General features: G+C 49.8%; 2 protein-coding genes, 3 non-coding genes and 1 pseudogene across 5 annotated transcripts; 1 reads left to right on the top strand and 5 right to left on the bottom strand.

The window, feature by feature from the left end:
* Window positions 1–2,572: 2,572 nt before the first annotated feature.
* On the bottom strand, window positions 2,573–2,762 carry LOC142589152 (U2 spliceosomal RNA). Its single transcript, XR_012829841.1, has one exon. It is a non-coding gene; the product is annotated as a U2 spliceosomal RNA (small nuclear RNA).
* An 8,724-nt stretch (window positions 2,763–11,486) lies between these two features.
* LOC142589154 (U2 spliceosomal RNA) lies at window positions 11,487–11,669 on the bottom strand. Its single transcript, XR_012829842.1, has one exon. It is a non-coding gene; the product is annotated as a U2 spliceosomal RNA (small nuclear RNA).
* Window positions 11,670–12,004: 335 nt separating this feature from the next.
* On the bottom strand, window positions 12,005–17,352 carry LOC142588757 (uncharacterized). The gene is made up of 4 exons (XM_075700576.1): window positions 17,290–17,352; window positions 13,462–13,756; window positions 12,997–13,393; window positions 12,005–12,569 (listed from the first exon to the last, which is right to left on the bottom strand). The coding sequence occupies exons 1-4, from the start codon at window positions 17,350–17,352 to the stop codon at window positions 12,005–12,007; spliced, it is 1,320 nt and encodes a 439-aa protein (XP_075556691.1).
* A 14,535-nt stretch (window positions 17,353–31,887) lies between these two features.
* LOC142589151 (U2 spliceosomal RNA) lies at window positions 31,888–32,052 on the bottom strand (annotated as a pseudogene).
* Window positions 32,053–46,142: 14,090 nt separating this feature from the next.
* LOC142589144 (U2 spliceosomal RNA) lies at window positions 46,143–46,334 on the bottom strand. The gene has a single exon (XR_012829838.1). It is a non-coding gene; the product is annotated as a U2 spliceosomal RNA (small nuclear RNA).
* A 17,933-nt stretch (window positions 46,335–64,267) lies between these two features.
* dod ((peptidyl-prolyl cis/trans isomerase) NIMA-interacting 1 dodo) lies at window positions 64,268–64,899 on the top strand. Its single transcript, XM_075698917.1, has one exon. The coding sequence runs from the start codon at window positions 64,325–64,327 to the stop codon at window positions 64,796–64,798; it is 474 nt and encodes a 157-aa protein (XP_075555032.1). The 5' UTR covers window positions 64,268–64,324; the 3' UTR covers window positions 64,799–64,899.
* Window positions 64,900–71,261: the final 6,362 nt, after the last annotated feature.

Below are 71,261 nucleotides of genomic sequence, written 5' to 3'. Positions count from 1 at the left end.
TATAGTTGAAGTGGATCTTAAGTGTAATGCTAATTAATTTTTAGCAAACCTCGGAGGCGGATATAGGGGTCGAAAACAGCCCTTGTCTCAAGGTTTCTGCTGCCACGAGCGCTGTGCTCGAAGGTCTTTTCATTATTGCTTCATTGCCGTGAAGAAAAAGAAACGGAGCAAGGCAAGGTGTAGCTTTGCTTATGAGTTAGCTTGTTGTGTATATGCAAATAAAGTAATAGTGACATTTTAAATAAATGTTTTGTGTCAGCTTCTCTTTTCACAGCTGCTACACAGGTGAGTTCCATAATGTGGGTGTTGTCGCTTCACACCTGCATAAATTTCGTTTTGATGCAGGTAGTGTTGCAAGCAGAAATGCGTAGTGATTCTGAAATGTGCCACCTTTCTTGATGTGCTTCGCACTTGTGCCGAGCATAGTTATTAGAAATCGCGCTTATAATGTGACGATGGCATCGTACCGTTTGCAGAAAGCTTTCTTTTAACATGGACCGCAGCAAAGAATTCTCTGGCGGGTCCAACATTTATACAGTGCATTCACCTCTACAAAAGCAACACACAGTGTACTTCACCAATTCTGTGTTTTGCACATTTATTCCTCAAATTACCAAGTATATGAGCTAGCCCATGTCAAAAGGTACAACTTTTATTATGCGTCGTGCCTTCTATACGAATTGCTGCAAGCTGCCTTGTGTAAATGACCTTCACTGAAAAAAAAAGCAAGGCGGCACAGGTGACATATACGCCGTCATCCGGACTGTCCTCGAATACTGAACATAGAGAATTTGAGTTGAAATGTTGATTTCTGCTGAACAAGTTTAGAGCAATCGCAACAGAATTTCCGCAGTAGTCGTTAGTGCGAACGTCACCAATACTTGACTGTTTATTGTGTAAATAACCATTTGCTGTTAACGACAGAGCTGTTCGATCAGCATTTCACCTCCGGTTGTTGCAAGCATTCTGCTGCAGAATAGTCTCAAAAGCACATACTGCAAACATGCCATGAAATGTATTGCTGTTCCATTTGAGATATTTATGTACAGAATACTGATGCAGGACGTGCAGAACCAATAACTGAAACAGCAACGCACTTCATAGCAAATGCTGACTTCCAATTTCTCGAAGCTCGTACCAGGCACAATTTATGGCAAATTGGTATGCTTTCAGCACCGGCTGCCTTGGATACGCTAAGACATGTCTCCTAAAGAAATGAAACAGAATAATTAGTAAAATTTCGTCCCTAAATAATTCGATTGTCTATCCCACAAATTCTGATCTCTGTCGCCGTTATGAAGCTTTCACAGCAGTAAAATGTCATTTTCTCTAAAGACCTGCATATTTCTTATTTTACCCGCCGTGCTTGCTCAGTGGCTATGGTGTTGGGCTGCTGAGCAAGAGGTCGCGGGATCGAATCCCGGCCACGGCGGCCGCATTTCGATGGAGGCGAAATGCGAAAACACCCGTGTACTTAGATTTAGGTGCGCGTTAATTAACCCCAGGTGGTCAAAACTTTCGGAGTCTTCCTCTATACGGCGTGCCTCATAATCAGAAAGTGGTTTTGACACGTAAGACCCCGTAATTCAATTTTTTTTATTTATTTTAGACCGAGTCATGTCCAAGAATTTTTGACACAGCCTCTCCGCCATTTTTATGAACATTTTTTGTGATCTGTCGTATAGGCGTATAGTGTTGCTCGTCTTTACCCGCGCGTCTTTCTGCGTATGCCCATGAATTTTGCACATGGTTCCTTTGGCCATCTACTGAACTTCACTGCAGTGCACTAACGTAATTCATTGAGCAACGCTTTAAAGAAGGGGTATATCAAACCGTCAGCCAAAGTTCAAGGTATTTCCTTTACCTATTTCGAAAGGATACTTTTTTTCCTGACAACATACACTTTTTCGGCACTTCGTCGTAGTTGCTGCGACTATATGTGCCTTAAATGACCATATTTTCAGGAGTATGCTCCTGACGTTGCCAACTGAAAGTTGTTGAAGTTCGGCCTATCTTCTGAAATATATTTTTTTATAAAGTGCTGCTCAGTGAGTTAGGCTAGTGCAGTGCGGTGAAGTTTGATGGATGGCCGAAAAGTCGTCCTATATTCATGGGCATGCGCAGAATGACACGCGGGTGAGGAGTTGCAAGATGGTATGCTTATACGAAAGGTTACACTACAAAAAGACAACGTGCGCCTATAATAAAAGTTACTATATACCTCTGAATTTATAGGTGCACGAAATTGTCAGAATATACCCCTGTATTAAACTTTACTTGAGTAAAGGTTACAATTTTATTTCTGCTTTTTTAGGTGCACCAATCTGTGAGAATATGCCCCTTTATTGAACGTTACCGTGCTAAGAATGTGTAACCAGCTCCTCCTGAAGCTCACGGTGGCTTTCCCGCATGGCTTCATCGTCCAGTGGCTGAGCTTTTTAAATGTCCCGGGGGGGGGGGGGGTCAACAATTTCGGAAGTCTCGTCTAAACCGGTGTGCCGATACCTTATGAGGTGTGTCATGCAAATTGAGTCCGATTTTAGATTGAATAAGGTTTTCTCACCTCCGTAGGGGTGAGTGGGCCGATCCCGGAGGCAGTGCAATACCGGGCCAACCCGTGGCGCAGGTGAAGCAAGCTTCAAGCACCCAGCCCCATTCGAAAAATAAGTTTAATATATTGGGTCCAAGTAGGACCCGCATCAGATATTAAACTGATAAGAACCGATACTCTTTAAAAAAGTTTACTTACACTATTTAGAAGAGAGTAAAAAAGAAATATGTACAAAACTATGTACACAGATATTAGATAACTACACACTGTGAAACAGGGCAAAGATGGGGAAGGCGGGCGATGGAAATTCAGGACGATGAGCAATACGAGAACAAGGTGAAAGTGGGAGCCAGCGTTTCGTCAAGTGGCCTTGAAGAAGAGAACTTCACTAGTCGGAACGGCGGCTCCCCCTTTCACCTTGTTCTCGTCTTTCTCATCACGCTGTGAAACAGACACTCCACACGTACGATTATCAGGAACATTGGGTATAACACAGGGAAATGAAATCGGAACTCGGAAACGGAAATTTCAATTGAAGTAGCATATTTATCGTCGATCCGGACGGAAGACTAGATGCACTCGGCCGTTCTGAACAAACGGACCCGACCAGTGGGGGAGAAACTCCGCTTTCACGAGGAAGAAGAGTTCATCCGAGAGGAAAGCAAACATCTCCCGCCTGAGTAGGCCGATTGTGGGCCACATTGCCCGATGGCAACAACTGGCTGCCACCGCTTCAAAGCGATTACGCCAAAGACTGGACAGAGCCGCCACGGGCACATGGCCCGCGAAACGCCCGCACGGAAACCCGTACACGATACAAATCGGCCCGATACAAATTCCCTGACGCCCTGACCTCGAAACTCCCCCCACCCCGCATGGACTGCGCCCCAAGATACACGTGCGACGACGCACTCCATTGTCACGTGTCTGTCTTCGCCGACGTGCAGTTGGGACGTGTGGAGACACGCACCACGCCCCCAGCGCTCTACCCTGTCCGGGGTTGGGAGCAGTACCCAGGCGAGTCTCCAAATAATATCGCGAAGGTGGCCAGGCAGTGTGGCCGTGGCAGTGCGCATCCATTGAAAACGATGCGCTATGGGACGCCGGTCAGGGGGCACCGAGGGAAGCAGGACAGCGCCAGTTATTTCTGCGACCTTATCAAACATGAGGTCGACGTCCGGACACGCGGCTGACAGATGTCTGCGGAAGGCTACGCTAGTCCTGCACACTGCAGGCGCATCCGCCGACTGCGGTCCACGATTCACGGGGCTCGTCGGAAGTAAATTCCATAATAAGTGCCAGGAAAGTACCTTGTAAGGTTCTGCGCGAGGGAACCATCATTGGCCAGGGTCCGCATTAAAGTTCGTAGTAACAATATCGAGGCTGTAACCGAAACATGCGGAAAGGAGAAATCGCCGCGGTCGCGGGGCTGGGCAAACGCCGGTCATGCCAATAGTTCAGTGCCACCCGCCCAGAAAAACGAGTTGGCACTGCTTTTCACACTCCTCAAGACACGAAGGAGTGGCTTTAGCAACATGACACGGGTACCAAAAACTTCCTAACAACGCAGACTGTATTAAATAACGCCGTTCGAAAAGAGGGAAGTCGAAATCACGAGCTACCCGAACGTTGCTTTTTAATGTATGTAATGCATGTAAATGCATTGGTGGCACGGAATACATTTTAGGTACACAACTTGAACCATAACATAACCCTTATACAATTCCTCTATACAATTCTTTATACAATCCTTTATACAAGACTTTACAAGCACATCCAGCAACTAGGCGTATATAACTGATAGTCTATAGCATTTAGGAATATCCGCCCCTAATAAGGGACAACCGGGTAGTGAAGCGTGCCATTGTTTAAATAAAAGAATCTAGTGTGCCATCTCCGGAGAAAGGCCTCCACTCCGTTGGCCTCCAGATCCTCTGTGTTTTCCAGACTAAAAACCTAATTCTTTGCATTGCAGGGTAAGCTGCTCTAACCGGGCGCCTGCGGACTTCCGCTAGACTTCGTCTCTTCCAGATTATAAACATTGTGCTAATAACTACTAGGTGCTCGAATGGTCCGTATCTTTTCTTTGGTGTTTTAAGACCATCTATTTTAAATCTTCTCTGGACCTAATAAAGTTATTTCACTCACTCACTCACTCTATTTTAAATGTGTGTTTCACCAGTTTCCAGATTGTTTTAGCAGGTGGACATTCGAATAAAGCATGCTGAGTTGTTTCTTTCCCGCTACAATTGGGGCAAGTTGCATTTGGAACAATACCCATTTTATGAAGCCGCTCACGTGTCGGCAAAACTTGCCATCTGCGTTTCCAATCAAACTCTAGAATTTCGTGAGGCAACCAAGAACGAGGCCAGTCCTGCCATATTTTATCTGAGGTCTTCTGAATTTCTTCCGGGCTTGACTGTCTATATGTGATGTTTTGAATAATGTTTGTAACCTTATCCTGGGCAATGTTTGTATTGAGGCATTCTGCTAGGATCATCTTTTGGGTGTTGTGAGCGGCTCGATAATAGGGTGACGGATTTTCGGCGAGCGGTCCAGTGTCTCGTTTGCCTGTAAATGCTATATGACATGTGCTAGCCAGATACGCCATTAGATATTTGCCCATGTATTCGGGGATCGTGCATAGGGAAAGGACTGTTTTTAATGCTAGGATCTTGCCAGTATTGAATTTATGTGGTAATCCGAGGCCTCCTGATTTTAGCGGGAGTTGCAGCAGATCTCTTTTCAATGACGGAGGTTTGCTATTCCAGAGAAAGGCTAATGTTAACTTGTTGAGTTGGGTACAATTTTCCTGGACATAACGCCAATTCTAGCTACATTGTTAGCATAAGCACACACAGTAGTTTTGATTGCAAGTTATTTTTGTCGAAGCGACAGGCATCTATGGTGGAGGGAGCTAATTTCGGCATTTGATCTTTGGACTGCTGGTTGCCATGAGGCGTCTGCTACCCCATTGCTGGTAAAGATAATTCCTAGTACTTTGACTGAGTTAACTATAGGAATGTTAGGTATGGAACTGGGAGGAAAAGAACCGAATAGCAACGCTTTACGTTTCTGTTCATTGATGCGGGCACCAGATAATGCAGAGTACTCAATAAAGATGTCTTTGAATGCCTGAAGGCTCCGATCATCTCTAAGAAACAAAGAAATGTCGTCAGCATATGCGCTGACTCGAATTTCCTCCTGCCCAGTCATAGGAAAGCCTCGTATTTGTTTGTTTTTAATTATGTTTCTGAGTGGAGGATCTAGCGAAAGAATAAAAAGGGAAGGGCTTAGTGGGCAACCTTGCCGGACACCTCTATGGACGGGAAAACTAGGTGAAATGGTTCCATTCACTAAAATTTCACTTGTGATATTTTCGTACAGGAGCCCAATGCTGCGTATGAAGTTAGGGGGAAGTTTTAGTAATTCTAGGATTAAAAATAGGTACTTATGTCTGACTCTGTCGAATGCTTTTTCCTGGTCTACTGATATGAACGCTCCACGCACTTCCTTAGTCTGGGCATATTCAAATACGTGACGGGTTATCATTAGGTTCGTATAAATGGATCTTCCAGGGACTGCACAGGATCGATAGGGAGAGATTATCCAAGGCAATAGTTTTGCAAGTCGTGTTTGAAGTAAGGTAGCAACTAATTTATAATCGGTGTTTAGCAAAGTTATCGGACGCCAGGATTTAAGGTCACTCGGAGGAGCTTCTTCCTTTAGAATGAGAGTAATGCGTCCTCTGCTGAAAGAGGCGGGCTTCTTCCCCTCCTCGATCACCATTTTAACCATATTGAGTAAAGCATCGCCAATTGCTCCAAAGAAAGTCGTATAAAAGTTTGTTGTTAACCTATCACAGCCGGGCGCTGTTCCTGCACTCATGGTGTTCAGGGAATGTTTGACAGAGTCTAGGGTTATGTCTTCTGTAAGACACGCGAGGTCTTCTTCTTCGAGGGGTGATATGTCGCGACACAGTTCTCGGACTCTTGTTCTGACATCTGGAGGTTCACCAAAATCGTCGGTTCCAAAGAGATGTATGAAATGTTCACGAATGCCTGACTCGATTTTTGAGGGGTCAGTCGTGAGGGATCCATCTGGCAGTCTAATTTCTGAGATGCGCACTCTGGCATTACCTATAAAGGAGATGCCAGTGTCCTTGGCGCTCACATGTTGCTGCTCTTCACCCTCGTTAATGAATTTTTTTCGTACGAGTCGGTCATGTTTTGTTTCCAATACCTCTAGGTATTCCTTGGTACGGCTCGTTAACGTATCCGCCCATTTAATTATTTGCATGCGGCGAACTAGTTCGTTACGTTGCTTAGAAATTCTTCCATGTCTCGCCTTCCCCTCGTCCTGTAAAATCTGTTTCCAAACTTCTTTCAAGGAGTCCCAACTTGATGGGGACATCGTTGTGAGGTTTTGAACGGTTGCTGTAACAGCGGCGTTGATGTTTTCAATACATTCATCATCTTGGAGGACTGCGGGCGCTCTAAACGCCATCTATCATATGACTGGTTGCGGCCGGCACGTCCCCTTAACGTTACTACTACAGGGCAATGACCTGTTTTGCGCCTGAGAGTGTCAGGGAGAGATATAACCTCGCATCCAAGTAGCGTGGGTAGCAACAAATCGGGTAAATACACCCGGTCGATTCTACTATTCGTGCGGTAACCGCATCTAGTGGCTTCGAAGCGGTCTGGGTGGAGAGAAATCCATGCATCTGATAGTAGGAGATGGCGAAGTATATTAATGAGCTCCCTGGCGTGGTAGGTGGAACCTCCCTGTCCTGGGCCTCTGATGTCTCTATCTGAATCTACGACACAGTTGAAGTCACCAAGTAAGACGTGTGGGATTGGTTCTAGAAGCGATGGATGTAGGTTTTTGTAGAATTGGTTGGTTAGAGATCTAGTGACTGGTGCGTATATGTTAACAAATCTAATTTTCCTTCCGTCTATGTAAATATCAGTAATCAGTGTGCGTCCACTCGCTCCAAATGTACAATGGGCTTTTTCCCGGAATTTTCCGGTGAGAAAGATGGCGCCCACTCCACATGATTTCGCGTTTGTTAGTGAAAAGTAAGCAGAGACGTTATGCTCCCGTTGAAATGTGGCAACCTCAAGCGGGGTTCGAAAGTTTTTCTCTCGTATGAAGAGAACATCGACACCAAGGTGTCTTCCCAAGTTGAGGACATAACTTTGTTTCTGCTTGTCCCTGAACCCTCTAACGTTAAAAGAGGCAAATCTGAAGGCACTCATGAGAGCCTGGTCCTGATAATGTAAGTACAACTGGTGCGAGAGGGGACACACTCGGTGCAAGTCGTGCAAGGTGCAACGAAAAACATGACAATCAGTTATTATATATATGAGCACACTGGGAGGGGCGGGGAGTTCCTTAGTAGTATTTATTCCTGCATGTCGCCATCACTGAGTAATGACCGCTCATGCAGTTTAGGCGAGTGTTTGCGGGCCTTCTTAGACTTAAAGCGGCGAACGGCGTCGCTATTGCTGCTATTCTCATCTTTACGCCGTCGTGATTGGTTTGAGGTGTCATGGTCGTTAGGCGTTGGGCTATTCCTGTCCGGGCTACGCTTTCCCTCTTTATTTCTTTTGTGTGACCGAGATCGGTGCCTCGACTTATTGATTTTACTGCGATCGTCGGGGGCCGTGACAGTCACAACCGAGCCGCTCACCATCAAGCCAGGGAATCTAGAGATAATTTAATAACATACAATGACGTTACCAAACATTACTATTTAGGACGCAGACAATTCCCATTGCGACATTCAAAACTGAACAGGGCTCAGGCAGTCTCACTGCGCTTATTGCAAACGGGTACATATCCCACACCGTACACCATTAATAAAATATATCCAGAGAGGGGAGATTAAGGTGGACTGCAACGATTGTAATGGCATCATTGGAATCAGACATGTGCTGGCGGCGTGTCCCGCGACTCTCCCCAACCTCGTTGAAGAATGCACACAGTGGGAGAAAAGGATTCAAAGCCCATTGTTTCAGGACCAACTAAGGGCAGTCCAGAGGGCCGATGATGTCGCCGAAAGGCTTGGCCTGACAGTGCCAACGTGGGAGCGGCCCGCCTTGGCTTAAGAAGTCGAGCCTCCGGACCTCATCACAATAAACGTTTTCACACACACACACAATTCAAGTCGTCCGAAAGAATTACCGGACGTGAATCTAGGAAATATGCATCCAATGATTTGAAAAAGGTGTAAGAATTTGCAGATTGAGCCGGATCATGGATACACAGTAACCGAATGCGTGCAGAGCGAAATGTGCAGTCGAACGCCAGCACGCGTCCGAGCGCGTCGAAGGTTACGTGGTGGTCGCGCAACAGATTACGGTTAAGAACAGGCACTCCAACACCGCTCGAACGCGTGGTGGCGTACGAGAAAAAGCAGTCAATCATGAAAGCGCGCTTGAACATCAAGACATCGATTAGCTTAAAGAAATTTGTTTCTTGCAAGAGGAGGTCGCAAGCCGACGAACGGCCAAAGGCGACCACCTCTTCCTGCTTTTGAACGCTACGGAAACCGTGCACATTATATGTGATCACTCTGAGGTGAAGATCCATATTGCTAGATAACGGATAGCGTACCTTTAACTGTCGGGGGCGAGTTCAATTGCGCCGAAATCGGCGCAGAAAGTCTCACTTTTTCCGCGATGGCGACCCGGCAGAAGCCCGAGGCTTCCGTGGTCGAGAGGAAGCCCTCCATGGTGGTGGTGAAAACTTTTAATTGCTGCAAGAGAGTTTGGGAGCCACAGAGTGGCCCCACTACATGGTCGGCGTCCCTAGTCCGGGACATCGCATGACAATGCCCCGTCTCTCGCCCGTTTCACCAGAGCCCTTTGGGACTCAAGCGAGGAGCAGTTGAGGAGGGCGGTCTCCCATGCCTCTCTGGAAGGGGTAGGGGAAGGGGGGAGGTGGGGATTTTGAGTACATGCCCACACCATGTGGAAGATATCACAGGTCTCCCCACAGTGCGGGCATCGCCCCTCCGTGTTAGGATCGTAATGCTTTAAGATTGCAGGACAGAGCAGAGTACCTGTCTGCAGGCGCCTTAAAGTTCGCTCCTCCGTCTTACTCAGCCCCTTGGCAGGGGCTGGGAAAAGGCGGTGGTTGTCGCTATAATGCGTTATTATTTCCCTGAATCGCAGCAGCGGCTGATTAGTCTCCGAGCCAGAAGAGCTGGGATGAGGAGCCCGGTAAATAAGCGCTCGGGCAGCCGCGTCAGCGGCCTCATTACCTCGTACGCCCTGATGGCCAGGAGACCAAATTATTCTTTTCGGTGTTGGATCAGTGGCAGTCCGTCTTAGAATGCAAGCCGCTAAGGGGGAGATCTCCCCAGCCAAGTAATGACCACATGCTTTTCGGGAGTCCGTAATGATGATTCTCGAATTGGCGTGGGCGGCAGCAAGCGCTATCGCTACTTCCTCGGCTCGCATTGAATTCGGGGCTCGAAAAGAGAGTCCATCGACGTGCATTTCCTGGTGAACAACAGCGGCCGTGTAAAATCCCGTGGGCGACGGCCCTGCTACGTCTACATAATATACACCGGGTCGGGAGCCGTGTTGTCTCTCAAGAGCCCGAGCCCGCGCTTGTCTGTTTTCGTGCATGTCGGTGTCCATGTTACGGGGGAGTGGGGAGACACAGAGCATATGGCGCCACAGTACTGGGATACGCTCCGTCTCCTCTGGAGTGCAGTCGTGTTGGATGTGTAAGCGGTTTAGCAGGCGGCGCCCAGGGGCCGTCTGCATGAGCCGCGTGTATTGGTTCACGAGGTGGGCCTCCCGCAGCTCCTGGTAGGAGTTTAGCACCCCCAATGCCTTCAGTTTGGCATTAGAGGTAGCCACCGGGAGATCCAGGGCTCGCTTAGTTGCCTTGCTGGTCTCTTGTCACGGGACAGAATGTCCGAGTCGCTGGTCGAGCCGTAGGGCCTTTTAGTGCCAGCGGTGGTGAGGGAGGGTGTTACAAAAATGTCCGGGCTGCTGCCTCTCAAGTCACTAGGAGTACTGTCCTCCTCAATTCTTGCAGACGACGCGCACAAAGAGCTGGTGAATGCGACGCACGGGGACACCGCGTCGTCATCCTGGCCTGGCGTCTCATCAATCACAAGATTGCACGCCACAGAGTGTGCGGACAAACAAGGCGACAACACGGCCTCCGGAGCGTTGTCCTCTGTGGGCGCTCGCGATGCTAGGGGCTTGACGCGGTGTTCACCGGCTGTTCTCTGGGTACACGGATTTTGGCCGCTTCCAGAACACTTTCGCCGTTCTCGTGTTCGGGGCTCGCCGGGGACGCTGCCCGCGTTTCAGACTGCGCCGGACCATGAATACACTGTAATCAGATGCGTATAGAATGGAATCCATAGTCGAACGCCAGCACGCGTCCGAGGGCGTCAAAGGTTACGTAAGGGTCGCGCAACATATTTCGGTTAAAAACAAGCACTCCAACACTGCTCGAACGAGTGGTGGCGTACGGAAAGAAGCAATCAATATTAAAAGCGGGCTTAAACTTCAAGTCATCGCTTAATTTAAAGAAAAAGTTCGTCTCTTGCGAGATGACGACGTCGCAAGCCGACGAATGCCTGCTTTTGGACGTTACGAAAGGCATGCACATTAATGGTGATCTCTCTAAGGTTTAAGATCCATAGTGCTATAATATCAGAGAAAGCACCTTTATATACTGAACGTTTTTCTGTAACGTATACTAAGAAAGTATAGCCTTCCCCTTCTGTAATTGAAGCTAGCTTTTCCGCTAAACTTGATTGTCTAGTGGCTGAGCTTTTCAAAAATTACCGGGGGCACATGAAACCTCGATTTACAGCGTGTCACTAATGATATACCGTATGAGGTGCATAATGTTCTTAATTCTGATGTTAGATTGAATAAGGTTATCCCACCCCCGTAGGGGTGAGTGGGCCGATCCCGGAGGCAGTGCAATACCGGGCCAACTTGTGGCGGAGATGAAGCAAGCTTCAAGCACTCCGCCCCATTCCAAAAATAAGTTTAATGTCTTACGTCCAAATACGACCTGTATCAGATATTACGCTGATAAGAACACATTGTTTTTATTCACATGTTCAAAAAAACATAAGGGGTAAGGAACAAAAAAAGTTGACATTAAGGAAACAGTAAGGGGGAAAAGAAAAGGCTAAGGCTAATAGTCAGTCTATAGTCAGTCAATGTAAGCATGATTTACCACGGGTGGATAGAACCTGCCCAGCGCTGGGAGGGGGGGTCACAGCCGAGACAACCCTTATCGGGGAGCGACGTGTTTATTCTACATCGTCCTGGACGCGGAGATCACGTCGCTCATTACCAGTTTTATTAAACAGCCGAAGGTAGGAGGGTGAAAAGAGGCGTCGCATGATTGTATCATTGTTAGTGTCCCATAAACCCACAGCACCAACGACGACGGCGTCGACGGTCACGCGCTGGTACCGTTGTGCGAAATGGAGACGTACGGGTTCATATTTGGTGATTTCAGCGGAGCGGGCTGCAGAGAAGGCGTCTGGTCTGTTGTCGAAGGGGCAACAACATCGAGGACGATCGCCTCCTCGCCGCGTGCCATGACGAGGTCCGGACGTAGGTTGGTGTTGCCGACCGGGCGATTTTCATAGATGATGGTAAACCGGTTCCGGCTGGCAGTGCGTAGTAGTGCCGCTATGCTGTTATGACGGGCCGTGTACATAGTGGGGGTCATGCAGTGGCAGAGCACGTGGGGCAGAGCCTCCTTCTCGTACCCACAGGCTCTGCACCGCTGGTCACGGCCGGTCATCCACGGGCAGGCTCCGTTCAAGGGCCGAAGGTTAAGCCGGGCCTTGTGGATGAAGCGCCAGTCCGCAAACCGGGGGAAGGAACCGGAGTGCATGAAGTGGGAGCTGGTGGGGTCGGCGGCCATGCACTGCGGCACCTCGCCCTGGTTGGGTTTGCTGCGGAGAACTGCGTCCCTGGCAGCCGATTGAAGGGCGCGCAGCGTGCGGATAACCGTCCTGCGGTGGAAAGAGGTGAGGGTTTTATCACCGCAGGTTATCCAGACGCCCTCAGAGTCTAGTTGCCACAGCACACCCAGGCGGCGGGAAGCCTTGCGTGCCTCCCTCCAGGCAAACCGAAGCTGGCGCCCGGAAGTCGCCCTCCGTGGAACCGCTGATGTAGTTATCGACGCCTCTCTGCTCCGCCGGCCGGCGAAGACGCTAGGAGACCACCTCAAACAGGCCCTCCTACGCCATATCGCGAACCTCTAAGGCGGATGACGTGAGCAGTTTAAAGGCGCTGTCAACCCGGCAGACGTCGCTGAGCTCGGCAGCGAGTGGTATGGCCGCAGCTCCCGACTGTGGGATCTCTACATACTCGTTAAACGCACTTGGCGGAAGATAGAGCGTCCTCTTTAGTAGGGCACGTAACGCATCAAGACGTTGCCAGTGGTCTTTCCCCAGGGTGCCGCATCGCATCATGAAATTCAGACCCGGGAAGACGAATGTCCGAACCGCGTCCAACCGCTGCCAGGGGGCCAGCAAAGATGTTAGTAGTGCTGTACCCCGTTGAATGGTCTGGTCGATGATGTTGACGACGTCGTCGTTAAGTACGCGGAAGCCCACCCTACCACCCAGAAACTTCTGGGCGTCGAAATCTGCCATGGTAGGGATGGCAGCACCCGCAACCGTGAATCTCGATGGTCTCGTCCCCACCGGATGGGCCGCGCACAGGTGGAGTGAGCGGCATTTGGCGGGGTTAAGAGCGACATCGAGCTCCGAAGCGAGGGCTTCGATATGGTCGATGCGGGCCTGCAGCATCCCAGGACTGGTGTCCTGGGATGCTGCAGCCTCGTCGCCAAGGGAATTAAATCGTCGGCGTATGCCAAGATGTTGTGTTGACGATCAACACCCTGTATGATCCGGATGATGGGTTCGACGACCAGGTTGAACAAGAGCCCGCTCAGAGGCCAGCCCTGACAGATCCCAACCAGCATGGAGATAGGCGCGGTGATGCCGTCAACAGCGACGCTCCTCGTACGGTTGTTGGCGTACAGTTCGGCTATCAGGTCGACGAAAAGACTACCCGCGCCGGCTCCCCGAAGTGCATCCAGCAACGACTGATGAGGAATGGACCCATAGGCGTTGATGTCAAGTAACGCGACGCAGATGTCCTCATGGCCGCTGCGGGCTTTGTCGAGGCGTTCCTGGACGACAACGTTGTGCTAAAACACTCCATCATGCAGAAGACACCCCTTCTGGCAAGGGGATAGGATGTGGTGCTCCCCCAGCCAGTCTTGCATACGCCCACACTGGCACTTGGCATACAGCTTGGCGGCTGTGTTGCACGCAGTAATAGGGCGCCAGTTGCGGGGGTCGGACTTGTCGCCTTTCTTGTGAAGAAGGATTGTTCGGGATGGTTTCCAGCTTTCGGGTGTGCGATGCTGGTGTAGACATACGTTGTAAAACGCCGAGAAGAGCTTCCTTTTCGGGGTCCTCCGCCTTCCAATGGTGGTACGTGAAGCGGTCCTCCCCAGGCGCGGTGTTCTCGGACCGCTTGAGCCTGCAAGCCACTTCGGCCGTGAAAGGGTCGAAATTAATCTCATCCGCGGCAGGAGTTCGCGCAAGAAGGATGGAAGTGTTGGCAGACCTTTGGACCCAGGTGGTCTCAAAGTGGTCATCCAGGGCCTTACCAATTGGGACAATTTTCGAGAGGCCCGCCAGATATCAGCTCCCACAAACATTCAAGACATTTCAGAATGGGTTCAGCAACTACACGCAGACGCCCAGACGCACACTACCACTCTGCCCCCCGAAACCGCTCTCACTACGGTTGATTCCAAGCTTCTACACATGTGGGAAGCCAAACAGTCTCTTCTCAAACGGTGGAAGAGGCAACGGTTCAACCGAAAACTAAAACTCAGAATTGCCAAATTAGACCTCCAGATCCAGGAGTACGCCACACAACTGGCCTGCCAGCAGTGGGGCCAGGTATGTGAAAGCATGCATGACAACCTCGATAACAAGCGCACATGGCAACTCTTGCGACACTTCTTAGACCCTACCACATCGCGCACACACCACAACCATAGCATAAAGAAACTGCTACATGCACACAAAACAATCTCAACGGATTCTTCGACGACCTCCGCCATAAACATCTGCCTCCCGCTCAGAAGTATGACATGCCAAAATATACTGGCGAACCCAACGACCTACTTAGCGCCGCTATCACGGAAGCAGAGGTTCGCCATGCCCTCGCCACCCTGCGCACAATGTCAGCACCAGGCCCCGACCTTATTAACAATAAAATACTCCGCAATCTAGACGAGAACTCTGTCACAGCCATCACGGCATACTTCAATCACTGCTTTGACACTGGCACCCTAGTTCGTGGAAAGATGCCAGGGTAATTTTTATCCCAAAGCCAAACAAACCCCTCAACACTTCTAATCTCAGGCCTATATCACTAACCTCTTGTCTAGGTAAAACACTCGAACACGTCATCCTCAACCGACTCAGTAAATACATGGAGGACAACAATCTTTATCCATCAGAAATGGTAGGTTTTCGAAAATCTCTCTCATGCCAAGATATCATGCTTCGAATGAAACATGACATCATTACACCCAATAGCAGTCTAGATACGCAAGCAATTCTCAGTCTGGACCTCCACGGCGCCTTCAATAACGTTTCACATTCCGCCATCCTCCGAGAGCTTAATCTCATTGGGGTTGGCGGAAAGACATATGACTACATATGTACCTTCTTATCCAACCGTACCGCAACGATACACATAGGCACAGAGCAATCCCTGTCATACGCTTTAGGTAGCTACGGCACGCCCCAAGGCTCAGTGCTGTCCCCTTTTCTTTTTAATCTTTCTATGATGCCGATGGCGCAAGCATTGCGGTCTATTCCCGATCTCAAGTTTTCACTCTACGCCGATGACATCACTCTTTGGACGACTGGCGGCTCCGACGGAAAGATTCAAGACACTCTACAGGCCGCAGCAGACGCCGTCGTGGCTCATGCCGGGGCTATGAATCTCACATGCTCCCCTCAAAAATCCGAGCTGCTACTTCTGCCATCCCACCGGGGGACCGGAAAACACATGTCTAGCATAGAGGTAATCCTAAACCACATCCCCGTTACTAGAGTGGACAGGCTCCGGGTGCTCGGTTTACACATTCAAAGCAACCGGCTCAACACATATACTCTACATACACTCCAGACCACAGTCGATCACACCCTGCGTCTTCTAGGGCGAGTCTCCAATAAACATGGCGGACTAAAGGAGGCCGAACTTCTCCGCTTGATTCAGGCCTTCGTTATCAGTAAGATTACATTCGCAGCACCATATCTACATTTCCTTAAATCAGAATCAGATAAAATCGACACTCTTTTACGCAAAATATATAAATTCGCTCTCGGAGTCCCCATACGTACCTCCACTGAAAGGCTAATGCTTACTGGAACTTTCAACACACTTTCTGAACTCACAGAAGCCCACCTCACATCCCAATATAGCAGACTTTCTAACACCGCAACAGGTCGACACATTTTACAAACTCTTTCTATCACTCCGGCATCCATCATCAAGACTAAATACACCATTCCACATCACATACACGAGAACCTCTGCATCCCCCCACTTCCTAAAAACATGCACCCTGTGCATCACAAACAGCGCAGGAGGCAGCGAGCAAAGGCTCTCCAAAAACAATTCTCCACCTCTAAAGACGTGCTCTATGTTGATGCAGCCGAATATGGGAACAGAAATCATTATGCAATATCAGTCATTAACTCTCACGGGCAGGTCGCTGCGGCCGCCTCCATTCCTGGCTCTTCCTCGGAGGAGGCGGAGGAAGCGGCCATAGCCCTGGCCCTCACAATTCCAAATTCATCAGTTATCGTTAGCGACTTCAAAGCAGCCATACATAACTTCGGAGCGGGTAGGGTCTCTAAGCCAGCTTTTTCTCTCCTCTTGGCTCATCCTTTCAATCAAACTGTGGCATTAATCTGGACTCCCGCGCATGCGGGCCTTGCCGGAAACGAGGCGGCTCATGCCAGTGCCCGAGGATTTACAGTCCGGGCTCAGGCATCAGATGCGTCGGACCTCGCCACGGAGGAGGCGCCGTTCACAGCGCGGGATCGACTTATTACTTACCACGAAATCTGCACACACTACCGATTAGGCCGCTTAACCTTTCCGCCACTCATGGGCAAATCCCCGCGTAGGTGTGAAGTTCTGTGGCGACAGCTGCAGACTCGCACCTTTCCGTCCCCTTACCTCCTCCACCGCATTCATCCCGCCATTTACCTTTCTCCCTCTTGTAAATTCTGTGTATCTCCCAGAGCAGACTTAAACCATATCATGTGGGGGTGCCCTAAGCACCCCCTTCCCCCTTTCCTCAAGCAATTAATATCTAGTGAGGAGCAGTGGGAGGCTGCCTTGCGCAGCTCCAGGCCCGATCTTCAGGAGGCCATCCTGGAGTGGGCTGAGAGGATAAAGGAGGCCTACTTCAAGTAGTTCCTCCCCCCACCCTCTATTCCATTGCCCCCTTCCCTTTAAAGAGGGATAAATAAAGTTTTTCATCATCCAGGGCGGAAAGTGGGATTGGACAAAGTTGGGAGGGGCCGTCAAAGATGAGTCGGACGGCCCGCCTGCGGTTGCACCTGCACAGCCTCTGGATGTCTCTTGCGTTATGAGGGTTGAAGGGACGCGGGGGACGGTCACCAGAGCATGGGGCAGCTTGACCGAGGTGGCCACGAGGTTCAAGGCCTCATCCCAGACCTCCATAGCCCTCTCCCAACCCTCAGGGTTAGGCGGCTCCCCTACCAAGGCTCGTAAGGAGGTGTCGTGGTCCCGAAGCAGTCAGGTGGTATCAGGCGGGCTGTCGTCGACGGCGACAAGTACCGGCTGTTCCGGAGCTGTCGCCACACTGTCAGGTGGACCTGGTACACCGGCCGGGGAGAGCCCCGGGTGCCAGGTAGTGGGGACAGTGGTGTAGCTGCAGACGCCGATCAAGAGTGTTCGCTAGACGGTCAGCCGTACTGGGCGTTTAGGTCCGGGGTGGTGTTGTGGTTGCGCGGCAGGAATGGAGGCCTGGGGGTTATCGATAGGCGCTGAAGGAGGGGCAGGCGCACGTGGGCCTCGCCGAGAAGCCGCGCGGGCCAGGGAATCCTGCTTCGTGTGCCACAGGGTGTGGTTCGCGAGACCTCGGGTGGATGGAAACGACGCCTCACAGTGAGGACACTGGTGGCGGGCCCGGGTGGTAGGGGCCTCCAAGCTGCGTTCAGTGAAGCAGGCGTGGCCGGAAGGCCTCTGCGCGAGCTCGGCCGCACAGAGAGGGTACCGGTTGTGCTTGGTGTTGATGCGGACCCCGTCTTCCTGCTCCAAGTGGCGCCAACGAAAAGTCCACGATGCGCCTCCGTAGGAGGCCCGGCAATCTGCTTCGCAGCAGCTGACGACGCTCGGGAACGGGAGGTACAAGTAGAGTACCTGCCCTTCCCTAGACAGTTGTCGAGTAGGACTGGATGTACTGGAGGTGGCCGGGGATGCCTCCGAGCTCGCCAGGGATGACCGGGCCTAGGCTCCTAATGTCAGGCACCTGTTCGCAGACCTGAAACATCGTGGGAACCGCCGCGGGCGCGAAGGGGTTGTCATGCGGCCAGAGGGGGACACCAACGCGCCAGAAGGCCGGAGATGGAGGGGTCTGGCCAGCGAAGGTTGCCGGTGAACTGCAGGCGGGGCCCAGGACTGGATCAAGACGGCACCAGGGCAACGACCGGGAGGATTTTGTGACCCGCAAGTCAGGAGAGTCCACGCGAAGGCAGGCGCCGCCATGTTATGGGTCCGCCGGGGGAGCTGGCGGAGAGGGTTGAATAAACCGCCGGCTCACCAAGCACCAGGCAGGGCCCAGAACAGGGCCAAGACACGGCCACGGCACCAGGGCATTGGGAGGCTCCTTGATCCTTAGTTCAGGCCAGTCTAGGCGAAGGCAGGGGCCACCGGATGGTGGGCCCGCCGGGTGAACAGGCAGAGACGGTGCAAAACCGCTGGCACACCAAACACCAGGAAGAACCGGGCCGTGGGCTGGTTGCAGGCCCAGAAGCGCCAGGAGGGTAGGCCGGGCAGCAGAATGGCACTAACTCCGAAGGCTCATACCCTCGCAGGGATCAGCACACACCCCCGAACGATGGTCTTCGGAGTTTGCGACCTGTAAATATGCGCCGTACAAGCTTCCTGCAGCACGTGGGACCCGTGGAGCTCCCAGGTGCAAGGGTAAGAACGATCTGCTTCTTAACCAAAAGGCCGAGAAGGTACAACGCTTTGATCTTGGCCAAAAGACCGACAAGCTACTGCACTTTCATCTTAGTCAAAAAGCCAAAAAGCTACTATACTTTGATCTTAGCCAAAAGGCCAAAGGTCAAGATCAAAGTGTTATAAAAAAGGCGACGAGTCCGACCCCCGCAACTGGCGCCCTATCACTCTGGGGAACACAGCTGCTAAGCTGTATGCCAAGTGCCTAGCTGGGCGTATACAAGACTGGCTGAGGGAGCACCGCGTCCTCTCCCCATGACGGTGTGTTGGAACATAATTTTGTCATCAAGGAACGCCTTGACAAAGCCCGCAGCGTTTCTTGACTTCACCAACGCCTACGGGTCCATTCCCCATCAGGCGTTGTTACACGCACTTCGAGGAGCGAGCGCGGGTGAACCATCATCGACCAGGCCATTCAACGGGGTACGGCACTACTAACATCTTTGCTGGCCCCCTGGCAGCGGTTGGACGCTGTTCGGACCTTCGTCTTCCCGGCTCTGAATTTCATGATGAGATGCGGCACCCTGGGGAAAGGCGATTGGCAACGTCTTGATGATGCGCTACGGCCCCTACTAGAGAGGACGCTTTATCTTCCATCCAACGCGTCGAATGAGTATCTTTATAGAAGCCCACAGTCGGGAGCTGCGGCCATACCACTCGCTGCCGAGCTTAGCGACCACTGCCGGGTTGGCAACGCCTTTAAACTGCTCATGTCCTCTGACTTAGAGGTTTGCGAAATGGTGCTGCAGGGCCTGTTTGAGGTGGTCTCTAAGCGTCTTCGCCTGCCGGCGTAACAGAGGGACGTCGAGAACTACCTCAGCGGGTCCACGGAAGGCGATTTCCGCGCGCCAGCTACGCAGCTTCGTTCTGCCTGAACGGAGGCACGTAAGGCGTCTCACCGCCTGGATGTGCTCTAGCAACTAGACCCTGAGGGCGTCCGAATAACCTGCGGTGAAAAAACCCTCACCCCTCCCCACCGCAGGAAGGTTATCTGCACGCTGCGCCCCCTTCAATGGGCTGTCAGGGACGAAGTTCACGGCAAACCTAACCAGGGCAAGGTGCTGCAGTGCGTCGCCGCTGACCCCGCCAGCTCACTTATGCACTCCGGGTCCTTCACCCGGTTTGCAGACTGGCGCTTTATCCACAAGGCTCGGCTTAACCTTCTTCCCTTGAACGGAGCCTGCCCATGGATGACTGGACGGGACCAGCGTTGCACAGTCTGTGGGTATGACAAGGAGACTACCCCACGTGATCCGCCACTGCATGACGAACAGCACTTTGTACAGGGCCCGTCATAACAGCATAGTGGCGCGACTACGTACTGCCAGCCGAAACCGGTTCACCATCCCCTATGAAAATTGCCCGGTCGGCAACACCAACCTGCGTCCGGACCTCGTCATGGTGCGCGGAGAGGAAGCGATAGTCCTCGATGTTTGGTTCCCCCTTCGACAATAGACCCGAGGCCTTCTCCGTAGACCGTGCCGCCAAAATAGCAAAATGTGAACCCGTGCGTCCAATCTCGCACAACAGTACCAACGCGTGATTGTTGACGCCGTCGTCGTCGGTGCTGTGGGTTCATGGGACTCTCACAATGGTACAATCATGCGACGTCTCTGTTCACGCTCCTACCTTCGCCTCTTCAAAAAATTGCAAGTGAGCGAAGCGATCACCGCGTCAAGGACGATCTATAATAAACACGTTGCTACCCGATAAGGAGCGCCTCGGCTGCGAACTCGCCTCCCAGTACTGGGCAGGTCCTATATACCCATGTTAAAATCGTGCCTACATTGACTGACTGTAGACTTAGACCTCGAGTCCTGGCCTTTTTTCCTCTCTTACTGTTGTTTTAAGATATGAATTTTTGGTTCCTTACCGGTTATCAACCTTATCAACGGTTCCTTATCAACCTTCTAGCAGGTTGATCTTAGCCAAAGGCCGAGGAGATTTTTTTATTATGCTAGTTACACATCACATCATAAATATGTGTTACAAAACCAAGGAAAAACGGATAAAAGGTGTATAATCTAAAACAGGCAAACAAATGACTAAAAAAACTAGTTAGTGGTGTTAGTAATAAAAGGCTAAAACTGTAAAGGTGTAAAACAGCAAAAATCGCTTCTCTAAAAACATAAGATCATCTAAGAGGTGCCGACATGGGCTCTAAAAATCTTTGTAGAGGAGCTGATGGTGTCGCTGATGCACAGGCGTTTGAATGTCCGCAGGTATGACCTACTGCATAGCCTGCGCATCACGCGATCATTCCCCTGATCCCAGGTGCCAAGGCAGCCGACGACCACCGCGTCCACCGTCACGCGTTGGAACCGCCGGAGGAGATGACGCTGTACAGGGGCGTACTTCTCCTCCTTAGCCTTCCGGGCGTCCTGGAACGCCTGCAGCCTGTTCTCGAAAGGGCAGCAGACGTCCAGGATAAGTGCCTCCTCTCCACGGGCCAGTACCAGGTCGGGGTTGAGTGATGTAGTGCCCACGACCTGGTTCTCTGCGATGACTGTGAACCTCCCCAAGGCAGCCTTTTTTATTCTGGCGACGATGGTGTTGTGACGCTCCGTCATGGCCCGACTCTGCCGCATGCAATGGCAGAGTACATGCGGCAGTGTCTCCTCCCCGTACCCGCAGCGCCTGCATCTTTTGTCGGCTGCGGGTGCCCAGAGTCTTGTGGCATTGAGGGGGAGGAGATTTAGTCGGGCTCGATGCACGAAGCGCCAGTCGATGAAGCGGGTGTAGCGGCCGGACCTCATGAAGTGTGAATTTGCCGGGTCGGCCGCCACACACACCATCGCCTTGCCCTGGTTTGGTTTGTCATGCAGAGCTCTGTCCCTTTCGGTGGAGAGGAGCGCCCGGATGGTCTTGACCAGCTTGTGGCGGTTCCTCGCTGACACGGAGGCCTCTCCGCAGTTGATGCGGGCTCCATGTTCCAACAGCTCCCAGGTGACGGAGAGGCGACGGGAGGCTTTCCGGGCCTCCGTCCACACAGACTGGACCTGTGTGGACGTTTGTCGGAAGTCGCCCTCCGTCTCGCCTGAGATGTAGGCCTCCATGTCCTCGGTGTTCGCGGGTCGTCTTAGCCGCCTTGACACGACGCCCTCTAGGTCCCCTGCTGCACGCTCCCGGACCTCCACGTCGGTCGACGTCAGTAGCTTGAAGGCTCCGTCCACCCGGCAGATGTCGCTGAGCGACGCCACAAGTGGGATCCCTGCACTGCCAGCCTGAGAGCTTCCGTACAAGTATTCATTGGAAGCTCTGGCTGGCACGTACAGGGTCTTCTTGATGAGCGGGCGGAGCTCCTCGTCCAGGCGTTGCCACTCTCCTTTGCTGGCAAGGCCCACCCGCATGGCAAAGTTCAAGGCTGGATACAAGAATGTCTTTATGGCATCCAGCCTTTGCCATGGGGCGAGCATGGAGGAGAGCAGCTTCCTGCCTAGGTGGATGGCCTCGTCGACCGTCGTCTCGTCCGGTAGCACCCTGAACCCCACTGGACGGCCCAGGAACTTGTGCCCCTCGAAGTCGCCACGCGCCGGAATCGGGTCGCCACCCACGGTGAAAGAGGTGGGCCGTGTACCCACGGGGTGGCGACCAGACAGGTGTAGAGACCGGCACTACACTTTGATCTTGGCCAAAAGGCCTAAAAGCCACTGCACTTTCATCTTAGCCAAAAAGGCGAAAAGCTACTACAGGTTGATCTTAGCCAACAGGCCGAGAAGCCACTACACTTTGATCTGAGCCAAAAGGCCGAGAAGCCACTACACTTTGATCTTAGCCAGAAGATCGAGAAGCCACTACACTTTGATCTTAGCCAAAAGGCCGAGAAGCCACAACACTTTGATCTTATCCAAAAGGCCGAGAAGCCACTACACTTTGATCTTAGCCAAAAGGCCGAGAAGCCACTACACATTGATCTTAGCCAAAAGGCCGAGAAGGCACTACACTTTGATCTTAGCCAAAAGGCCGAGAAGCCACTACACTTTGATCTTAGCCAGAAGATCGAGAAGCCACTACACTTTGATCTTAGCCAAAAGGCCGAGAAGCCACTACACTTAGATCTTAGCCAAAAGGCCGAGAAGCCACAACACTTTGATCTTAGCCAAAAGGCCGAGAAGCCACAACACCTTGATCTTAGCCAATAGGCCGAGAAGTCACTACACTTTCATCTTAGCCAAAAGGCCGAGAAGCCACTACACTTTGATCTTAGCCAAAAGGCCGAGAAGCCACAACACTTTGATCTTAGCCAAAAGGCCGAGAAGCCACTACACCTTGATCTTAGCCAAAAGGCCGAGAAGCCACTACACATTGATCTTAGCCAAAAGGCCGAGAAGCCACAACACTTTGATCTTAGCCAAAAGGCCGAGAAGCCACTACACTTTGATCTTAGCCAAAAGGCCGAGAAGCCACTACACATTGATCTTAGCCAAGAGGCCGAGAAGCCACTACACTTTGATCTTAGCCAAAAGGCCGAGAAGCCACAACATTTTGATCTTAGCCAAAAGGCCGAGAAGCCACTACACTTTGATCTTAGCCAAAAGGCCGAGAAGCCACAACACTTTGATCTTAGCCAAAAGGCCGAGAAGCCACTACACTTTGATCTTAGCCAAAAGGCCGAGAAGCCACAACACTTTGATCTTAGCCAAAAGGCCGAGAAGCCACTACACATTGATCTTAGCCAAGAGGCCGAGAAGCCACTACACTTTGATCTTAGCCAAAAGGCCGAGAAGCCACAACACTTTGATCTTAGCCAAAAGGCTGAGAAGCCGCTACACTTTGATCTTAGCCAAAAGGCCGAGAAGCCACAACACTTTGATCTTAGCCAAAAGGCCGAGAAGCCACTACACTTTGATCTTAGCCAAAAGGCCGAGAAGCCACTACACATTGATCTTAGCCAAAAGGCCGAGAAATTCTCGTAGCGCAGCAGCCGCCGAACCGGTTCGAGACCAAAAGGCGAAAATCAAATTGTAGTGAAGTATATAACAGTCGCATAAACTTTCATTTCGAGCAAATTCGATTTAGACCAGATACGGTGTAGCATAACGGAAGCGACGGTGTGCAGTTATTCCCCGGGTCCGCCGTTTCCGGTCGCCGTGGCGGCTGCTAGCGGCTGCCACTAGGTGCGCCACGACCACTCGCAGCGCCTGTCGCGAGAGCGGCGAAAAGGATGGAATGATGGCGGCGTGGGCTTGTCGAGGCCGCCGTAAATTGCGCATGCCGTCGGGATTTCTGCGCGAGATGGCGAGACCGTTGCACCCAAGAAAAACTGTTCCACGGAGTACTCGATGTTCGTGTTCGCTTCTGCAACATTAAGGGAGGAGCCGACGGGTTGCCGATGAAACCTGTGACACACTTTATCTTAACTTTTTCACAAAAGGGAGTGGCCACGGAACATCCTGTTTAAATCCTTCGTCCTTTGGTTTAACGCTCACGATATACTCCCTTTCGCTGTTCACAAACGTAAACCCTCGACGGCTCCCGGTTTTGTTCGCTGACGTAGCCCGCTAAATTGAAGCGAGCAAGACGGGCGTTCGCGTCGAAATTTCGAGTTGCAGGAGCGCGTTAAAATGTGAGCCCGCATATTTGCAGCGCTGTTCCTCTGTACATCTTGAAACAATGTGCGTTCTATATTGGTGTACATTGCTCTGATCAGATGAATAGAACTTGGGGGAAAACCGAAAGTGTCTAATGTGCCAAATATATTGTCACAAGCTGTGATGAACCACGCCTGCCGCGCAGACAACCAGATGAAAGAAAGAAGAGAACGACGTTAGCCAAGCTGCCGCGAGACCGCTCTTGAACAACCGCGCCTACCAACCAGATTCATCTGGTTCTGCATTAAACACCTCTTGTGTAACATTTGGTGGAGCTGTGCGGGTTAACTCCCACGACCTACAACGGAGCCACCAGCACAAGTGCTACGCCGAAGTCGTCGCCTCGCCGGACTATCGCCGTCGCGTTCAATCATGGCCACAGAGCAAAATACCCTCACCAGCAGTGCCTCGGCGAGCCCAGTCCCTATCCAGCACTACCGAGAGCCGCGCACGTTCTCGGCGAAGGCAGAGGAAGAGGTGGATGAGTGGCTAACCCATTACGAAAGGGTAAGCCATTACAATAACTGGAACGCTGCCAGTCAGCTTAGGAACGTTGTTTTCTTCTTGGCCGGCACGGCATTGGTATGACAACCACGCGGACATGCTAACTACATGGACACGCTTCGTTGAGGAGATCAAAAAGTGTTTCGGTGACTCGGACGCAAAGAGGAAACGTGCGGAACTCACATTAGCCCAGAGAGCTCAGGTACCCGGCGAGACTTGCACTACCTATATCGAAGAAATTTTGAAGCTGTGACGAACCGTCAACCCTCAAATGACAGAGGAAGATAAAGTGGGGCACGTGGTAAAAGGAATAGCGGAAGACGCGTACAACTTCCTCATTGGTAAAGAGAACTTGAACACTGTATCAGAACTGATACGGCACTGCCGTACGTTCGAGGTGCTGAAGACTCGCCGAATTACACCAAAGTTTGGACGGCTGGCCAATGTAACGACTGTAGCAAGTGTTGACACGAGTCCTCCGCTCCCAGACCTTTCGTCCGCCATCCGCCAGATAGTCCGCGAGGAGCTCCAGCGACATGACGAACAGGCACGTTATGCGGCGCAACTTTGCAGCTCCTCCGTTTTCCGAGACACTCTTTGGGAACCCCCTTCGGCTACTTGGAACCACTCGGTGAACGTCGCGGATCTTAACGGCTCCAGAGACGAACCGCATTACATTACGACCGAACCACCACGCAATGATTCACCCACGCAACTTTCGTCCACGAAGACTCGCCGCTACCTACGACTTTCAAGGGGAAGAGCCTCGTTACCCTCAACCGATGTCTTCGGCAGAATACTTCAATCCGCATTCTGAAATTCACCTTTCGCCAGTGTGTTACTGCTGTGGCATGCCTGGCCGTATAGCTAGGTACTGTAGCCGACGCCGAGCATCAAACTACAGACCGTCAGCGCCGACTATGCGGTCTAGCGGTCGTACACTGCGCACTCAGTAGCCAGGAGACTCCACTTCAGGAAGCCACTTTCGACAGGACCGATGCACCGCCCAGGAGACCTACTATGGAGAAGAAAGAACCCGGAACCGCTACCGCTCCCCTGCCTCCTACCGTACTCTGACGCCACCACCAGCCTTCCGAGCCTCCCGATCACCATCCCCTCGGCCGCGATTCACGTCACCATCGCCTCGGCGCCGTTTCGTGTCACCCCCGCCGGGAAACTAGCCAGCGCGGCCGATGGAGGTGAGGTCGCTGGAAAATGTGTGCTGCCGACTGAACTGCCTCCAACTATTTTCATGCTAAAGAAGAAGGTTCATGCACTGATTGATGGGGTCTCTACAATGGCTTAAGTTGACACGGGAGCAACTGTCTCGGTCATGAGTGTGGGGTTTAAAGGCCTTCTGGGACGCAAGGTTATGTTTCGTTGGGACCAGTGCACAAGTTTCCGTGGAGTCAGTGGTGAATCATTATACCCGGTTGGTGTGTGTAACGTGGATGTGTCTTTGGGTGGGAAAGTTTTTAATGCAGCGTTTACTGTTCTTCCTCGCTCCTCGCATGACGCGATTCTGGGGATTGACTTTTTGCCATTGTGTGGTGCGAATGTTGACTGCCGGACGGGAGAACTCAGTGTTGACACCAGTGTTTCATCTGTGCTCTTTGAAGGTGAAGCTTGCCCGGAGAGTGTGCTGTGCGTGTCTGAGGATACAGTTGTGCCCGCCTTATCCGCGATGCGTGTTGCCGTCGCCTGTTCATCTCCGACTCCTATCTCGTTGGATGCTGCAGTGGAACCTGTACATCGGAACTGCCTCAAGAAAAACATGTTAGTTCCGCACTGCGTGGTCTCAGTGACCAATGGATGCGCGGCGCTGTGGGCGCTAAACTGTCCACTGAAGCGGCAGTGGGCCAAAGATTGCCACGTTTCAGGAAGACTCGCCCGTATCGGTGGCAGTACTTACAGAGCTCCCCGATGGAGGAGCAACCAGTGTCTCGAGCCCCGGGAGCTCGAAGATACTTTCCATGATTGATAAGTCACTCAGCGATCACGAGCGTCGAGTTTTGATGGCCCTGCTTACGAAACATACCTCGGTATTCGACTTTGCGCAGCACGATGGCCCGCCATCAATTCCTGCGTCCAGAACTCGTCACCGCATCAACACAGGAGCCGCCCAGCCAATCCGACAAAAACCCTATCGTGTATCCCCGTCAGAATGCAGCATAATCAGCGATCAGGTCCAAGAAATGCTATGCAAAGGCGTCATTCGAGAATCATCTAGTCCTTGGGCAGCCCCCGTGATATTGGTGAAGAAGAAAGACGGTACGTGGCGGTTCTGTGTTGATTACCGTCGCCTAAACACCGTTACTAAGAAAGATGTATATCCGCTCCCACGAATTGACGACGCCATCGACTGTCTTTTTGCGGCATCTCACTTTTCCTCAATCGATTTACGGTCAGGTTAGTGGCAAATTCCTATACACAAGGACGACAGAGAAAAGACAGCATTTGTAACACCCGACGGACTATTCGAGTTTAACGTGATGCCTTTCGGGTTGTGTAACGCGCCCGCAACGTTCGAAAGGTTCATGGACACGATATTACGCGGCTTAAAATGGGAAGTTTGCATGTGCTACTTAGGCGACGTTGTGATCTTCGGGCGAACGTTTAGTGAGCACAACAAACGTTGGGATTTGGTCTTGAACTGCTTGGAGAAAGCGGGTCTTGTGCTCAATTAAAGAAATGCCGTTTTGAGGAACGACAAACTCTTGTGCTAGGCCATCTGGTCGCTAAAGAAGGCATCCGACCAGATCCACAAAAGACTGCGGCCGTAGAAGCATTTAGAGTGCCCAACTCTATCAAGCAGTTAAGAAGTTTCTTGGGCTTGTGCTCCTATTTTCGCCGATTCATTCCCCGGTTTGCTGACATGGCTCATCCCCTTACACGCCTTCTCCAAAAAGGCGTTCCCTTTGAGTGGACTGCAGATTGCAACTCATCGTTTCGCCAGCTCAAGTTCCTGTTGACATCCCAACCAATTCTTCGCCACTTTGATCCTTCGTCACCAACTGAGATTCACACCGATACCAGCGGCGTAGGCATCGGTGCTGTGCTAGTTCGGCGTGTTGGCGACAGTGAGCACGTGATCTCTTACGCTAGCCGCTCCTTGAGCCGCACCGAGCGCAACTACACAGTCACCGAACAGGAGTGTCTGGCGGTCATCTTCGCCGTGCAACGGTTTCGTTCGTATCTCTATGGGCACCCCTTCACTGTGATAAGAGATGATCATTCGCTATGCTGGCTTGTGAATCTGCGGGATCCCTCAGGACGACTAGCGCGCTGGGCCCTCCGTCTACAGGAATACGATTTCGTTATTTGCTACAAAAGTGGCCGGCGACATGCTGACGCTGATTGTCTCTCTCGGATGCCACTTTAAAACAACTGAATGTGATGCGGACAATTTTGATGAATACATCGCTTATGTGTCCCCGGAATTTCCGGATATGGGTACCGTCATATCCGAGCAGCACAAGGACGAGAGCTTACAACCGCTCTTCGCGGCAGCACAGGAGTCACCTGCAGGCAGTCGCTTTCGCCTACGTGATGGTGGCGCGCTGTATAAGAACAGCTACTCGACCACCGGTGCACGCTAGCTTTTAGTTGTCCCTAAGAACCTTCGCCACCAAGTATTACACGCCATGCACGATGACCCAACTTCCGGTCATCTTGGTTCCACACGTACACTCTACCGGGCTCAAGAACGTTCTTACTGGTATAAGATGCGGAAAGATATCGAACGGTACGTCGCCAGCTGCTCTCAATGCCAGAGCTACAAGCGTCCGCCACAAGCGCCACATGGCCTGCTTCAACCAGTTCCCCCTTCTAGCGTCCCCTTTGAGCAAGTTGGTATAGATCTTCTGGGCCCTTTCCCGCGATCCTCCAAGGGTAATCGTTGGGTTATTGTTTGCGTAGATCACCTTACCCGCTATTGTGATACCGCCGCATTGCCATCGGCCACAGCTACAGAAGTTTCTATCTTCTTGCTGGCTAACGTTATACTCCGACATGGACCTCCTCGCATAGTAATCAGCGATCGTGGGCGACAGTTTACCGCGGACGTGGTTGACGAAACCCTTCGTCTGTGTTCATGTAGCTTCCGCCATTCTACGCCCTACCATCCACAAACTAATGGTCTGGTCGTGCGCACAAACAGAACGCTTGCCAACATGCTGTCCCTGTACGTCGATTCAGCACACAAGAATTGGGACAGTATCTTGCCTTTCATTACCTATGCCTTCAATACTGCGAGACACGAGACCACTGGTTACTCACCATTTTTCCTTCTGTATGCTCGTCCGCCGCGCTACACCCTCGACACCATATTTCCCTACTTCGCTCATGACAACGAATCAATTGATGAGATCCTATGTCGAGCAGAAGCGCGACGCCTCGCTAGGCTACGCACCCTAGCATCGCAGGACCGGTCCAAGATACGCTATGACGGGCGTCACCGCCACGTTTACTTCGATCCTGGTGACCTTGTGTGGCTCTGGACGCCGTTGCGGAAGCGTGGCTTGTGCCAGAAGTTTCTCGCCCACTACGTCGGCCCTTACGTTATTCTGGAGCGCCTCAGCGAAGTAAACTACTGCATTGCGCGTCTCACGAGCAATGGACGACGCTCGGCCAAGGCTGAAGTGACACACGTCGCGCGTCTGAGGCGTTACAACCCATGAGATGACTGACTCGCCCGGCGGGCATCGTCTGCCAGCGGGGAAATGCCACAAGCTGTCAGGAACCACGCCTGCCGCGCAGACAACCAGATGAAAGAAAGAAGAGAACGACGTTAGCCAAGCTGCCGAGAGACCGCTCTTGAACAACCGCGCCTATCAACCAGATTCATCTGGTTCTGCATTAAACACCTCGCGTGTAACAATATATTAGTGTTCTATGTAGTCGAATGCTTTTTCCTGGTCCAGAGAGACCAACAGACCTTGACTACGGCGACCGATCGTGTACTGTATTATGTCACGTGTGACGCACGACTGAGTATGTATTTCGCGGCACGGTACCAAGCACGCCTGGTGCCACGCGATAAGCGACGGGAGGATATTGCTAAGTCGGCGAACAATTACACAGGCTTAGATTTTATAATCAACGTTCACCAGAGTGATGGGAAGCCAATCGCCGGGGTGCGCTGACGTGGGTTATTTCTTGGAAATAAGTGTAATACAGCCTTTACCGAAGGAAAGCGGCAAGGTGCCATCGTCAAAGCACCGCCCTAGTACTGGCGTTAGCAAGGGTCCAGTGCCATCTCAGAGCTCCGCACAGAACTCCACAGGATGACCGTCCGGGCCTGGGGCCGACCTACTGTTCATTGTATCCAGCGTTCCCTCGATCTCGTCGCTGGATGCTGGACCAAGGAGCGCTTCGCACGATTTGCTGGCAAGGCATGGCAGTGCGCCAGGTGATGAGCGGGCGTTTGGGCAGCGTCGATAGAAAGAGTCCTTTGTGCCACGGTTCTGAAATACGCGACAAAGTCATAAAAATCGCGGGCGGAACCGACATCAGGCGAGGCGTCCGAGTCCAAGGAGTGAGCCGGTAATCCCGCCCGACGAATAAATGCACGGCGTGCGTATCTGAGAACTTCGGGATGCGCGCTCGGCGCACGCCTACGGCGCCAAGCGGCAGCCGACAGCGAGCGAGGAAGCGCGCACTAGCCGCTGGTAGCGCTCGACGAGCTCGTCCTTCCACGCGCACATAACGGCCGTCGGATGCGGGCCGCGCTGAGCGATGCGCAACTTCGTCACCAACGCCGTCATTTCCCCGGAGACGCTCGCCCCGACGCACTGCAGTGCTGACGCCACTGCTCTTTTAACATATCCCAGTCATCTGGGTCGGCTCCGACATGCGACGCCCTAACAGCCCGCAGTAATCCAGCTTTGGAGTCAAGGTCATGCAGGACGCCATGGGCCTCGAGCTGACGGAGACCCTGAAGGCAGCTCCAATACTAGCTCGAAGGAGCGATGGTCGCTTACATATACTGGCGAAGGAGGGAGTGGGCGCACGTCGGCGACATGGACGTAGCCGGTAAGACGCCGCGGTACGTAGGCTCTGTCTAGTCTACTCGACGATGCTCCGCGACGCCACGTCCAAACGTACGTACTACCGTGAAGCAGTTCATACACGTCAAGGAGCGCAAACTGCTGCACCGGTCAGGCGACTTAGCTCCCTAGCGTTGCCGTTTCGCCTGCCCCTGCCAAGGCCCTGGACATCTGCATCCTAATCAAGCACACACTTGAAGTCGCCCAAAAGAATTACCAGATGCGAATGTAGGAAATATACATCCATTTTATTTGAAGAAGGTGTTAGAATTTGCAGATTGCGCCGGGCCATGGACACAGAAATCGAATGCGTACAGAGTGAAATGTGCAGTCGAACGCCAGCACGCGTCCGAGCGCGTCGAACGCTACGTAATTGTCGCGCAACATATTTCAGTTAAAAACAAGCACTCCAACACCGCTCGAACGAGTGGTGGAGTACGAAAAGAAGCAATGAATATTAAAAGGGGGTCTAAACTTCAAGACATCGCTTAATATAAAAAAAAAAGTTCGTCTCTTGCAGTATGACGACGTCGTAAGCCGACGAAAGCCTGCTTTTGGACGTTACGAAAGGCCTACATATTAATGGTGATCGCTCTAAGCTTTGAAATCCATAGTGCTATAATATCCGAGAAGGCACCTTTAACTGCTCAAGGTTTTTCTGTAACGTATTCAAATACGGCCTGCCCCTTCTGAAATCGAAGGTAGCTTTCCCGCATAGCTTGGATGTCTAGTGGCTGAGCTTTTTCAAAATTACCGAGGGGCACATGAGATCTCGATTTACAGCGTGTCACTAATGTGACACCTTACGAGGTGCATAATGTACTGTTATTCTGATTTTAGATTGAATAAGGTTTTCCCACCCCCGTGGGGGTGAGTGGGCCGATCCCGGAGGCAGTGCAATACCGGGCCAACCCGTGGCGGAGGTGAAGCAAGCTTCAAGCACTCCGCCCCATTCCAAAAATAAGTTTAATATCTTGGGTCCAAATAGGACCCGTATCAAATATTAAGCTGATAAGAACAGATTGACAAGGAAATTTATTCACCGGTAGGCACACTTACAGCTGTGGCAGGAACGAAAAGTACAATATGAGGTACATCACATGTAATACATCATACTTGTTGTAAACAAAAAAGATTAACAAATGAAATAATAAATGGTGTCTTCTTGACACTGGCTTTGTCACACACAACAACAACAACCACAACAAAACTCATTACCGCATCCACGCAAAAGCATTGTTGTCGGCCTCGAATTTATGAAAGGTACTCGGGGCACATACAGACACAGTCTGAACTCGGGCAACCGAATTGAGCATTATTCTGGCTGTAGAAAGACTTTGCCTCGGGAGACGGTTATGTACCGCGTAGACCAGCGGCGAAGAAACTCGACTTCACCGAGTTTGAACAACTGTTCTTCAAGATGACCCCATATTAACACCCGTAGTTTCCGCATTCTGGGGTACATTGCTCTATTTATCTGTCGAGATCGTTCTGCGATGTTACGGAAGCACCACAAAATGTAGCTAGCGCTGTAGTAGACGAGACTCGCAAACCGATCTCGGCGCTGTGGTGGCCGCACGATGGATATTCCGAAGATTCTTGCAACTAGCTTCCAGAAGGTGCGTGCTACAACGCAGTCCTTTACTACATGCGCGTTGGTCTCTGTTTGTGCGCAATATATGCATTTATCATTCGCTACAATATGCCAGCGTTCAAGCCTGTCTTTTGTAGGTAGAATGCCCCACTGATATTGCCAATGAAAGTCCTTCACTTGAGAGGGCAAATCAGGTGAAAGCACAGCTGTCCATGTTTGTGTAGTAGCTGTCCGTGGAGGTACAGCTGTCTCACACAACATTTCACAAAGCCTGGAAACTGGTGTCGCACGCCACTTTGTAATTCTTAGTTGTACAAGCTGGCTTTGCAAGCGCGCAGCCGCCGCATACTGCGGCGCTGGCGTTACTGCCGTCGGAAGCAAGTTGCCTGTACTCTGCGGCATAAGCGTTCGACGGTAATGGCCCAGCCAATAAAGGAGCAGTGGCCTACCAGGGTACTCATCATCATCGAGTAGATCACATGAACACTTAGTGCGCAACAGCCTACCGAATGTAACTATGCACGGCAAGCTCCATCCTCCGCTGGATTTTGGCAGACGCAAAAATTGTTGCGCTACGTATTGCGACTTGTTTAGCCAGAACCATGAGAAAATAAGTGAGTTTACTACTCGAACTGTTGGTGACGGCGGGAGAGCTACCCTTGCAGCAAACCATAGTTTACTGCACAATACGTTCTTAATGAAGAAAGCCCTTTCTGCCAGCGGCAGTGGCGACGCAGGCACTGCTTCTGACTGTTCTTTAATGGAGCTGACAATTTCTCGCCACGTGTGAGGTGAAACACCACTTGTACAAAATTTGATACCTAGTATTTGCATACGCTCGGTCTGTTTAATGACCCCTGGTAGCGTTATTTCGCCGCGACCTAAATTTAATGCTTCACATTTTCTCATATTTATTTTGCCCCCTGACATTGAAGCATATTGATTATAAATACGAAGTACCTCTACAAGACTGTCCCGATCCCGTAAAAAGAAAGTGATGTCATCCGCATACGCCGATACTTTTATGCACCCGGATCCCGGCATAGGGAGACCTCTTATGAGCGGGCTCTCGCTAAACCGCCTCAACAACGGGTCAATCGCAAGCACAAACAATATGGGTGACAAAGGACAACCCTGCCGCACTCCCCTTGTCACATCAAATCTAGGTATTAAAATGCTGTTAAGCAGTAGCTCAGCTGTTGTTCGCGAATACAACATCCGCAGGATGTCTACAAACTCTTCAGGGAAGTTATAGCATCGCAAAACCGCAAATAAGTACTGGTGTTCGAAGCGGTCGAACGCTTTGGCTTGGTCCAAGCTTACTAATACTCCTGAAGCTTCACGCGCTGTTGTGTATTGTATGATATCACGTGTTGAGAGACGAAAATATACTCCGACCCGGCACGGAACATGTTTGATGTACACTGACTATTTCCGGCAATAATATCTTCATGCGATTTACAAGAAGGGTTGTCAATATTTTATAGTCTGTGTTGAGCAGCGTTATAGGCCTCCAGGATGAGGGTTCTGCAAGGTTGGAGTCTGGCTTTGGCAAGAGCATTACGCGACCCCGATTAAACGATTTAGGAATACCTTCCCGTGCAAGAATGCCGTTAAGGAGCGACACTAAGGCAGTGCCAACTTCCTCCCAGCAAGATCGGTAAAATTCGACTGGTAAGCCATCTGGACCGGGTGTTGATCCGCTGTTCATAGATCGTATAACATCGAAAACTTCTTGCAGATTTGTTGGAGACAATAAATTCTGGCCTTCTGTATCTTCCACTTGAGGTAGGTTAGCGCAAAAGTCAAAAATCTCTTCACTCAATAGCTCTGCATTATAAATCTTTTCCGATGAAAATGCGTCTGAGAACCAGTTCCAAAAAATTCTTTCGATATCTCGCCTCGCACCACTCTCTGTGCCATCTTCTATAATAACTCTTTCAATGAAAGAGCTGCCATTCTGCCTCCTGCTGGACGCACGAGCCAGCCGCAGTACCTCAGGGTCGGAAATTGGCCTGTTGGTCATCCACGCCTTTGCAGAGGTGCGAGAGTACCAGCTCATAAGTCTATGGTAGCGTTCACGCTGAAGATCTAGGTATTCGCGGATTAACTGTGTTTGGGAGGTACCGTCTCGTACTATTCTTATCCTTCTCAGGCACTCACAAAGCTGCTCGGTCTCTTTTCTTTTTCTTTTCCTGCTAGCTGCTATGCATACTGACCTCCACCTTTCCTTTAAAGTATCCCACGCTTCGATATTGCACTCATAATCGCAAACTGCTGTGGCTACTGACGCTTTTAGTTCGGTTAGAGTCGCCTGGTCACGCAAAGAAGCAATGTCTAGTCTCCACATGTCAGTGCGTTCACCTGGCCTTCCCTCGAGGTTCAATATGACAGCGAAAGGGCGATGATCTGAAATGTGCCCGGCGTCCGCGGGGAGATCGAGGATGCTGCACTGGACAATTTGCGTCGTTAATTCAGGGGGGAAATACATTCGATCTAGACGACATTGTGATTGCCTTTGCTGCCATGTGGCGCCAAAGCTTCCGCCATGCATATGGACCCAGGCATCCGATAAATTGTAGTCTTTCACTATACGAGATAATTCAGTTGCGTGCGCATTGGAAGCGTATTGTCGTGGCCCTCGTGTGTCACGCATGGGGTCGAGCACACAGTTAAAATCGCCAACGATAAAGAACGGGTGGTTGTCTAACAAAAAAGGGGAGAGTCTCGCAAAGAAGTCATTGCGGTCTGACCATACGGCGGGTCCATAGACATTCGATGCCCGAACTTTCCTCTCACCCCAGAAAAAATCAAAAGCTATTACACGACCTTCCAAGTCAAAAAGGCGGTGACTTCCATGTAGAAGCACCCTACGAAAAACCACCACTCCTACACCGCGACATCTCCCGGGGCTATATGAAAAATAAGCTTTAACAGAAAATTCATCGCAAGATCTTTTAACTTCCTGCTTGTTTCTCAAGTTACACTCCTGAAGAAACAGGAGGTCGATTTTTTTCTCGCGAGCGAAATGGATTACTTCCCTCTGCTTATCTATGCTACGAAATCCTTGTGCGTTAAGTGTCATTATGTGCAAATACATGGTGAGTTGGTTGCGTACAGAAATAGACTAAGACAAATGGCTTACCACAAGCTAGATGCGAACTGAATCGGCGTCGTACATCAGTGCAACAGCCAGAACACGGCAAAGTCAGCAATGACTTAGGAGTATCACAGCGGCGAAAGCGAAACGGGCACTGTTCACGTTCTTCACACAAGTTAGCCGGAAGCAAGCTGATTACTAAAATACCGAGGTTGCAGACGCTCGCACAGGGACGGAAACGCGATGTCTGCGCCAAACACCGTTCCGTCAACGCTGCCTGAGCTTCGTAGCGGGGAGTAAAGGAAAAGCAGCCCTTACGGGCAGCAGATGCAGTGTAAGGCGCCATTGTTAGTACGTCTCCGAATCGGAGACAACGTCCATGGTAGTGGTGTCTCGTGGCATTTTCTTGCATTTCTTGGAGGGTGTCGCCATTGGTTCTGATGACGTAGAGCTCTCTGAAGAGAGCACTCTCTTGGCTTCTTCAGACACTATTTGCGAGCGCGTGCGTCTCTCATTCACCGCTGTACTAGTACCACTCGCAAGCGCGGTCGTTGTCTTGCCAATCGGTGTGATCCTCGACGGACCGGCCGAGACTTCGGGGAGGCCGCGATGGCGTCCAGCCGCGTTCCCGCTAGCGTTCGGTGTTGGAGCACATGCAAGGAGCTGTTCCCGCTGTGATAGCGTAGACTGGGCGTCTAACGTAGGCTCTTCATCGTCTTCCGTGGCAGACGACGCCATTGTGGCAGGTGGCGTCTCGTTGCTCTCTTCGTCAGTAGAGGGAGAAGACGCAGCGTCGCTGGCGTCGGGGGACGCTGGCGTCGACGCCTCTGGGGCACGTTCTTTTCCTGGTTGATCTGTGGCTTGCGTCTGTGCTGCCTCTTCAGAAGTATTCTCGCCCAGTCCTGGCTGGGCGGGCGTCACTGGTGTCACTGCAGCAGCATACGAACGTGGCAACACACAGTCAACAGTGGCGTGCTCGCCATTACAACGTCTGCATGGCGCGTTGCACGTTGCAGTCGCATGGCCGAAAATGGCACATCGGGCTCATCGAGCTGATGTGCAGGTGGCCCCAAAATGACCTTCTGCTCCGCACTTGGAGCACACTCTCTTCATTCCTTTGTATTCCAGCATTACCCGAAAGCCAGTCACCATGATGAAATTCGGTGGAGGTTTTACCATGTCGAGCTTGACCAGTCGGCTGCCATTGCTGCGCTGAGCGATGCGCAACTTCGTCACCAACGCCCTCATTTCCCCGGAGACGCTCGCCCCGACGCACTGCAGTGATGACGCCACTGCTCTTTTAACATATCCTAGTCATCTGGGTCGGCTCCGACATGCGACGCCCTAACAGCCCGCAGTAATCCAGCTTTGGAGTCAAGGTCATGCAGGACGCGGCAGTCGAGACGCCATCGGCCTCGAGCTGACGGAGACCCTGAAGGCAGCTCCAATACTAGCTCGAAGGAGCGATGGTCGCTTACATATACTGGCGAAGGAGGGAGTGGGCGCACGTCGGCGACATGGACGTAGCCGGTAAGACGCCGCGGTACGTAGGCTCTGTCTAGTCTACTCGACGATGCTCCGCGACGCCACGTCCAAGCGTACGTACTACCGTGAAGCAGTTCATACACGTCAAGGAGCGCAAACTGCTGCACCGGTCAGGCGACTTAGCTCCCTAGCGTTGCCGTTTCGCCTGCCCCTGCCAAGGCCCTGGACATCTGCGTCCTAATCAAGCACACACTTGAAGTCGCCCAAAAGAATTACCAGATGCGAATGTAGGAAATATACATCCATTTTATTTGAAGAAGGTATTAGAATTTGCAGATTGCGCCGGGCCATGGATACAGAAATCGAATGCGTGCAGAGTGAAATGTGCAGTCGAACGCCAGCACGCGTCCGAGCGCGTCGAAGGTTACGTGATGGTCGCGCAACAGATTAAGGTTAAGAACAAGCACTCCAACGCCGCTCGAACGCGTGGTGGCGTACGAGAAGAAGCAGTCAATATTGTAAGCGCGCTTGAACATCAAGACATCACTTAATTTAAAGAAATTTGTTTCTTGCAGGAAGAGGAGGTCGCAAGCCGACGAACGGGCAAAAGCGACCACCTCTGCCTGCTTTTGAACGTTACGGAACCCATGCACATTAAAAGTCATCACTCTGAGTAGAAGATCCATATTGGTAGATAAAGGGTGGGGTACCTTCAACTGTCGGGGGCGAGTTCAATTGCGCCGAAATCGGCGCAGAGAGTCTCATTTCTTCCGCGCTGGCGACCCGGCAGAAGCGCGAGGCTTCCGGGGTCGAGAGGAAGCCCTCAATGGGCTCCTGTCACGCGACGGAATGTCCGAGTCGGTGGTTGAGCCGCGGTGCCTTTTCGTGCCAGTGGTGGGGAGGGAGGGTGGCACGAAAATGTCCGGGCTGCTGCCGCTCACGTCACTAGCAGTACAGTCGTCTTCAATTCTTGTAGACGACGACGCACTCGAGGAACTGGTAGATGCGTCGCCCAGGGACGCCGCGTCGTCATCCTCGCCAGGCGTCTCATCGATCACAAGGCTGCACGCCGCCGAGTCTACAGACAGACAAGGCGACAAAACAGCCTCTGGAGCGTTATCCTCTGTGGGCGCTCGCGATGTTAGGGGTTCGACGCGGTGTTCTCCGGCTATCTCCTGGGTGCACAGAGGTATGACCGGTTCCGGAACGCTCTCGCAGTTCTCCGGTTCGGGGCTCGCGGGGGACGTTGTCGGCGTTTCAGCTGGTGCCGCTTGTAGCGCATCTTCCTGGGCGGGAGTCAACGCGGCTGGCGAATCGGTCGGTGGATCAGGTACGTGAGTACTCGACTGGGGCGGCGGGAAGTTCTTCGACGCCGCCTCCGAGTAGGTTCGCCGCAGGGAGCAGGCGACTGTTGCATGTGGATCCCCGCAGCGGCGACACGGTAAAATGCAGCCCTTACCGATGTGGCCATAGATACCGCACCTTGCGCAGAAGGGCGCCGTGCACTGCACGCGGAAATGGCCCGAAGACCCACAACGCCGACAGACGCGCTGCATACCTTTGTAGTCGCAGGTCACGCGGTGGCCTGCCACTTTCAGGTAATTGGGGACTGGTGAGCCGGGCTTCATCTCGATACGAACGTAGCGCGTTCCAGTGGTGACAGTGGGACGCGAGCCCATCACACCTCGGTTGATGTGCAGTACTTTGCCGAACGGCGACAGCGCTTGAGCCAGCGTTTCGCTGGAAACGCGGCACGGTAGAAACATGACGGTCACTTGCGTGACTTGCGGGCTCAGGGGAACGATGGAGACGCGTTCATCCCCGATGGCGAGGCTGGCAGCGTCGACGATTTTAGCCATGGCGGCTTCGCTCTTCAGGGTGACTTGATAATTGCGTCCGCCGAAGTGTTGGACGCAATACACTTCCTCCAAGGATACTATCGAAGCCGTCGCGTCGACGACGTCTTCGGGACTTGTCCCCTCAGGGACCACAACATCGAAGGCATAAGCCTTCGGGGGCGGTTGGCTTGCCATGGTCGTGACGACGTTCGCCAAACCAAAGAACGCCTGCACTGGAGATGAACCCGGCCACCAGCTACTGGTGGCCGAGATAGTCTACCGCCGCTCAACTACACTTTGATCTTAGCCAAAAGGCCGAGAAGCTACTACAACTCGATCTTAGCCAAAAGGCCGAGAAGCTACTACAACTTGATCTTAGCCAAAAGGCCGAGAAGCTACTACAACTCGATCTTAGCCAAAAGGCCGAGAAGCTACTACAACTCGATCTTAGCCAAAAGGCCGAGAAGCTACTACAACTTGATCTTAGCCAAAAGGCCGAGAAGCTACTACAACTCGATCTTAGCCAAAAGCCGAGAAGCTACTACAACTTGATCTTAGCCAAAAGGCCAAGAAGCGACTACAACTTGATCTTAGCCAAAAGGCCGAGAAGCTACTACAACTCGATCTTAGCCAAAAGGCCGAGAAGCTACTGAAACTCGACCTTAGCCAAAAGGCCGAGAAGCTACAACTCGATCTTAGCAAAAAGGCCGAGAAGCTACTACAACTGGATCTTAGCCAAAAGGCCCAGAAGCTACTACAACTTGATCTTAGCCAAAAGGCCGAGAAGCTACTAAAACTCGATCTTAGCCAAAAGGCCGGGAAGCTACAACTCGATCTTAGCCAAAAGGCCGAGAAGCTACTACAACTTGATCTTAGCCAAAAGGCCAAGAAGCGACTACAACTTGATCTTAGCCAAAAGGCCGAGAAGCTACTACAACTTGATCTTAGCCAAAAGGCCGAGAAGCTACTACAACTCGATCTTAGCCAAAAGGCCGAGAAGCTACTACAACTTGATCTTAGCCAAAAGGCCGAGAAGCTACTACAACTCGATGTTAGCCAAAAGGCCGAGAAGCTACTACAACTTGATCTTAGCCAAAAGGCCAAGAAGCGACTACAACTTGATCTTAGCCAAAAGGCCGAGAAGCTACTACAACTCGATCTTAGCCAAAAGGCCGAGAAGCTACTAAAACTCGATCTTAGCCAAAAGGCCGAGAAGCTACAACTCGATCTTAGCCAAAAGGCCGAGAAGCTACTACAACTGGATCTTAGCCAAAAGGCCGAGAAGCTACTACAACTTGATCTTAGCCAAAAGGCCGAGAAGCTACTACAACTCGATCTTAGCCAAAAGGCCGAGAAGCTACTACAACTTGATCTTAGCCAAAAGGCCAAGAAGCGACTACAACTTGATCTTAGTCAAAAGGCCGAGAAGCTACTACAACTCGATCTTAGCCAAAAGGCCGAGAAGCTACTAAAACTCGATCTTAGCCAAAAGGCCGAGAAGCTACAACTCGATCTTAGCCAAAAGGCCGAGAAGCTCCTACAACTTGATCTTAGCCAAAAGGCCGAGAAGCTACTACAACTCGATCTTAGCCGAAAGGCCGAGAAGCTACTACAACTCGATCTTAGCCGAAAGGCCGAGAAGCTACTACACCTTGATCTTAGCCAAAAGGCCGAGAAGCTACTACAACTCGATCTTAGCCAAAAGGCCGAGAAGCTACTAAAACTCGATCTTAGCCAAAAGGCCGAGAAGCTACAACTCGATCTTAGCCAAAAGGCCGAGAAGCTACTACAACTTGATCTTAGCCAAAAGGCCGAGAAGCTACTACAACTCGATCTTAGCCAAAAGGCCGAGAAGCTACTACAACTTGATCTTAGCCAAAAGGCCAAGAAGCGACTACAACTTGATCTTAGTCAAAAGGCCGAGAAGCTACTACAACTCGATCTTAGCCAAAAGGCCGAGAAGCTACAACTCGATCTTAGCCAAAAGGCCGAGAAGCTACTACAACTTGATCTTAGCCAAAAGGCCGAGAAGCTACTACAACTCGATCTTAGCCAAAAGGCCGAGATGCTACTACAACTGGATCTTAGCCAAAAGGCCGAGAAGCTACTACAACTTGATCTTAGCCAAAAGGCCGAGAAGCTACTAAAACTCGATCTTAGCCAAAAGGCCGGGAAGCTACAACTCGATCTTAGCCAAAAGGCCGAGAAGCTACTACAACTTGATCTTAGCCAAAAGGCCAAGAAGCGACTACAACTTGATCTTAGTCAAAAGGCCGAGAAGCTACTACAACTCGATCTTAGCCAAAAGGCCGAGAAGCTACTAAAACTCGATCTTAGCCAAAAGGCCGAGAAGCTACAACTCGATCTTAGCCAAAAGGCCGAGAAGCTACTACAACTTGATCTTAGCCAAAAGGCCGAGAAGCTACTAAAACTCGACCTTAGCCAAAAGGCCGAGAAGCTACAACTCGATCTTAGCCAAAAGGCCGAGAAGCTACTACAACTGGATCTTAGCCAAAAGGCCGAGAAGCTACTACAACTTGATCTTAGCCAAAAGGCCGAGAAGCTACTAAAACTCGATCTTAGCCAAAAGGCCGGGAAGCTACAACTCGATCTTAGCCAAAAGGCCGAGAAGCTACTACAACTTGATCTTAGCCAAAAGGCCGAGAAGCTACTACAACTCGATCTTAGCCAAAAGGCCGAGAAGCTACTACAACTTGATCTTAGCCAAAAGGCCGAGAAGCTACTACAACTTGATCTTAGCCAAAAGGCCGAGAAGCTACTACAACTCGATCTTAGCCAAAAGGCCGAGAAGCTACTACAACTTGATCTTAGCCAAAAGGCCAAGAAGCTACTACAACTTGATCTTAGCCAAAAGGCCGAGAAGCTACTACAACTCGATCTTAGCCAAAAGGCCGAGAAGCTACTACAACTTGATCTTAGCCAAAAGGCCAAGAAGCGACTACAACTTGATCTTAGCCAAAAGGCCGAGAAGCTACAACTCGATCTTAGCCAAAAGGCCGAGAAGCTACTAAAACTCGATCTTAGCCAAAAGGCCGGGAAGCTACAACTCGATCTTAGCCAAAAGGCCGAGAAGCTACTACAACTCGATCTTAGCAAAAAGGCCGAGAAGCTACTACAACTCGATCTTAGCCAAAAGGCCGAGAAGCTACTACAACTCGATCTTAGCCAAAAGGCCGAGAAGCTACTACAACTCGATCTTAGCCAAAAGGCCGAGAAGCTACAACTCGATCTTAGCCAAAAGGCCGAGAAGCTACAACTCGATCTTAGCCAAAAGGCCGAGAAGCTAATACACCTTGATCTTAGCCAAAAGGCCGAGAAGCTACTACAACTCGATCTTAGCCAAAAGGCCGAGAAGCTACCACAACTCGATCTTAGCCAAAAGGCCGAGAAGCTACTACAACTTGATCTTAGCCAAAAGGCCGAGAAGCTTCTACAACTCGATCTTAGCCAAAAGGCCGAGAAGCTACTACAACTCGATCTTAGCCAAAAGGCCGAGAAGCTACTACAACTCGATCTTAGCCAAAAGGCCGAGAAGCTACTAAAACTCGATCTTAGCCAAAAGGCCGAGAAGCTACTACAACTCGATCTTAGCCAAAAGGCCGAGAAGCTACTACAACTCGATCTTAGCCAAAAGGCCGAGAAGCTACTACAACTTGATCTTAGCCAAAAGGCCGAGAAGCTTCTACAACTCGATCTTAGCCAAAAGGCCGAGAAATTCTCGTAGCGCAGCAGCCGCCGAAGCGGTTTGAGACCGAAAGGGGAAAATGAAATTGCAACGAAATATATAACAGTCGCATAAACGTTCATTTAGAGGAAATTTGATTTAGACCAGACACGGTGTAGCATAACGGAAGCGACGGTGTGCAGGTATTCCACGGGTCCACCGTTTCCGGTCGCCGTGGCGGCTGCCACTATAGGTTGCGCCACAACCACTCGAGCACTCGACATGTCGCGGGAGGGGCGGAAGGGATGCAATGATGGTGGCTTGGGCTTGTTGAGGCCGCCGTAAATTGCGCGTGGTGTCGGACTTTCTGCGCGAGATAGCGAGACCGGTCCACCCAAGAAAAACTGTTCCACGGAGTACTCGATGTTCGTGTTCGCTTCTGCAACATTAAGGGAGGAGCGGACGGGTTGCCGATGAAACGTGCGACACTTCTCTAACTTTTTCGCAAAAGGGAGTGGCCACGGAACATCATGTTGAAATCCTTCGTCCTTTGATTTAACGCTCACGATGTAGTCCCTTTCGCTGTTCACAAACGTAGGCCCTGGACGGCTTCCGGTTTTGCTCGCTGACGTATCCCGCTAAATTGAAGCGAGCAACACGGGCGTCCGCGGCGAAATATTGAGTTGCAGGAGCGCGTGAAAATCTGAGCCCGCATATTTTCAGCGTTGTTCCTCTGTAAATATCGACAATTTTACAAGTCAAGGTCACCGTAAGGTATACGAAGAATTTCATGTATTATCATTGAGGCCGTAGTGCGCATGTATTTTATCTCAAAACTTAAAAAAATAGACTTTCGGCACAGAGAAACAGCCTAAAAACGCGCTTTGTGTTCCGGTTCAGTAGACTGATAAGGCCCGTGACTGAATGTTTCTTGGGGCCGCACTCTCGCTGCTGTTGTCGTCACATGTGGTCACCTTAGGTGAGAAATCACAATGTCCATGTAGCTAATTAACACGATTGACTAATTAAGTTTCTCATTTTCTAGCTTCAACGCATATATGCTGCAAGTTCGAAATTGAAGCCGACCAAGTCTAGCGACACTTTCGAAATAACCGGCCTTTTAAGCGCGCTACAAATACGCGGGAGTTGCGGCTAACAGTTTCCCAAACCCATGCGTCGTACAGTTCGAATGGATCTTAAGTGTAACGCTAATTCTTTACCGTAACTCGGAGTCGGATACGAGGATCGAAAACGGCCCTTGTCTGAAGATTTCTGCTGCACATGCATGCCTTCTTCACAACTGGACGGCTTGAATTTCGCAACTGGAACGCGTTTGCCTAAGTGAATAAATACGGAGTTAGTGGGTGGACATTTCTATTAACGCGATAGCGTTAAGGAGCTCGTGTCGCAGAAAAGCCGGTGTCGTCGGTGTCGGCGTCCGCGGCGTTGGCCGTGAGCGATAAACCACGGCAGGCACTTCATAAATAAAAAGCAACTTCCAAGATGGCCTGGGTGGGAATCGAACCAGGGTCTCCGGAGTGTGAGACAGAGACGTTACCACTGAGCCACGAGTTTTTTTTTTCTTTATTGCCGGAAGCACTGAGCCACGAGTTCGATGCTTCAAAGCGGTACAAAAGCGCCTCTAGTGAACGCGGTGTTGCCTTAGAAACGAGCTGTTTCTAAGGCTCAGACGTGCGTCGCTTGCTCAGGCCCACATTTCGTTGTCGCGCCGAACGCTGCGTTGCTCGACGCTCACTGCGTCCGATGCGGGGCGCGTAGTCGCTGCGCCGTAGCCCATTGTCTTACACCCCTTGGCGGGTCGACGGAAACGCTGTCGCGTTCCACTCTTGAAGGCGAAGCTTAAGCGTCCTCCAATTTTTTTAGCAGCCTGGATACTGCGATTTGTCGCGCAAGAAACGTCTGCCTTTTCAGGTAATGCACCTAAAATGGCCGAATTTGACGATACGATAACACAATTGGCTGGCAACGCGTGGCAGTGCGTTCAGCAGGGAATGAGCGGACGCTCGGGCAGCGTTGATAGAGAGAGTCCTTTGTGTCACGGCTCTGAAGTGGCGCGACAAAGTCGTAAAACTCGCGGGTACCGACATCAGGCGAGGCGTCCGAGTCCGCGGAGTGGGCCGGTAATCCCGCCGGACGAATGAATGCGCGGCGAGCGTTCGACGAGCTCGTCCTTCCACGCGCACGTAGCGGCCGTCGGACGCGGGCTGCGCTGAGCGATGCGCAACTTCGTCACCAACGCCGCCATTTACCTGGACACGCGAGCCCTGGGTGCTCGGCCCGACGCAGTGCAGCGATGACGCCACTGCTCTTTTAACACATCCCCGTCGTCTGAGTCGGCTCTGACAAGCGACGCCCTAACAGCCCGCAGTAATCCAGTTTTGGAGTCAGGTCGCGTAGGACGCGACAGTCGAGACGCCATGGGCTCCGAGCTGACTGTGTTCCTTAGGGTAGCTCTGACACTAGTTCGAAGGGGCGGTGACCACTTACGCATATGCAGGTGAAGGTGGGAGTGAACGCACCTCAGCGAAACCGACGTATCCAGTAAGACATCGCGGAAAATAGGCTCTGTCCAACCTACTCGACGATGCCCCGCGTCGCCATGTCCAAACCTACGTACTACCGTGAAGCACAGTTCGTACGCATCAAGAAGCGCAAACTGCTGCACCAGACGACCTAACTCCCTAGTGTTGCCGTTTGGCCTGCCCCTGAACATCTGCATCCGAATCGAGTACACAATTGAAGTCGCCCAAAAAAATTACCGGACGCGAATCTAGGATATATACATCCAAATATATACATCCAATCATTTTAAAAAGCTATTGGAATTTGCAGACTCTGCCGGACCATGAGTGCACAGTAATCGGATGCGTACAGAGTGAAATGTGCAGTCGAACGCCAGCACGCGTCCGAACGCGTCGAAGGATACGCGATGGAGGCGCAATATATTTCGGTTGAAAATAAGGACTCCGACGCCACTCGAACGCGTGGTGGCGTACGAAAAGAAGCTATCAATATATAAAGCGTGTTTGAACTTCAAGACATCGCTTAAATTTTAAAAATAAATCGTCCCTTGCAGCAAGACGAGGTCGGAAGCCGACGAATGCCTGCTTTTGCACGTTACGAAAGCCATGCACATTAATGGTGAGCGCTCTAAGGTTTAACACACGTACATAGCGCTCGAAAAATTGAGAACGTGCCTTTTTTTTCCCTGTACGCGTGCGATATATATAGCCTGCCCAACCGTGAAGCTGGCTTTCCCGCAAAGCTTAGTCGTGCAGGGGCTGAGCCTTTCAAAAATTACGCGGGGGGCAAATGGAACCTTCTTTGACGGATTGCCACAATTATGACACTCTAATTTGATTCTGACTTTGGATTGAATAAGGTTTTCTCACCCCCGTAGGGGTGAGTGGGCCGATCCCGGAGGCAGTGCAATACCGGGCCAACCCGTGGCGGAGGTGAAGCAAGCTTCAAGCACTCCGCCCCATTCCAAAAATAAGTTTAATATCTTGGGTCCAAATAGGACCCGTATCAGATATTAAGCTGATAAGAACAGATACTACACTTTGATCTTAGCCAAAAGGCCGAGAAGCGATAACCAGCATTGGACCGAGGTCTGAACACACCGTTTAAAACCCAGCAGTAAACTCTAGTGCCTTCATAAACCCGTGCCAGTAAAACGCCCCTTTTGCGGCACAACATCTCAGGCGCTCGCTTTGGGGAATGCTAGGGTTGTGTTAGCGCACCGCTTCTAGTTTAAAATCTATCAATCCTATCTATTTTATTAATAAATAGGAATAACAGACGCGAGGTTGAACAATACGCGCGTGCAGGTACTCTCGACAGCACGGTGATGTAAGACAGAATACCGGTCGATATTGTCAAGCCCCATCCAGAGAGGCAAAAAGCAAGCACTTTTTTCTCCCGAATTATAATTTCATCGACAAATACCTAGACATAGCCAAGTCGACAAAATTGACGAAAAACATCACTGGTAGCAAGAGGCGACGACGTCACATTCAACATGGCTTCACCCGTGGCTTCCGCGTTCATGGCTTCCCCCTGTGTGCGTCGGCCGCCAACGCGACAAGTTCGTATCGCCAGCTTTATTGGGAATGTTTATCGTATCTAGCAGAGCCAGTTCCGAACGGGCGCAGGCGTTATCACCAAAGTCTACGACTGCAGGCAAGAAAAAGACTATTTAGGAGGCAAGCGAGCGCCGTGAAGCCGTGCGGCATCTCAACACGCCCGCGCGATCATCCACTGCTTCTTGCTGTTCAAGGGTTGCAGGCAGCTACTTCCGACACTTCCAAGGCATCGCCACGCACTGCGATACTGTCGTCTTTAATTGGAGTTTGTTTTGCCGCAGTGCGTCGAGTATAATATGTTGCTGCTCAAAGGTTGCAGCTACTTCCGACACCTCCAAGGCACAGCCACGCACTGCCATTCCGTCATCGTTGATTGAAATGACACAGCTCGAGGTAATGGCGCTGCCCCGCAGCGCCAAACCCCAAACATATTTTCCCTCGCAGCAGTTATTTCAGCGCGAACGTTTGCGTTACGCTACGATGAAGCGACGTTGTTTCGAGGCGAGCGCTGAAGCCATGCAAGATTTCACTTGCTCATTGATCACGGCTCGCGTTTGTGGGTGCTTGCGTGTGTGTACATCATTCGAACAACCCTATGAACTGCACCTAACTTGGAGAAACAGTTTTCTTTTTTTCAAACCATATCGTTTGCAAGGGCAGTGGAAACATCGTCACGAGTCTATGCATATAATTTTCGGAGAGCGCCGGAGCCGTGCAAGGTCTCACGCTCGGACGTCCCGTTTAAGAATGACTGAGGAATTCTCAAAGCGACGCAGCCGCTGAACCGGTACGAACGAAACTTGTCGAGACCGACAGTGAAAATCAAATTGTAGTGATGTGTACAGCCGCATAGCGTTGATCTATAGCAAATTTGATTGAGACCAGACGCGGTAGCATAAGGGAAGGGGAGCCGTTTTCACAACCACGACCTACTGTAACTTCAGACCTGCACAGATAACCGGTTTCTATGGGAGCCGCTTGCGCCCACTCTCGTTCAACCGTTAGCCGTTGGTGCCGCTGTTATAACCTGTTCGTCTGCTACTCAAAGGTTGCCTGGTGCGGCGTTGTAGTTAGTACGGCGGCTGTTGTGTAGTGACGAACTGCTTGCATAGTTGAAGATTTTTGCGAAAACAGTGACAGTGATGTCACAAGGCTTTGATCGGTCACTTGGCTCCAAAAGTTGACTGCCCGAACCTCAAAAATATCGGAGAGCGTAGTCCGCTCCTCTCTAAAATAGCGTTAAATAGCCGCTCCTATTGCCTTTTTTCAAGCAGTTGCAAACCGCACAGATCTTGAAGATTATTATAAGTCACATTGTTTATAGAGTTAGTAAAGTTCACAACAGTTTCATTGTATACATTGTAAAGTTCGACGACAGAACGATTACCAACAATTTTAACTCGTAAAAGCTGTCCGTTAATGCGTCGTGAGTTAAAAAAGAGAATTACGCACACAGCTTCACTGCGTACGTATCTTTCGCACCACCGTTATGCTGCCGCCGTACCACGCAGAAAAGCTAGCTTTACAGGTTGAAGAGTCCCGTGACACAATTTAAGGCCTGCAGTGCAGCACGTTTTAAATCACTGGGATCGCTTTTGCAAGCCGTCTACTGAGCTAGACATCCAAAAACATCAAAAAAGGTGCTCACCTTTCCTTGAAGCAGAATCGATCAACCTATTGCACATATCGGGTGGAGAACTTACTCATGAATACTTTTACCAGATCACCTGCCTTTCACTACGGCACACAGCAGTAAATCATAGTGTCATCTACGATATTGGGCTATCTGTAATCAACCAAAGAAAGCTAGATTATCCTATGATTCATTTAAAACAATTTTTCCAGTCTGTTACGGAGGCCAGGAAAGGGAGATTTACGCCGTAGATCGAGCATTGCAGCTGCCATCTATGCTCGTTGTTTACATTTCTAGCACCGCTCCTCCTCCTCTACTTTCACTATTCAAACGCAGAGCATTCGCAAATTTGTTTTCTCTTTATATTTGTGAATTTATTCATTTACCGCCAATACAAGCGCTTTGTGTCTGCCGAAATGGCAGCACGAGCGCTGAAGAGATCGCGGAAGCAGACGACAGCGAACAGGTTATAACTAGCGCCACTCTGCTCGTACTCTCTGTCCCTAGCGGCAGAAGGGGCGAACTAGACCAGGCGTGCTGGAGCAGCGAGATCTGTGAGGCCATGGAGAGTGTGAGGCTCTGGAGTTCAGAAGGTCGTGTTCACAACTCGCCCATCCAGGGCGGGGCTACTGCGCCGCCACCTTCACTGACGTCACACGTCACGTGCGCGGCAACTTTTTTTTTTTTTTTTTCGTTTGCTTGGTTGCGACGAGCGTTTCCCAGGCGCGCATTCAAGACGCGCGCCGGCTCGTTTGCTTTGCTCCGCGCGCGGTCTGTTAGCTTATGGCATTGGAGCGTGTCCAATGGGCGATACTATTGATGTTCGGGCATCCATTCTTAGAAGACACGTGCAGGAATTAAAACATGACGATGACATCCGGTATGACTGCTTTAGATCGAACGATGAGATGAAAAATTATGCAGATCCCACGCACTGTGGCAATCGATGTAAGCGAAGCTTTCCGTGCTGGATGCTTTGATTGACGACAGTTGGCGGCGACGTTGACGGCTAAAGCTTAATTTCTCCAACGTTTAGGCTAACACGAGCGTGGTGAGTTGATGTTGAACGTTACCTTGCGTGCACCACTGCTGTTTGTCTGCGTAGTACACAGAACACACAGGGAGAGGTGTTTGCTTGAGGCGTTGTTCTCTCAGAGGGTTGAGCGTTGTCATTGCTTCACGTGACATATCGCGTTGTGGCAGAAGTATTAAAGTTGAATTGGATTATGGGGCTGTACGGGCCACTAAATTATCTACATTTCTACACTCGTAGCACAGAGTGCTCCAAGCTGGCGTAGCTAGCTTACTTGGTAGAGAAACTTCTCCTCTCCTCTTCCATCAGAGATGGGACGATATAGACGTTTGCACTTGGAGAATAGACTTTATGTACACAATATTTACATCGACAGCTATTTACAGTGGGCCTGACGTATCAACTCGACATAGCCGATAGCGCATAACACCGTTCGTACGTCAAGACCCTTCGGTTACACTGGGACCGGCGTCTTAATTCGGCAGAGCTGAAAATGCAGAGCACCTTTCCTGCATCCAGAACCCCCGTGAGAGGTCGGGAGCCAGGTTTCAACCCTTCAGTTGCTCCTCCCGAATCCCCTCACGGCAAATTACGACACCCCGGATCCCCTCACGGCAAATTACGACACCCCAGTGACCTGATTGGGTCAACTGGGCTGTAACTCACTGGTCTCTCTCTCTCTCTCTCTCTCACCCTCTCCCTGCGTTCCTCGGAACATTCAGAGAGACAGAGGTAGAGAAAGGAACCGCCAAACAACAAATAAACAAATAACATCCCATCCATCCTGTTCCGCGACATGCATGAAAAAGTCTCTCGACATTTTGAAGAACGCTTACGGGGAACGAACATCTGCGTCGCCCCGTCCTCGCACCTTAATTAAAACCATCGGGCACTGCGTGCTGCAACCGGCACCGCTGCCGAAGCACACCTACCGATTCACCATGCCGTCTTGTGCGTGGTTCGTCTCCTCCGGCGGGCCCATAGAGCTAAGTGGAGAGATGGGTTGCGTCTCCGGTGCCAGCCTGTCTTTCAACAGACCGCGCGTCGCGTCATCGATCCCTCTGGCTTTGAAGTTGCCCCTTTGTCGCCCAGGCATCCATTGACGCCTTAATGACGCTTTTTCCGTGGTCCGTCCCAGGCCTCCGTCGGCGCATCCGGGCCAAAGAGCCCCCAACGTCAAACCCTTCCCCACGTTTCCAGACCGCACGCGCGACAGGTTAAGATGCCCCGAGGTAACGACGCGGGCCCCCTGTCGCGAAAGGGCACCTCCTGACTAACTACCCAAGCGCCCAGCTGGTTTTGCTCTCGGCGATCAGCCCGAAAACGGCGATCAGCCTCTGTGCCGTTTTTCAACAACCTTTACAGTGCCAAAACCCCACTCGGATTATGAGGCACGCCGTAGCGGCGGACTCCGGATTAATTTTGACACCGTGATGTTCTTTAACGTGTCCCGAAATCAAAGTGCCCGTGCGTTTTCTATTTCACTCCCGTCGAAATGCGGCTGCCGCGACTGGGGGTCAAATCCACGACGTTTAGCAATGCCGTAGCCGTAAAGCTAACGCGGCGGGCACAGAAGTGTTGATTTGACGGTCAACCGCTTCCGTAGTGTCTCCTGGACCCTGCGGCGCTTTAATTAATGCGGCTCTGATTCTGCACGTACGGGGCAGAAACCTGGAGGCTTACGGAAAGGGCACAAGGGTTGCAATGTGTGCTTGTTGGTAATGCACCTTCAAGGGGAGTACGGTAGCGCGATTAAAAGACGGGACAGAAGAAGACACATAGGAACACACACAGCGCTGTGTGTGTCCCTATGTGTTTTCTTTTGTCCCGTCTTTTAATCGCGCTACCGTACTCCCCTTGAAATTACGAAAAGGGTTCTGGTTAAAATGAGGACGACGCAACCAGCTATGGAAAGAAGAATGATGGGTGTAACTTTAAGGCATAAGAGCAGATTGGGTGAGGGAACAAACGCGAGTTAACGACACCTTAGTTGAAATCAAGAAAAAGAAATGGGGGGCATAGGCAGGACATGTAATGAGGGAAGATAACCGATGGTCATTAAGGGTTACGGACTGGATTCCAAGGGAAGGGAAGCGTAGCAGGGGACGGCAGAAAGTTAGATGGGCGGATGAGGTGAAGTTTGCAGGGACAACATGGCCACAATAAGTACAGAAGTATGGGAGATGCCTTTGCCCTGCAGTGGGCGTAACCAGGCTGATGATGATTCTGCACGCCCTGCCCAAGTTGCCCGCTTGACATATTTGCATGGCGTTTATTTTTCAGAAATATCAGCAGCGTACTGTACCGTACTTTGAACTTAAGCTTATCCTGCTTCCCCGCAATCGCTGTAGTGGGGTTTCCTTACCTTCTCAGGTCACCTCCCCGCCTCTCTTAAATGGAAACTGCCTCTTCTCCCTCTCCTTCTCCTCTCTATAGTTGTATCTGCGTCCCCTTAGGCCTCGCACTTAGTAGACAGGGGAGCACTGCAGTTTCTGCAATGCTTCTGAGGGGAGTCACGGATAATTGCAGCTGTAAAGCGACTGACGTATCGACGGCCAGGGAGCTGCAGAGGGCATTGTGCGCATTCGACGCGGTGGGGTGAAGACGAGTCTCTCCCGTCGCTTTTCCTCTCTCACTCGCGCCTGCTCTGATCCACCCCACGACGCGGTGTGCCCGACAACAGTAGCCACAGCAGCCCACAACAGCAGCAGCAGGGGGAAGGTCGAAGGAAGAGGCAAAGAAAGCTTCGCTTTAATATCCGGAACGATCACTGGCTGCTGCCAACGTGCAATTCGCGGTTCGTTCGTCACGAAGAAAGTCGGGCGAGTGCACTAATCGGTGAAAGTGATTCACAACGCTGTCAAGGGGAAACTTTCGATCGCGGACAACCTCGATTCCAGATAGAACTAAATTCGGACCGAGCTCTGCTACGCAGTCATTTTCAATCGCATATTTCACTATGACCGTCCTTATCCCACATATGATCTAAACGTTTGATTCGGATTGAGCTCAATCGCTAATGAAAGTAGAGAAGCCTGAAGGCCGTGAACGCTAGTGTTTTAGAGATTGAACGTTCGCACTAGTTGCGCGTGACTCGCTGTGCCTGCTTGTGTGGACGGCGCGAATAACTTGGGCACAGGCACTGTTAATGATAATTAACCCTGCTACAGCCTTATATATAAGGCTAGCAGTATGTATTAAATAAATCAATAAATGATACCGCGTAGAGCGGTGTAAATTAGTTCGCTTATCGCTTATCATTTTCGTGCTATTGAAACGAAGGAATTTCACCTTCTCATCTAAAGCAAATGCGTGCTTCTGTTTTGACGGGTAACTCGACGACGTGTAATCATTTAATCAACTTTAGTGTTTTAACGCCGCGGTTGGGTTAACTCTGGGAAATCAATTACTGGAACAGAGATCTGCCGACTCTGCATGGACGATGAACCAATCGTTGCATGCACATCGAGTACGCGTTGCAACGGACAGAATAATTAAATAGGAGCACTACAGAGGATGCATTAACCATGTCACAACAATGTGAATATAGACCGAAACTGCCTAGCGGCCGCGCTCAATAAAAAAAAAAGAAGGAAAAGTAGTGCGATCGTTCTACGCCAAAGGGCTTCATGAAAGTGCTTTCTAACAATGGGCGCCTCCTTTGTGTATCGCGACGGGGTAATCAAAATTGGTGCTTCGCCTATCTGATGCAAAGCACAAATAAAAAAGAACGTACTTGTCTGTTCCCGAAGAGTCTGCTGCAGGGACGAATAGCCGCGGGTCACGAGGCACCCCGTTAAGGTGCTTACACAATCAACACCAAAAAAAAAAAAAAGGAGAGAGAGAGAGAGAGAGAGAGAACGAGCACACGTTATATGTCGCGTCGCTGAAGGTGGCGTTGCAGAAGCCGACGGAGCTCCCAAACAGGAGCGACGTTGTACAGGTATACCCGGTATTTCCTAGTAGAGTGTACTAAAATGGGGGAGTGGGTCCAGCGGACGCCTTGGCGAACGCCGACGGTGATGTGAAGAAAAAAAAAAATAAACTCCAAAATTGCGGCGGCGCTGCCGTCGCTTTATCCTTGAGGGGCTTTATTTATCCTGAGTTTCCGGTTGTTCCGGCTTAGTTCCGGCAGCGCCCATTGGCTGAGACGACGTCACGGGCTGAGTAGCTGTCGTCTGCTCGACGCATCGTCGTTGTTGCGTCGCTTGCATCGTTTATGTCGCTCTTTCTCCATTTTATTGAATACAGGTAGGTGGGGAAATAAAGCCACCATTTCCGCCGCCGAGTGAAACGCCTTTCAAAGCTCCATGCAGCTACGGTAGGGTCTCCGACGCGACAGGCGTCCGACCGGCGCGAGGGGTTGCCTATTCAGGTGAAGGCGACGGTGGCGCCACCAACTTAAAAAAAAAAGAAGAAAGGCCTCGGCAGGGAATGCGCGCTGAACCGACTCCCCCAATCAAGTACACACTATCCCTAGCTGACGGGTGCCGATGAAACCGAGAATAAGTGCCATACACTTTTCTTCACTTATATTTAACAGCTCCTTTGCAAAAGGGAACTACCATGGAACATCCTGTTTCAATCATTGATCGTGTGTAAGTGTGCATTACAAAACGTAGAAGGAAACGTCTACCTATCCTACCTTTCCTTATTTTTTCTAGTTCGGACAGATTTTTTTTAATGGCCTCTGACAGCGCTGTTACGCGTCTTCAGGTGTAGTTAGTACAGAGGCAGACGTTACCTACGCGAGGAATCGCAATGTCGATGTAGACAATTAAGATTCGCTAACTTTCTCATTCTGAACTTCACCGCATATATGTTACAGTTTCGAAATTGAATCCGAGCAAGTGTAGCGACACTGTTGAAGTAACCAGCCCTAAAGCCTGCTACGAAATATAAAGCCTGCTACGAAACACTTTCCCAAAAGCATGCGTCGTGCATTTCAGGTGATCTTAACTGTAATGCGAATTAATTTTTAGCATATTTCGGCGGATATTTCGATCAAAAACGGCCCCTGTTTTAACATTTCTGCTGCAAAAGCATGACGTCACTACCACACCGCTTGAATTTCGCAAGTGGTTGAACACGTTTGCTTAAGTGAATAAAGGAAGAAGTCAGTTGGTGGATCTTTGTAATTAGCAATCGCGATTAGCAAGTGCGATTTTCGTGATCAGCAACTGCGATTACTCGAGCAAGAAACGTCTGCCTTTTCATGTAGTCCACCTAAAATGCTCGAATTTGGCTATATGGGCTTCAGGTGAATGACTTTTCTTCAACAGTGAAGCTGTATGTGGCTAGTGTATATGGCTAGTGTATTCCCCATGTCCTAAAGTGAGAGTCGGCCGATCCCGGAGAATGACTGAATGAAAAACTTTACCCGTCTTTAAAGGGAAGGGGACAACGGCACAGAGGGTGGAGGGTGCAACTACTTGAAGTAGGCTTCCTCTATCCTCTCAGCCCACTCCTGAGCAAACTGCGCGCCCAGGCAGAGCCAGGGACGCAAAACCAAATACCTACAAGGATCTAGTGGTATAAAGTTTGTAAACAAGGATAAGGTGCCTCAGAAAGGCTGGCCAACGTTTCGATAGGAGGACCCATATTCGTCGAAGGCGGCCTCGTCATCCTCGGCATGTTAGTTTTAAAGGGTTAGCGCAGTGACGTCACGTGCGGGTGTTGTCGCTTGGCGGCTGGTTTTAAAGGGAGAGACTTCAGAGGTAACGAGCGCTGTCGTCCGACGTCTGTGAGCTTCGTTCCCAAGACGAGGGGACAAGAGCGGGAGAGTGGGAACGCGGGGAGAAAAAAGAAAGAAAAGCACAAAAAGAAGGAACAAGAAAGAGAAAAAAGAATTTAAGAAAGACGGCGGCTAGCGGGCGCGTTGGGGAGGCGAGAGGTAAGGAAGCATTCAGGGGTGTCGGCGGCATGTTCTTGTGGGAGGCGAGAGGTTAGGAAGCATTCAGGGGTATCGTTGGCGGCATGTTCTTGTGGCATTAGAAGAGCCGGTCAGGCGGTCAGCGCGCGAGTAACACAAAAGAAAAAAAAGAAGAAAACATTAGTTGAAAGAGTGACTTGCGTAGCATAGCAGCAATACGTCGAGTAATTCTGAAGTAGTTAAGGTGGCGACGAGGAGTCTGCGGTGCAATGTATGGGGTGACTGAAAGGCAGCGGCATGGTCTTTCAAGGGGCATTGCCCCAGTTGCTCAACGTAGGTGTCGTTACGGCGGCATCCAGAAATGGTGGTACCCTGGGTTGAGGCGCCGAAAACGGCATATTGACTTTGGAATGTGTTGGTGAGGGTGCTTAAAAAACTATATTAAAAAAGGGAAAAGAGAGGAGAGGGGACTCGAAACCGGAATAACAAATAGGAGGGTGACGTGCGCAGAAGCGTGCGGGGGCAAGTGTACATGGGAGAAGGGGGTCGTACAGTTGATATAAACGTAAAAACCTGAAAGAGCATATTAAATTGAGTAGTAGGCAGGAAAGATTTTTCCAAATGGAAGAGTAGGTAAGATTAAGAATTAAGGTTAGCTGGTGGCATAATGTGTTTTGTGTCTTGGTTGATGATATGAGAATTTCAAATTTAAGTTACCGGCCGCTTTTAAAGATTCTAAGTTGCCACGTGCCAAATTAATTCCGGTCGGGTGTAGGCAAGTAAACTTGTGTATGAGGTATGATTCTGTATATTTTCTTTCGCGAGGGGAACGGAAATTTGTTTGTAGTATATAGAGCCTTGCTTTATCAAATATATGACCATGTTCATTAAAGTGGCTGGCTACTGCTTTAGGTAAACTGTGCTTTGTGTCCGCGCGGTGACCGTTGAGTCTTGTGAATTTGTCGTCCAGTCTCATCTATGTATTGTTTGCTACAAGCGGCGCATTCTAGACAGTAGACTACGTTGCTTGATGTGCAGGTGAAAGCCGAGGTTAGCTTGTGTGCGTAATTCGACGCTGTACTTTTTACTGTAGTAGTAGATTGAATATGTTTGCATGTAGAACACCTGGGGCGGCCACAGGGACTGCTTCCCAACTTCCTCTTTGTCTTTAGTTTGGCGTGCACAAGAACATCTTTAAAATTAGTGTTGCGTCTGTAGGCTACTCTGGGAGGGTCGGGAAAAATCTTCTGGTTGCTGGTGAGACTTGGGTAGTATTTACTGAGGATGTTATTCAGGTTTGGGAGTGCGTTTGAGAATTTAGTAGTAAGCAGAGACGTTGTGGTTCTTGTGATCCTCGGGCGGGGCTTGAGGACCTCGGCTCGATCAAGTTTGGTTGCAGCGGTGTAGGCTGTTTGGAGGTCACTGTTTGGGTGGTTCCTGTGTGATAGGGTTTCTTTAAGGTGATCGAGTCTGTCTATGTAGTCTTGGTTTTGTGGGGGGCTTGGTATCTTGGTATGTGTGGGGCTTGTCAGTGCAGCGCGATAGGATATCTGTTTCTAGAATCCCCTTAAATATGTTCGAGTAGGTTGGTGCAAAAGGCGCACCCATGCTTGTACCATGTATCTGTAGGTAGTAACTCTCCTCAAATTCGAAGTAGTTATGTGTTAGAACTAATTCAAGGAGAGACAAGTAGACTTCAGTAGAGTGTTGTGCATTGTGTTTAGACAGCGTTTCTTTTAGCGAAGATAAACCATCAGGGATCGGAATGCTGGTGTACAGCGTCGTGACGTCTGGTGTTGCGAGAATTGTGTTGTGGGGTAGTGTGCCTTTAGTATTAATGTCCTCTATAATTCTCAGCAGGTGGGGCGTATCTTGTACAAATGACGGAAGTGCTTTTGGCAAGTCACCAAGGTAGTGGTTAAGGAATGTGGAGATGCCCTCTGTCGGGGTGTCATTGTTTGATACTATCGGGCGGCCTGGGATAATAGCAGTGTATAGTTCAGCGGATGGAATATTATGAATTTTTGGAAGGAGGTAAAAACGCCCGGCAGTTTTGTCGCTTGGTTTAAGAAATTTGTACTCTGACGGTGTTATCAATTCATCAGTCAAAAGTGATTTCAGCCTGTTGGTAATTGTCACTGTGTAGGACAATGTCGGATCGTTGTCTAGCATGCGGTAATGTTCTGGGCTGTTTAGTTGTCTGTAAGCCTCGTGCTTGTATTTTCTACTGGCCAAATAACTATACTTCCACCCTTATCTGCTTCCTTAATAACAATGTCATTCCGGCAACTAAGATTTGCAATGATATGACTCTCCGACGCAGTTATGTTTTTAGGTCGCTTAGATGTCTTGGGTTGGCTTATAATTTCTTTAGTGACAGTTTTAAGGTATATGTCAAGTTCTATGGCTTGTTCTGGTTCGGGAGTCCAGGTGGATTGTGCTCTAAGTGGTGTCGTCCCGGTGTCTGGTGCGTCTGCGAAAAAGTGTCTGATACGCGAGGATCTAGGGCGCTCGCCGTGGCGCTTCGGGGAAAAAGTACCTAGAAACGTGGTACACGCGAGCGGCACATGGTGGCGCAGCGGTCGAGCGCTGGGCTCGGGCGTAGACAGAAACGCGCATCCCGGGCATGGTGCAATACCTGCCCGACCCGCTGTTGAGGTGAAGCTCGAGCACTCCGTCAATAATAATAATAATAATAATAATAATAATAATAATAATAATAATAATAATAATAATAATAATAATAATTCACCTAACACTCACCTTCCTCGCCTCTTGTCAGTCAGATAAGAACCAGTCGCGGTAGCCAGTGCTATTCCCTGTGAAAGCAAACAAAAGTAGCCTCCCATGAACGAGAGCGCTTGATTGGGCTGTTGAAACAACGTTGCGAGTCACTGCCCGATGCTTGCGTCGACGGTTACGTAATTTTGACGCAAGGAAGTTGGAATAAAGACACACCGGAATAGCTTTACGTTAGAGCGCCCCAGCAAGCAGCCGAAACGTCCTCGGGTTGGATAGCTCGCGCGTATACTTATTCCAAGCATGCAAGAATCCTGCGAGCGAGCTGCACCGGACGGTGTCTTGGCCGCGCCGGCCTTGAATAAACCTAACTTCACCTACAAGTTCTCTGCACTCAAAGCCGGCCTAAGCGGAATCGCAGTTATATTTTCGTCAATAGCGCCTCCAGCAACAACAACAAAGAGGTGTTTATTGAACTGGACGTTTTGGGGCCAACTCGGCGCATCTTTAAGTATAGGCTAAAACGAGCACGAGCGGTAATACACTAAATCCTTAGCTCCGCTTGCGTTCTTTTGCACTCCAGGCCGACAGCGTCCCCTAGCTTCGTGACCCTGCTGCTAAAACTCCCTAGCGCAGTCCAGCGGTAGTACCTGATGATTTATGCATATTTTTTTCGGCATCCTAAGGCGCTGCGATTAAAGCATCTGTTGAAGAAAATGGTAGAATAAGGTTGCATACAGAGTGTCCCAGCCACCATGTCGTTAATAAATGTGGTTATCTTAGAACGATCACCTAAAAAAACTTCGGTCTTCTTAATTTATTAACAACAATTACAGAATATTTTTTTAAAATATTAAATTGCGATCGATGTATTAGTGCAGGATTCACAGGCCCTCCGGATACATACGCTTCTATCGATTTTTCGAGCCAACGTACGTATAATGTAACGCCCATGCCAAGCAATTGTCCTGCATAACGCAGACGCACATTTGAACCCGTGTCCGGGGTTTTATTGTATACACAAGAGCAGCTATAGTAGCCTATACGTCTTTCCTCAAGCAGAGAGGAATAAAAAAGCTAAATAAAAATAGAGCTTTTCAGAGCACACTCGGAAGAGGAGGAAACGTGGACGATAATGCGGAAACCGGGAAGGCATACGCAGACACACTAAAAGATGACTGTGTGATCTACTGGTCTCTAGAAAGGCAAGCGAGCGGTGTGACACGTGGCAGATGTCGGTAAACCCAGAAATGAAAGACTTATGTACGGCCATCCCACACAAGCGTGAACCGCAGCCACTCACATAAGCAATGCAAGACGAACCACTGCGTCTAGTAACCGAGTATAAATACCGGCCTGCGACGATCTCAAAGCGCGTGCGCTCACTCCATATCAGTGACGGTCCCGGAAAGGGGGACCACGACTATTACAGACTACATTCCTCCCTCTAAAAGCAGCCCCTCCCTCCCTCCGCTCTCTCTCTCACCAACTACAGGGAGAAAGCGCGATCCTAATGCTCTCATACACCCAGCCACCGAGAGAGAATGTACTGCCGGCATTGAGTAGACCTTTGCAGCGGATCACTCGCCGAGTATAAAGGCTAAACTGATGAATGGGGGCAATGCTTTTTTTGTTCTTCTGTGATCAGTGGTCGAGAACATTTTCTCTTCTATGCATGCCAGGAGGGGGCGTCAGGAGACGGAAGAGAGAGAGAGAGTGATTGTGAAGAGGCGCACTGGTGGGATGCATTGTGGAAGCAAGTGCGCAGGCAACGCCTCGGCCTCGCCGCTACACATAAATTGCGATCTTGATATTGCAGTGTAGTGCTTTAGAGGTACCGCGGGAGGAACTCTGAGCTGCTACCGCGCGCATAGTGGTGGCTTTGCTGCGGCTCTCGAACGATATAATGAAAGCTTGTTTTTTTGTTGTTGTTTTTTGCGGGGGAGGGGGGGGGGGGCTTTTTGAGAACGTCCTTTTTGGCCGCTCCTAGCACACTGTAAGTTTACACCCTTTCGGGTATATATTTGCCACACAACAATAATCGTCATGTGTCTTTCCCGCATTTCCTTTCTTGAAAACGCTGCGCTCGTTACTTTCCTGTCCAGAATTCTCTGTCACGCTGATTACTCGCATGCCGTTCGTGACTTGGAAGTACCGGGCTCACAAATGCGGGTAAGACAGGTGACGATTATCGTTGTGTGGCAAATATACACCCCAAAGGGTGCAACTGTTTTTAGAGTGTATACGTCACGATATAACACCGTAATTCTGTCCCGCCACTACACTCTTATAGGCAAAAGTACACCCTTTGGGGTGTATATATGCCACACAACGATAAGCATCTGCCTTGCTTGCGTTCCCTTTCTCGCCGCGCCCGCTACTTTCCTGTCGGGAATGCTATGTCATGCCGATAACGCGCATGCCGTTCGTTACTGGGAAGTACCGGGCTCGCCGCGTTAAAGAAAGGAAATGTGGTCAAGACAGATGACGATTATCGTTGTGTGGCAAAAGGGTCTAATTTTGCTTAAGAGTGCGCGTTGCGCGCTATTTCTCTACGCAAGAAATAGCTCAGCCGCACGTGCATCAAATAGTTCAACCGCGGGCTACGGGAAGGAATCGGACGCAGCGTCAACGTAGGTCCAGCTGGTGGGATCGGTCTCGGTAAACGCGGGCCAGAGACTCGGCTGGCCGCTATGCTCCGTGTGCCCTGGACGCCATTACAGAGACTTTTAGCCTGTCCGCTATTCCGGTATAGAGGCAACCTTTCTAGCCCCTATAATTCCGGCAAACGGGGGCGGTCTGGGCGGATTGCCGGATTTGCGGGTGCCTAAACGTGAGCGGCCGGAGCAGTGCAGCCGCCTGGTGGCGTAGAGTTCAACCAGACAAACACAGCTAAAACTGCAGTAACCCACAACATCCTGCTTCGCTGCTGGTGGAAATTTTTTGGCAGCGGCATAATTGTGAGCACGATTACGCCGCTGACTTATACCAGCAGCTAACAAGAATGTAGTAATTGGCTGTGTTTACGTGGTTGAGCTTTGCGCCACCAGCTGACGCCACCAATCTGGCCGCTCACGTTTACGCCCCCGCTAAACCGGCAAACCGCCCACGCAATGCAGCCACACGACGTCGTGAAGAAATTCAGCGGAGATTTGGCGGTAAATGCGAGAAAAACGCTCCAGCATTACGGTCGCACCTCTCTGAGGTCCCGGATGTCCGTGAATCAAACCGCGTTGACCACACTGCGAAGTGTTGTTCGGGAGCTCACTCGACACATGCACTGGCTGTTCGAGCAGCGAACCACAGACAGCTGCACTATATGTATATTATTCGATACTCCTACATAACACGAACGCATCCACCCGACGGGACCGCTCTTTGAAGTGCTGCTTCGCATCAGGAAGTGGTAATCCGTTAGCTTTAAGCACAAACGTGAGCCAGGTACACGCTGAAGTTTGTGCAGCGCTCACGGTTGGACGAAGGACAAGGAAAGTACACGAATGCACATGTCGATGCCAGGGTCGTCACCGACGACCCTGGCAATGGCAATGCGCCTAAAGACGCGCAGTGCGAAGCGGCAAACCTTATGCTATGTACTTGCAGTTCTTGCTGCTGCTGCTGCTGCTGCTGCTGCTGCTGCTGCTGCTGCTGCTGGTGTTCTCCTGAGCGGCTGTGGCGCATATCCACAGTGGGGGATTGGCCACGAATCGGGTGGTTAAACTAGGTGCATAAAAAAAAAAAAAAACGAGAGAGTTAACAGTGCCTCAGGCTGCTGCGCTTGCAGACCAAACCTTTTTCCCAGAGCCATATTGATACGGCTCACTGACATATAGCCCATCCGTTTTCGTCCGATATGAAAGGGTTCAGTTATTTCGCGTGCCAGCTGCACTCCTGTGCGCCTCGACAGCACCGCATATGTAATGTCTTCGAAATGTGAGGTATGCGCCCGCCTTCCCGCGCCCGTGAACTGCTTGTTTTCTGCTAGCGATCGCGCTTGTGCTCGCTTACGTTCACGCATCCTCCGGACGCTTTAACTGCCTACGTACAGTACGTTTCCCTACAAGATAGTGGAACCTTGTGCACGATGCCAACTTGGCAGTCGACACACTTCGACACATATGTCTAGTGCCACACTCATCTTGAGGCCATTTTTGCAAGCTGCTGCTATGCTTTTTGGTCACAACGGCGTACATTACAGCCAACGTGTTGGACGAAGAACACGTCCATTCCAAAGAGCTTCTCCGTACTTTTCAAAAAAAAAAAAAAAAAAATCGAAAACTTGTGTGCGTAGGGAATACCTGCACCTCATTTTGTCCTGCGATTAATTATATTTCTCTCCTGTCAGTTGTTCTTTCGTCTTTGCGGACGTCATCATTCTTTTTTTCGGAAGCTCATGCAGCTAATGTAATCGGTGAAGCCTGCCTGCCTTAATCTATCCACTTGTTCTTCGGAACTGCGACGCACACTGTCTATACGCACGATTTCTTCAACGCTGAACGAAATCAGGAAAAACGCTATACCCTGCTTCATTAGTTTGGAGTGGCTGGAACTGAAATTCGGTTTCGAGGCTATCGGGTGGGAGCGCCGCCCAAACCATGTGCGTGTAATGATTCAAATTTTAGGTCCAGAGACTGATTTCTTTCTTTCCTGCATCATTTCAACCGCGAACTTCAGCCCTAGGCTGCATTCTCTACAAATACGTTCAAACTGTTCACACTGTGTCGGTTATCATCGTCATAGTCGACTCTACAACCATGAAATCATGCACGCATCGGAACACATACTTCGGTAAACTATCCAGGCCCACCACCAACTGCCTATCGACACTGCTCAGAATAATTTCACTAAGTACAGGTGCAGCAACCCTTAACCAAATACACGCGCAGCTTTTTTGTTATGTACATGCCACTATCATGTTCAACAAATGTAGATTCCAGGTAAAACGGGACATAAGCCCAAAGAAAAGACGCTGCTGAAATGTCGCAGCTTTCATAGAATGCGCATGTTCGTTGTTACAGTCGCCAATGCACATTTTCACGCTCTTCGCGAGTTCTTCGAGTGGAAGTGAGCAAAACAGGTATTCCATGTCAACACTAATAGCTTGGCAGTTTCCCGGATTGATTTCCTGCAGAAACCGCGTCAAAGCAAATGAATTTGCTATTCGCGATAAGAGTCGTCAGTGTTCGAAGTGGCTAGCTACCCCTACAGGTATCCTGACACGACATACAGCCATGTACCCTTTTTCGGTAAGGATAACCTTGATAGGTATCTCGGGCTTATGTGCTTTTGCTGCAAGGAAAATGACTAGGAATTCCTTGTCAACCTTCATTGCTCCTGTTGCCACTATATCTAACTTCAAACCAATTAGCAAGGTAAAAACAATTTTAATATTTTTGACGGCTTTCCATAGTTCTCATTACAACAAAAATTGAATGCTTGAATACTCGAAAGTGACCAGGCTCATGTCAAGTTGTAGAAAATCACATCCTACACATCATTCCCACTATGGAACATTGAAGATTATTGACACGGTGGTCCAACGATTGTAGCGCCATTTTCACTTCTAGTGATAATCTTAAAACTATACGCCCAATACCATGGCCTCGGAGATTGCGCAGTGCGCGCCAGATTTTGAAGGCCATGCCCTAATTTGTATGTCCCCATTTGCTGCTATGGCCTCAAAGATTGCGTCCCACGGCGACGCCACGCCATCTCGGAGGCAATGGTGGCCATAAGGTTAGACGGCTCGGATGCTGCTGGCATAGTTTCGTAGAATTGTATGAAACTCTATGGCTGGTGGAAACCATGGTGAAAATGTTGGCTTGTGGCGTAGTTCACCTTCAAGCGGTGACGCGAAACCCTTTGGCGGCGCTAGGATAAACTCATGTTCCATCCCTATATTTTTCATGTGTTTTATTTATCTATTTTGTTTAGTCTTTACTGGACCTTGCCTTTAATGATCTGACTTTTAAGTCAATTTCATTTAAGTGACTTTTAAATTCACGCCCCCTAGAGCAGCGTCCTGAGGTTATGAAATGCGGATCTTAAAGGCTAAGCTTTTACTGGTTGAATGCGGCGGAAGCGATTGCGGGAGCCAGACAGACAGCCGCAGGCAATGGACACCACGCGTGCGCACATCCGTTACAAAGGGTGTAGCCCACGGTGTAGCCTGGTAGCCTCATCATCACCGACATCATCTTTCGACCGTTTTCATCGCAAGGATGGCGGGCGATCTACCAAAAGGTTGGGAGAAACGGGTCAGCCGCTCTACAGGTGAGGCGTACTACCTGAACACGATCACCAAGGAGAGCCAGTGGGAGCTACCCAAGGAGCCCGCCACCGTGGGCATACCAACCAAAGACCAGGTGTGGTGCTCGCACCTCCTGGTCAAGCACTGCGACTCGCGGCGGCCGTCTTCTTGGCGCGAGGAAAACATCACTCGCACCAAAGAGGAGGCGCTCGCCCTCATCAAGGGGTACCGGGAGCAGATTGTGTCCGGCAAGGCGACATTTGAGGAGCTCGCCAGCCAGCTGAGCGACTGCAGCTCGGCCAAGCGCAAGGGCGACCTGGGCACGTTTGGCCGGGGCGCCATGCAGAAGCCCTTTGAGGACGCCGTCTATGCTCTCAGCGTTGGAGAGCTCTCGGAGCCGGTGTTCACCGAGTCCGGCGTACACCTCATTTTGCGCACCGCCTAGAAGACACCAGCCAGGTGACTACTCGACACAAGGCAGAGCGGCGGACTCCTCCTCAAAGGCGTGTTGTACAATGTGTATTAAAACAACCGCAATGGGAAAAAATGAAAGGATTCCGAATTCAAACTGGCGAAGAACGAACAACACTTGCCACACTTGTAAGGAGCATCTCTGGTTGAAAGGAACAGTAGCTCGAAAGGATACGATATTCAGAGTGGCTTACTTATGAACGGGAAATAACGGCAGGCAAGAAAACGAGGACTGCCTGCATGTAACCATCGGGGAGTTCGTACATGAGGCGGAAATTGTATTGCTAGGCTGTATGAACGCCCACATTGAAGACCTAGGTGGATACAAGGACTATACCGGGAAGCTATTGCTTCACCTGACTGAGCAACACAGTCTGGTAACTGTCAAGCAGGGACCCAAGTGTGACAGCAGGATAACGTGGGAGTTCAGTAATGAGCAGTCGAATATCGACTACTCTCACGTCGGAAGAAATACAGAGCAAATAAGTTGGCTAAATATGCCAATTGATGAAGGAACTAGAAGCTCAGGAAGTGACCACAAACGCATCAGCTCACACGTTGAATACTGAACGAACGAAGCAGGCAAGCACTGGGAGGAGGCACTAAGTTCAATTTGAATGATTAACATGTACGTAACATAGCAGCTAGCACGGAGATGGAAATGGAGAAAACACCAAAGCACTCTGGGAGTACAGCAAAATAGACCACATGAAAGCTTTCTTTGTTTAATTAGAGAAGCAAAATATTTGACAGAAAGAGAATGACATAGCTGGTGGAATAAGGAAATCGAAGAGAGGCACAAAGTGTCTCGAGAGCACAGACATGTGAAAAAGGCGGAACAGCCACAGGAGGAAATCGAAACAAAATGGGATTTATACATACAAGAAATGGGAAGCCTAGAATCTGGTCGGGGAGGAATATTTGCTGGCTTTCAGAAGTACAAGAGACAACCAAAAGCGCTACATCAATTTTCTGGAACCATGTGAAATATCGAGGGAGAAAAAAAAATTGTACAGGCTTCTATGTTAGGTGACGAGGCAGAACAGCTTGGTGGGGAATGATGCAATGAAATACTTCCATAGAAACGTGGCAGAGTCATTCAAGAGTAGTGAAAGCGCAGATCAGGAAAGGTGGAGTAGGGTGGTTGATGCACAAGAACTTTGCTTAAACAACCTTGACTGGAAAAATGCAGAAGAGAAAATACCAGGCTGTACGGGAACAGGAGTGGATGGAACACTGATGAGGCTAATCAGTAAATTGGGCCCAAAAAGCAAAGGTGCATTGCAAAAATCATTGCACAGGAGAAACAAATTGCAGATAGTTGGCGACTGAGTAGGATGAACCAGATTTATAAAGGAAAACGAGACAGAACAAAGATCAAATCATGCAGACCAACAACGGTATCGTTAGTAGTATACAGGCTCGCAATGCAAGCCATAAAATTGGCAGTTTCAAGCGCTGGCAGAACAGAACAAGATATGGAAGAACTGATTTTAGATTAAGCGGGTGATCAGACAACACCTATTATCACAATGCGAATTGAAATAGCTAGAGCTGAAAACCAACCTTTCTACTAAGCATTCCTGGACAAATATTGGTGGTGCATATGATGTAAACCACCGATCTTTACTATGCTTTGCTGGATACCACTTGTCAAGTGCAGGTGAGGCCACCAGAAGTGCAATGCCATGCAGCGGCTTGTCCCTGATGTAGGCCATCTGCCGCACTTTCACTTTATTTCCTTGAACACCACACTTGGGGGTATTCTTACATAAGGGCTGGGATACAAATAATATGAAATGCAAAGGATATCAAATGAACACTATTACTAGGCATAGTGCGAGCCAAGCGCTTCTATGAAGGCAGGTGAACTGGGCATAGAAACTATGCTGTGCATAAGACCGTTCCAGTGTTTGGCTGTTCGAGCGAAAAAAGAAGATGCAAAGGTGATGGCACGTGCATCTGGACGAGCTATGTTCAAGGAATGTCGTATGCAATGGGATGTGCGAGACGGTGGCAAGATATATGGTGCACGATCAGGTGTGCTGTGGTAAAATTTATGAAATAATGATGAGCTGGCAATTGTACGGCAACGGGAAAGGGTTTGTATGCCAGACTCCGCTTTTAATGAAGTTACTCTGATATTGTGTAAAAAAGCAGAGTGGATGAATGAACCGGACGGCACAATTCTGGAAAGCTTCAAGGGCACTGATGAGGAAATTCTGGCAAGGGCTCCAAATGGCTGATGCGTATTCTGGTTTGGGTCGTATTAGTGTCTTATAAGCGAATAGTTTCACATGCTGTGGAGCGTTTTTTAAGCGACATCGTAAGAACCCAACTGATTGGTTAGCTGATGAGATCATGTTAGTCACATGCACACACCAGTCAAGATCATTTGAAACAGTAACACCCAAGTACTTATAATTAGTGACAGTCTTATAATTAGTGACATTTAGTAGGGTTTAGGACTATTAACCGACATTGACAAAAATTGAGTGATAAATAACAATCAGCATACATTCAGATTTTGCATGACACATGTAATGGTAAGTCATCAATGTATATTAAAAATAGAAGGGGTACCTTGAGGCGTGCCTGACGTTATGGGTAGGGGCTCAGAAGTATTGTTATTGATGTACACCAACTGCATGCGATTTGTAAGGAATTGTTTGATCCATATTAAAACTGCAGGATGTAGATTTAGCCACGAGTTTCACGAGAAGTCGTCGATGAGATACTTTGTTGAATGCTTTCTCAAAGACAAAGAAAATTGCATCAGTTTGTATGTTAATATCGAGATTTGAGTGTAGGTCATGAAGAAAAATAGCCATTTATGTTTTACAACTTGGTCCCTTGCAGAATCTGTGCTGGGATTGGTTAAAGAAATTGTTAGTATCAAGGAAGTTAATTATGTGGGTGTAAACGACATGTTCCATGATCTTACAAGGCACTGACAAGACAGAAAAGAAACCAGTTTTCTTGAACAGATCGGTGTTGAAGGGCCGCTTCAATTCATTGTCAAATTCTTCGAACTCATTATTTATTGCCGAGTAATTGCCTTTATCGTAAAGGCGAATTATTTTTTTATGATAATGGCATGGGGACGACGGGGTTAGGGTGAATGTGGCATAATTTACTTTGTGTTCACTTATTTCGTTAGAGTAAGTAATAGACGATAGTGTTTCAGGATTGGAAGACAATGCTAGATCTGGAATGTTGGCACTTTCATGTGTGACACACGTTGGTTCACTTACCATTTGTCTAAGGTTATAGTTCAAACAGACATTAATGAACTCTTTGGATTCAGTGCTACAGGTAGTTATTTGAGAGTTAGACCAATCATTGTTTGGATAATTGAAATCCCCGAACAGTAGAATGTGCGTGTTAGCGTACTTTTTGAGTAGTTGGCTTAGGATGTTATTCAGTTTCCTGGGAAAATCGACAGAACTGTAAGGGGGACGGTAGCATACACCTAAAAGTAGTTCTGGTTTGGCACGACAGAGTATCCATAATATTTCAAAATCCATGTGTACGTCAACATTCAAAAACGATAGTTCTTTTTAAATGGCTATGGGACGCCTTCGCCCCTGTGTCCTTGCCGATCTTTGCAGATTAGTTCAAAGTTTGGTAGGTCTTCTAATATTTCAGTATCAGGAATGTTATATGTGAGCCATGTTTCGGTTGGTATGAACAGATTACTTTCAGATGATGAGACAAGGTTTGATATAGTATCATGTTTGGTAAGGATGCTTTGTATGTCAGTGTAGGTAACTGAAAATGACGGAACTGAATTAGTGGCAGATGCAGCACAGTCATGCAGTTTTTGACGCCGTGATAGCTATGTTAGTTCCTGGACACTTTGGATTGACTCATCAAAGACACATCGCTTCGAGTTGATGTGCAATGTTTTGTAATGAAGTGAACAAGGCATAGATTTGTGTTTTTGCAAAAGTAATAAGATGCTTCTGCACATTTTGGACCTGGCGGGAGTAGTCTTTGCTAATGCCGAAGGGAGTGCCCTTTAATTTGCGGACATTAGATAAAACCGCTTCTTTGGTTATGGAGGAACTGAATTTAATGATAACTGGACGGTTTCGACCTTGGGTGTGCCTGCCCAGTTTATGTGCGCATTGAATTAATTGAGGGTCTAATGTGAAGTTAAGGTACTTAAACCAATAACAAATTACTATTTCTTCAGAACACGCAAAGGATTCTTTTGGATTAGTATCGGGAAAGAAAATACTGTGCGAAGTCAGACATTACTGTAACCATAACAATTTTTCCTCATGGTTTTCCGTGTTTTAGGAGCGTTCGTGTTTTCATGTCCAGAACAAGACTTTACAATAGTCCGTAAGCGTGTGCAATGCCTTTTTTAGCTAAAACATGAATCATCAAAGTTTCAAGTGCACATCGCTCATGTTAGCAACAGGCAATTCCAACGACATTTACACAGCATAGCTTTTGTGAATACTGGCCTCAACATTTCCCGCATGTCAAAGCAGTAACATCCAGAGGCCTATATCCCACAAGAAAAAAACTGGCATGATGATTTTGGAGGTGCAGAGGCTCAGGAAACTTACATAGGCACATTTGCGGTGAATTGAAGTCATTGGTAGACGCAGCCAGTGGCCATCTATGACACTTCGGGCAAGTCAAAGTGTCTGCAAAATTGTTGTTGCAGTGCTTGAATGTTTCGCATGCCTTTGGAAAGGTTCGGTGCTTTGCACATTTGGCTTTCCCAAGTAACTGGCTAAGCAGTTTTGAGAAGACATATACCGCAAGCATGCGCTCACCATTTACAGGGAAGCATGCACTTCCTGTAGCGAGTATGTGGACATGTGACCTATCACATCACCACATGACATGACCTATCACAGCATCAGGATCTTACCAAATTCAGACCTGCTCCTAACATGTATAGACAGATCACGGGTGGAGTATCCCATAAGTTAACCTCACGCACGTTTACGTCCTAATTAGAGGTGGGCGAATGTTTGAAGTTTCGCATACAAATATTATGCACTGACTTTATGTATGTGTATTTGAAAAGGAACTAGTTGGTATTTCGGAATATTTGAACTTAACCAAATATTTTCCAACAACAAACAGTTAGCCTCTGCTAAATGACTGATGGATATTGTTTTTTGTCGCAAGAGCCAAAAATGGCCAAAGAGTGCCATGACACTTGGTGATGAATGGCAATGAGAAGATGAGTTGCAAATTGTGGAAGTAAGGTGGCTGTGTATATCAGCCTAAAAGTGTTCGCTGTAAATTGAGTAACATATTTATCTATTTATTAAAATAATGTAAATTAACAAAGAGTGTAATGGCTATAAAAGTATGTTATGAAGGATTAGTTACTTATACGTATTAATTATAACAGCACTAGTACCTCAGCAGAACCCTTCAGCACAATGGTGGTGAGGCATGTGCTCTGTGAGTGAGTGTATTGCAGCTGCAGCCTCCATAGAGAGGCTATGCTACAAAAATCCTGGCGAAGTTATTTCTATTGTGTTCGTTTCTGTTAAGAGCTTTGGTACTGTCTTAAAATTAAATAGAGCGTCATTGCTTTAAAAGAACGCTGGGTGCAGAGGTATGTTTATGAGGGTATAAGGGAGGGAAGTACTTTTTTATCCTGTTCTACTAATGGGCACTGAACGAGGACATGAAGCACTGCTACATCTACTACATGTCGGAAGGTTAGTTCCATTTAGACGATAGGAGGGACTACTGTAGGTGTTCAGTCTCACCTAAATGAAGCATTGCAAATGATCAGAAGTGAAACAACAACAAAAGTTTTCGACGCAAAGTGAAGACAAAATGCGCTGTGCAAGTTTTGTTTTCAGTTTCGCGGTGGAAGCCTACACGACAACCTGCCAGTTCTCTTGCTTGTCTGTCATTTCGTGTTTCTGGCAGTCTAGTCGCGTAGAATTTGAACCTTTTGCGCTATGACCAGTAATGTTTTCCTTGCAACGAGCCCTTTTACATATGTTTACAGCACACAAGTTAACCAGTAGTAGTTCTTGTTCCCGCCACTTCCGATTGTTTTTTTCTTTTTTTTTTTTTTGCAACCGTTTTTTGGCAGCAAAGGCCATTCATTCTAGGCAATGCTTGTTTGTAACCAGGCTCTAAAGATGTTGAGAGGCTATTTGTACAGCTTTTAATTACTATTAGTGATCTTCTGTTTAAAACTTATTTTTTGTCCCCGATAGCTGTATTTCTTGGACTAGACAGTACAAACATGGCAAATGTTCTTTCTGTAGATACATACTGCCACGACCTTGATAAAACTGACAACCACTTTGTGCAGCTCGGTGCAACATGCTAGGCATGTTGGGTTGCTCCCTAAAAGAAGACAACGATGAAGGTGCCAGGACAGCTTCATAAAAAGATCTGTAGGGTTGACCAAAGTCTTTGGTGGTTTTGTCTGTGACAAC

Source organism: Dermacentor variabilis, chromosome 7 (assembly GCF_050947875.1).
Source record: "Dermacentor variabilis isolate Ectoservices chromosome 7, ASM5094787v1, whole genome shotgun sequence".
Lineage (NCBI taxonomy): Eukaryota > Metazoa > Arthropoda > Arachnida > Ixodida > Ixodidae > Dermacentor > Dermacentor variabilis.
Note: the sequence above shows the minus strand (reverse complement) of the source record. Positions and strands in the feature narration are given on the sequence as shown.

What these genes read in the sequence shown, in the direction of transcription:
- LOC142588757 (XM_075700576.1), bottom strand. Translation starts at nt 17,352, where the DNA reads ATGGAGGTCTGGGATGAGGCCTTGAACCTCGTGGCCACCTCGGTCAAG. An exon ending in CATCATCCGGATCATACAGG is followed by an intron (nt 13,394 to 13,461) that starts GTGTTGATCGTC and finishes ACGAGGCTGCAG; the next exon opens with CATCCCAGGACACCAGTCCT. An exon ending in ACCCTGGGGAAAGACCACTG is followed by an intron (nt 12,570 to 12,996) that starts GCAACGTCTTGA and finishes TTTCCACCGCAG; the next exon opens with GACGGTTATCCGCACGCTGC.
- dod (XM_075698917.1), top strand. Translation starts at nt 64,325, where the DNA reads ATGGCGGGCGATCTACCAAAAGGTTGGGAGAAACGGGTCAGCCGCTCT.